Source organism: Dasypus novemcinctus, chromosome 1 (assembly GCF_030445035.2).
Source record: "Dasypus novemcinctus isolate mDasNov1 chromosome 1, mDasNov1.1.hap2, whole genome shotgun sequence".
NCBI lineage: Eukaryota > Metazoa > Chordata > Mammalia > Cingulata > Dasypodidae > Dasypus > Dasypus novemcinctus.
Window position 1 is genome coordinate 204,711,761 of NC_080673.1, and position 60,948 is coordinate 204,772,708.

At 60.9% G+C, this 60,948-nt stretch overlaps 1 protein-coding gene across 1 annotated transcript; it reads left to right on the plus strand.

Annotated features, from left to right (window-relative positions):
- Positions 1–23,376: 23,376 nt before the first annotated feature.
- HTRA3 (HtrA serine peptidase 3) lies at positions 23,377–60,186 on the plus strand. The gene is made up of 9 exons (XM_058301305.2): positions 23,377–23,832; positions 34,002–34,101; positions 36,593–36,815; positions 39,338–39,532; positions 40,135–40,167; positions 42,357–42,471; positions 56,069–56,117; positions 57,164–57,259; positions 59,181–60,186. The coding sequence occupies exons 1-9, from the start codon at positions 23,448–23,450 to the stop codon at positions 59,344–59,346; spliced, it is 1,362 nt and encodes a 453-aa protein (XP_058157288.1). The 5' UTR covers positions 23,377–23,447; the 3' UTR covers positions 59,347–60,186.
- Positions 60,187–60,948: the final 762 nt, after the last annotated feature.

Sequence of the window (60,948 nt, forward strand, 5' to 3'; positions counted from 1 at the left end):
TGGCGGGCTGCGGGCTGCGGGCTGCGGGAGGGGCGATCGAGCAGCTGTGAGGGAGGGTGCTGACCACCGGCAGGGGCGGGCCGTGGTCTCCCAGGGGGCGGCAAGCTGCCAGGCCCTCCCGGCCCTCCGTCCTGGACCCCTCCCTAAGGTCTCTCTTGGTCCCAGGCACGGGAGAGGTGAGAAACGGATCACAGGGAAGCAGAGGCAACTCGCCAATATTTTTTTAAAGCTAATATTCAATGACGGCAAAAATGCATCGAGAAGTGTCCTGGTGGCAGAATAAGCCAGTAAGAACTTCCTAGAAGCACGGTGCTCTCTAGGTCAGGAGCCTTGTGGACCCTCCAACTCCTCCAACAGGGCTACACCTAAAGAGGTCATCGCAGGCGCCCGCAAGCGCTCGTGCGGTAAAATGTCCATCACGGCCTTGTTTATAGCAACATGGGGTCCAGGGATCTGGGGTTGGTTGGCTGGACGATAATAGCCAAACCAGCTGGGTTATGTGCGACTAAGTAAAGCATCTTTTCAAAAAATGTTCCAGCCAAGGGGAGGAGCTCACTCTAAAATGACAGTCACATAAGCAGAACGTGAGTACAGATGACAAAATAAACGCACCTGCCACACACCTGCTGCTTACTTGCCTCAGAGCCCCTCTTTTCTCCTGTCCTAGGGTCCTGGGAAATGTTCTCAGCGTTGTCCTCTCCCAGTACTGGAGGCCACGCGTCCAGAGTTGAAGCGCTGGCAGGACCGCACCCCCGCAGAGGCTCAGGGCAGCCCCTTCCTGCCCCTGCTGCCACTGGCACGTGGCCTCTCCTCTGTGCCCTTCCCCTTCTCTCCTGTCCCTGGACCTGGAGCCCACCCAAAGCCAGGCAGTTCTTGTCTGGAAATCCTCCCCTAATTCCATCTGCAGAGACCTGTTGTGGGAAACTGGCTTACCTATTTGTTGCTTCCTGTTATTGTAAATTACCTTACTATAGATGTTGCAAGTTGCTTCCTGCTATTGTAGAAGATGTTCTAAGTTGCTTTCTGTTATTGTAAATTACTTTACTGTAGATGTTGCAAGTTGCTTCCTGCTATTGTAGAAGCTGTTACAAGTTGCTTCCTGTAGCCCACAGCTTGCTCGTTAGCTTTCAAATAAATATGATGCGGAAACGAGAGTTGAGGCTCTCAGTTTCCAAAGCTGAGAAGTCCCCCGGTCCCATCTTTGTTTCCTCTCGTGTCTTTCTTTCTGTCCTTTCATTTCTTCAGTTCTGCGTCGCCTTCCCTTCGTGCAGACCTAGTGCTGAGCTGGTCTCAGCAGAGACCTTTTTCCCAAATACACTCACCTTCACGGGGACCCCCACACAGCCTCCCCACTCTGCTCTGTTGTGAGGAACGAGTCTTCCCAGGCTCCCTTGCCAATGGGTTCCCACTGGTGAGACGAGCCGGGAGACTGGGGCGCCTGCAGTTTGCCTGGTCTCTGCGGCCCCAGCCATGCAGGGCCACCGAGGGCCCCAGCAGCCCAGCCCCCTCTGCGCCTCCAGCCCCGGGGGTGGCGGCAGCTCCCTGTCGTTGTCGGGCTTCCAGTCCTCCCCCCACCAGTGCCGGAAAGAGCTAGGGTGGTCTCTGCTTTCCCTGCAGGACCCTTTTACACTTTCTATTCTGAAATAACTCCAGATTTAAAAGAAGTTGCCGTCGGTAAAGCGAGGTCCCCCGGACCGCCCCCGACTCTCCCCCAGGGCTTGTGCCTTGCAAGACTCCAGCACCGTCTCAAGGAAGAGCTTGATGCTGGCACTGCGCGTGCGTCGTCCTCGGTGCATGTGCCACTAGTGCGGGGTCTGGTGGCCACACCGCCTTCAGGACGCAGCGTCCCCGCAGCAACAATGCAGCACTCTCCCCGCGCTGGCCCTCTGCGTCACGGCCGCCGTCCTCTCCCCCACCGGCCCCCGCCCTGTCCCCGCTCTGTGACTTTGTTGCTCCAAGAAGACCCTGCAAACGGAAACGCAGCCCGGACCTGGGTGCGCAGGTAGCGCCTGGAGAATCTTCCGCGTTGTTCTTGATGGCTGAGTCGTGGCCGGCGCGGGCCGTCCCCTGTGACTCTGCCAGCGTCCGTTTGACCACACGCCAGGCAAGGCGGGTCATTTCCAGCTGGGGGCGGTGACACTGGCCGCCCTGAGCACGCGGGCACAGCGGCCTCTGGCGTGGACGCGGGGTCCTCGCTGCCCTGGGCCCCACACCCGGGGCTGGACGCTGGCGGGGACAAGAGCGCGCGGCTGCTCGTTTTTAAGGAACCGCAGAACCGCTTTCCGGGGTGGCTGTGCCATTTCACACGCACGGAGGAGAAAGTCCCCCCGAGGGTCATTGTCTCCGGTCGGCAGAATTAAAGGTCATCTTTAACCTTAATGTGTGTAGTTAGGCTTTTCCAAATTTTGTGACGTAAACGTACATTTTGTAATGAGAAAGAAACAATGAATTCTGCAAAAATATTGACGAGAATGAGAAAATTCTCACGGAAAATGCTGTTAAAAATGAAGCCACTGCCCTGTCCGTCACTTTGTAACACGCGTGCACACACGCTTGTGCGCTCACTCACCTGCACCCTGACCCTTGAGCCCGGGGCCGGGGGGGCCTCCGCGGGCCGGAGCTGCTGGACGCGCCATGGTGGCCTGGGAGGCGGGGGCGGCGTCCAGCTCCTGCAGGCCGTGCTTTCCCCGCACCTGCTGGCCCGTCCCAGCCCGGGCGCCTTGGCTCGCGCCGCCCCCGCCCCCCGGCTTCCCCTCCCCACCATCACCTTACTGCGAGACCCCCGTCATGGGGCTCAGACACCCCGCTGCGATTCGGCCTCATCTCAGGGGCCTTCGGGGCCGTTCACCCCTGAGCCCCTTCCAAGTCCTCTCTGCCAAGGGACCCGGCCGCAGGCGCCACCGGCCTTCTTTTGGGGGCCGCACTGCGCTCCCCACGGGGGCCGACTTCCTTTCATCTCCACGTGTCCTTGCTGCTGTCACGTCATCCTCCATGAGCACGTGTAGCTTTGATTATTAGAAGCGCCCGGTGACGATGATGGTAGACAAGTTGCGTAAAAGCGAGTTTTCCCAACTTGGGAGCCAGAGGGACACAGAAAGGGAGGGGTGGGCGCCAGGGGAGGGGGAGGGGCGGCTCCCTGTGGGGTCCACGGGCCTGCGCCCCCTCCCCAGAAGCCGCCCCCGCCGCCACCCCCGCCTGCCCCAGGCTGGCCGCCGCCCAGGAGAGCCACTGCATCTGTAGGTCGGGGTGACATCATCCCGCTGGCATTTCCTGAGCACGTGGGGACAGGCCGGGGCCGTCCGTGGCCCCGAGACGATGGGGTGGGGGGCAGCAGACAGGAAGAGGCGACCGCTGTTTATCGGGCCTCCGCCGCCCAGGGTCACGCCGGGTCACCAGGCCGCCTTGCTGAGGTCGGCGTGGACGGGCCTGGCGTCCTGGTTGCCTAGCAACGTCCCGCCAGCGGGGTGGCTTTGCCTTCTCTCTTCAGAGGACTCTCTCCCAGGCCTGCGGGCCAGAGGCCCCGGGGGGAGGGCCGCGTCCCCACGCCTGGGGCAGGGTCCTCCGGCTTCGGGGCTCCTGGTCGGGCCACCTCGTCGTCACGCGCCGCCTCCGCTGCCATCGTGTCTCTGAGCCCACATTGGCCTCTTCTTGGGAGCAGCAGGCGCCGGGGTCGGCACCCCCTGTGGTGAGAGGGGGGGCGAGGGCACGGAGCGCTTTCCGCAAACCATCGGTGGGGACACCCTGAAGCCGGGGCCATCTCTCGGGTTTCAGCGAGGCGGGGGGCAGCAGCCTGGGGCCGAGCATCTGGGGGGCCCTCACCAGCTTCCCGAGGCCGCGTTCCGGACACGGAGAGCCGGGTCAGCGGGCACAGCACCTGGTGCTTCTCAGCGGCTCCCGGATGCCTGCGGCGCGCTGCGCACCTCGGGAAGATGCCAGCGTGGGGCCGGGGCACGGGGGTGCTGGGGGGTGCCAGGACATGGGGGTCCTCGGAGGGCAGGCCGGGACAGGGGGGCAGGACCCGGGGGTGCTCAGGGGGCAGGCCGGGACAGGGGGGTGCTGGGGGGGCAGGACCCAGGCCTCTGACCTGCCCTTTCATTCTCCATAGCACAAATCACCATCAGATGCTTTATATTTATTTGCTCACACTCTGCCCCCCACGCGATGACCCCAGGGCCTTGGTCTCTTGATTGCTGTCCCCTCAGCTCCCTCCTGCAGGTGTGTACAAAGTTATTGAATGAATGAATGAATGAATGAATGAGTGAGTGAATGAATGAATGAATGAAGTACCTTTTCCTTTAAGAACAATTTTTAGAATACACTTTTTAATTTTTTTAAAAGACACTTAGATTACATAAATGTTACATAAAAAAATAGAGGGGATTGGGAAGCAGCTGTGGCTCAATCGATTGTGCTCCCGTCTACCATATGGGGGGCTCGGGGTTCACATTGCAGGGCCTCCTTGTGAAGGCAGCCTCGCCCACACGCCATGGAGAGCTGGTGCAGCAAGATGACGCAACAAAGGGAGACAAGCAGACACAGGAAAACTTGCAGCAAATGGACACAGAGAGTAGACAGCGAGCAAGCCGCAAGGGGAGAGAATAAATAAATACATAATAAATCTTTAAAAATACATGTATAGGGGATTCCCACATGTCCCGCTCCCTATCCCTCCCACCTTTTCCCACATTCACCCCCACCCTTCATTAGTGTGCTACATTCGCTGCAATTGATGAACACATTTTGGAGCATTGCCACTAAGCATGGATTATAGTCTACATTGTAGTTTACACTCTCTCCCACACAATTTTGTAAATTATGGCAACATTTATAATGGCCTGTATCTGTCATTGCAATGTCATTCAGAACAAATCCCAAGTCCTGAAAATGCCCCCATGCTACACTTATTTATCCCTCTCCCTGCCTCAGAACCTCCAGTGGCCACTGCCTCCACATCAATGATAAAAGTTCTTCCACTGCTAGAACCACAGTAAGTCTCCAGTAGAATACCAGTCAGTCCACTCTAGTCCTTCATTCATTCCCCAATCCTGAGGATTCTGCGATGGTGATGCCCACTCCACCTCTAGTTGAGAGGGGGCTTAGATCCCATGGGACAGATGGATGGGACTATCTTACTTGCAGTTGTAGACTTTCTCTGTACCTTGGGATGGTCATTGTCCATCATCATCTCCTTGTTAGTTGTCCTGGGTGAGTCCAATGAACTGGAGAGCAGGTGTTTCACCTCCGCTGAGACTCAGGACCCAGCTGGCACATGGACAGTCCAAAGATTTAAATCTCAAGGCCATAAACCTCTCAACTCTATTAGTAACTGTAGGTCCAAATAGAAGAGGCAGAAGAGCCATGTGTAGGGAACCACAACCGAGTCCAACTGCCACTCTGGGGAGCGTAAATTCCAAAGCAGGGCCCACTGGCAGGCGCCAAACTCCTGAGCTGTCTGCCCTGCCTATTGTGTCTGGATGTCTCTAGAGCCCTCAGGGGCCCAGCTGTATGAGGCAATATTTACTTTGGCAGTCAATGAGATCCTGCTGAGAAATGCATAAGTGTAACCTCTGGAATGACCTCCCAACTCACTTTAGCCATATAAACTCACTTGTCTTTACCTTTCCCCTCTTTTGGTCAAGGTCTTTTTCCAGTTGCACTGCTAGTTGATACTTGGTAGTGATCCCTCAGTGCCAGGGAGGCTCATCCCCAGGAGTCATGTCCCACGCTGGGGGGAAGGTAATGCATTTACGTGCTGAGTTCAGCTTAGAGAGAGTCCACATTTGAGCAACAGGGAAGCTCTCAAGTGGCAAAGGATAATTTCTGATACTTGTATTATAAACAAACTTCTAATTATTTAGACATAACTCTGGTTAACTGCCTTCCAGCTTCCATCTGTCCTTTACACCACAACTCCCTGTTAATAAACAAATAATTTCAATCATCTCTTGGGCAAGGAGTCTATGTCTAAGCCATCTTGTTTGTTTGTTTGTTTGTTTGTTTTTCTTTTGAGTTACTGGGGGCCAGGATTGAACCCAGGATATGTGGGAAGCTAGTGTTAATCACTAAGCCACATTGGCTCCCTGAGTTGGCTTTCTTATCTCTTTTCTTGTTTGTTGGTTTTGTTTTCAGGAGGCATCAGGAACTGAACCCTGGACCTCCCAGTGAAAGCAGGTGCTCAACTGCTTGAGCCACACCCACTCTCTAAGTCATCTTTTAAAGGGAGAGAAATGGGTACAAGTGCTGAGGCTTCAAAGCCCTAGTCATGACTTTGTGCTTTTTTCCCAAACTAAGAGAAAGATGGAAATGAAATTTTTGGGGGTGGGTGATGCATTGTCCACTGTTTTCTAATCCTCTAAGTTTCAGAGATGGCTGGGCTTGGCAGAGTCCCAGCCTCAGGCCACCAAGCAGCTCCAGAAGCATGGGTAGGGGCACAGGGACAACTACTCTAACGACCCTTCCACTACCCCACGTCCAGATGCCTTTGAACTTCCACACAACAATAAAACCCAACGCTCCCACCTAGTAAGAGGCAAACCAAGAAGATGGGACCCGCAGTTTCCTCACCGCGGCGGCTGGTCGTGAGACTGTGGCTTTTGTTCCTGCTTCCGTCGCCCGCCGCTCAGCCCAGCTGGCTTTGCCTTCAGCATGAACCTCAGCTGCTTGGGGTTCTTGAGCTGGTGGGGGGGACCCAGCCCAGTCTTGATTCCCGATGGTCTGAGCTTTGGCAGCCCTGCCTTCTCTGAGCCGTTACATGTTTTCATTAGCGTTTATTATTGGACATGTACGAAGAGCACCTTGGAAACTGCCCGGGTCCCAAGCCACTCCCCTGCCCTCACTGCATAGCGGCAACCCAAGTCCTCCTTTCAATCTTCAACAATCACCCTAGACTAACCCCCTGTTGCCCAATTCTCAGAAGAATGAGAAACCACACTGCCAATTTAATTTTTGTGTCCCCTGGTGGAAGCTTTGGGAACCACCACCCAGCAGAGCTCTGAGCTGCCGGGACAAGAAGCAAGTGAGCCAGGACCTGACGCCGAGGGGCACGTGGCTCCCAGATCCACGGCTATGGACTTGGGAGACCGGCACTGCGCACTGGCCGTGGACTTATGGCACCTGCTGCTTCCTGCGGGACGCCGCCCATCCCTTCCGGGTTTATCCCAGCTGGTGCCACCGCTGCCTCGACAGGCTGCCACTCACCTTGCAGTTAAGCCAGCCACTTCCGGACGTGGGGCTTTTGTGGGACGAGACAGCGTCCCCGTGTTTCGATGACTAATAATTACCGTGCCCCGTGTTCTGTGTTCGCCCCGCAGAGAGCAGCATCAGCCCTCCCCCCCAAAATCTGGTTTGGATGTGCAACTGGTGACGCTGCACAGGCCCCGTGAGGGCTGGAAAGGTTTGTCCTTCCCTGGACGGACTCTTCGGGGAGAGCAGGGCAGGCACCCGGGCTGTCTGGATGGGCTCGAGCAAGCGGCTGTGGTGTTGGTGGCTGGCCGGGGCTCTCGGCCGGGGAGGGGGCGCCTGGACTTTCTAACTGGCTTGTCCAGGTGCGGGCAAGAGGGGAAGGGGGCGGGACCTGAGCATCCTCAGTGGCCAAACGCCACGACGGGCCAGACCCCCGATGACTGGCACAGGCTCGTCCCCTGGACAGCGCTGCCCCCTCCAGTCCCACCTTGGACCCCGGCAGCCCGGGCTCGTGGTGGCAGCCGTGGCCGGGCCTCCTGGGTGAGGCGCTTCTGCTCAGGACCGTGCACGGCCCCCACAGGGCAGGGGGCGAGGTGGGCCAGGACGCCTGGCGCCGCCCTTCTGCCAGCCCGTTGCCGAGAGTGCCCCGGCGGTGGGCGCCCGCAGGTGGGCTCTCCCGGGGCACGGGAAGGCGCCCCAGGCCACCCATTTGGACTGGTTCCTCCGTGGGTGTCGTCCCCCAGCTCCAGGCATCTCGGCTCCAAGCCCCTCCCCCCCAGCCAAGCCCCTGGACCTGCCCACGGTTCAGTGTAGCCTCTGGACGGCTCACAGCCCAGACGAAGTGGACACCCCTGCATGGCTTGGTGCTCTCCCCAGGGAAGGGCTCCCGCCCACATCATCCTCGGGTGCGCCCTCAAGTGGCCTCTGACACTGCTCAGTGGGGCCAGCAGAGCCTCAGAAGCATCCGCAACCAAGCTCAAATCGTCTCCCTCCTCATCAACCGGTTCTAGGGAACTCCCTTGGAGAACACCCCAGCCTTCCTTTCTGCTGGGGAAATCCCTGTGTGCTGCTGGGGCATGTTTCTGGAAATGTTCCTTTCCTTATAAAGGGGAACAGACATTTCTGACATGGCCCTATCCCTTTTTTCCCTTCTTCATGCCTTGAACTTGGATGTGATGGCTGGAACTTCACCAGCCATTCTGTAGTCACGAAGAAGAGACCCAAAGATGGGAGGCAGATTTGGCTCAGTGGATAGAGCGTCTGCCTACCACATGGGAGGTCCAGGGTTCAAACCCAGGGCCTCCTGGCCCGTGTGGTGAGCTGGCCCACACACAGCGCTGATGCATGCAAGGAGTGCCGTGCCACACAGGGGTGTCCCCTGCGTAGGGGAGCCCCACACGCAAGGAGTGCGCCCCGTGTGAAAAAAGTGCAGCCTGCCCAGGAGTGGCGCCGCATACCTGGAGAGGTGATGCAGCAAGACGACGCATCAAAAAGAGACACAGATTCCCGGTACCACTGATGAAAACACAAGCAGACACAGAGGAACACGGCGAATGGACACAGAGAGCAGACAACTGGGGGTAGGAAGGGGAGAGAAAAATAAATAAGTAAATAATCTTAAAAAAAAAGAATCTGGGGAGGCTGGCCCTGCGTCACTGAGACACTGAAGCAGGCCAGCAAGCAGGCACTTGACCCCAGCTTCTTGTCCTTGTCCTGTGGGGAAAACAAACGCCTGTTGGTGTCATGCCTCACTAGCTGCTCTTCTGTTACTTACAGGCAAACGCACTCAGCTGCGTAGCGGCTGGTCGACGGGGCCTCACCAGTGAACCTTTCCGCACCGACTCCCTCTGATACGTGACATTCTGCCAAGGCTTCTGTGGGTCCCACTCCCACTCCTCGGGCCGGGAAAGGCGGCCTGTGGGATGGAGAGGGTCCGCTCTCCAGTGGAAAGGAGCGCTGCTTCCAGAAAGGGACCTGCAGAGGCCAAGTGGTCAGAACAGAGCCCAGGGTGCCGGGCTCAGTCTCGGCTCTGCCCAGCGCGCTCCAGCGGGGAGCTCCCCGGAGACTGCCGGAAACCCCGCGACCCAGGGGAGACCTGTCGGCCAGCTGCGTGGCCAGCGGGGGTGCGGCATCTGCACAGCGAGGCGTCAGCGGGCGCTGACGGTGGGGCCAGGTCTTGTCCAGGCTGTGGCAGGCCAGGTCCGTGCAGGGGGCTGGTGCCCCACAGGGGACCTGGGGACAGGGGGCAGGGCGAGCGCTGAGAGATGAGGCAGACGTTTCCCTGTGAAGAGCTCCCGGGGCATCCGGGGGGGGCACAGCGAGGGCCAAGGCCTGGAGACGGCAGTGCCTGTCGCTGGGGTTGGTGACACGGAGTAGGGGCGGCGGTGGGAGGTGGGGGGCTCCCCGGCCCAGTCCACAGCACCGCGAGGGACCTGCTGGGGGCCTCGGCATGGGCCTGCCAGGAAGGGGAGCGGGCAGGGGTGTGCTGGGGGGACGTCGTGGCCGGGCTGCGGGGGCGGGGCCGGGAGCGCTGCATCTGCAATAGAGACAGAGCCGGGCAGGCGGGCGGGGGGAGGCCCGGGGCAGGGAGCCCCCAGGGGTGCGCTGCCAAAGCTTCCTGCCCGCGAGCTAGAAAATTACAGGGTTCATTCGCAGGCGGATGGGAGTGCGGCCGCCCGCCGCTGTGGGGTCTGCCGGGAAGGAGCCCCCACGACCCTCCCACATCCTCGCGTTCATTCCTCGGTGGCCTCTGGTGGTCGTGGCCTGGCCGGGTTTTCTCAAAGTGCCACAAAAATGCCAAGACTGGTGCTGGCATGGCTGGGCACACAGCCGTGAAGGTCCCCACTTCCGCCCCGTCGGCCCTGCCCACACCAATGTGACCCTCTAAGGACAGATGTCAGTCACGCTCCTGTGCAGAGTCCAGGGCGCATCATGTTTGCACTCACAGCCCACCTCCCCAGACCCGCACCTCTGCCCAGCCCACATGTCCTGCCACTTCACCTGTCCAGTCCTCCACGTGTCCAGCCCATCACCTGTCCAGGCCCACCATCTGTCCAGCCCCATCACCTGTCCAGCCCTACCTACCACCTGTCCAGCCCCACCACCTGTCCAGCCCCACCACCTGTCCAGGCCCATCACCTGTCTAGCCCCATCACCTGTCCAGGCCCGCCTCCTGTCCATCCCACCACCTGTCCAGGCCCACCACCTGTCCAGTCCCATCACCTGTCCAGCCCCACCACCTGTCTGGCCCCATCACCTGTCTGGCCCCATCACCCGTCCAGCGCTACCACCTGTCCAGCCCCACCACCTGTCCAGCCCCACCACCTGTCCAGCCCCATCACCTGTCCAGCCCCACCACCTGTCCAGCCCCATCACCTGTCCAGCCCCATCACCTGTCTAGCCCCATCACCTGTCCAGGCCCGCCTCCTGTCCATCCCACCACCTGTCCAGGCCCACCACCTGTCCAGTCCCATCACCTGTCCAGCCCCACCACCTGTCTGGCCCCATCACCTGTCTGGCCCCATCACCCGTCCAGGCCGGACACCTGTCCAGGTCCATCACCTGTCCAGCCCCACCACCTGTCCAGCGCTACCACCTGTCCAGGCCCACCATCTGTCCAGCCCCATCACCTGTCCAGCCCCACCACCTGTCCAGGCCCATTACCTGTCTGGCCCCATCACCTGTCCAGGCCCTCCTCCTGTCCAGCCCATCACCCGTCCAGCCCCACCACCTGTCCAGGGCCACCACCTGTGCATCCCCACCCCTGCCCACATTCCAAACACAAGAGCCACCCTCAGGAAATCCAGCCCCCTCCCTCACATTATGCACCTCACTCCCCTTCCTGGGAGGGGGACTCTCAGACAGTGCCAGCGGGTGGGGCGGCTCTGGGGCTGGCTCTGGGGAGCGAATCCCTGTCCCTGACTGCGTCCAGCAGGGGCGGCAAGGCCCAGGGCCACGGACGCTGGCGCACACGCGGGGGGCCTGAGCGTCAGCCCCACCCCCCACCCCGCCACTGATCGGCCGTGACCTGGAGCAGGTGCCACCATCCTCTGAACCTCAGCTCCTCGCCCAGAATGTGCTGACAGGGGCCCCTGCAGGGCACTCAGTCAGGTGTCCTGCCGCCTGCAGGACAGAGCGCCCACCGGGCGGAGTGGGGTGCAGGGGAGGGGGCAGCGGAACGCACCTGTTCCAGCCCACCGCCTGGCCGCGGAGACTGTCCAGAACGACGACAAGAGGAAGCAAATTCCTTTTCAGCCAACCCTTTTTGCGTTAGTTGTGACTGCAGGTGGGAAACTGAGGCAGAAGTCTAGCAAGTTCTTGGTGGGAATGTGAAATGGTGCAGCCGCTGAGGAAGGCAACGCAGCAGCTCCTCAGAAAGTTAAATACAGAATCGCCATGTGACCTGGCAGTTTCACCTCTAGGTATCACCCAAGCAAGTGAGAACAGGAGCCCAAACAGAGGTGTGCACGCTGACGTGCCTAGCCGCGTTATTTACGATAGGCAGGGGATCAACACGAGTAACCACCGACAGCCAGGTGGATAAACGAACGGCGCATTCGCCGAGGGGCTACGATGCAGCCACAAGGACGAGTGACGGCCCGGGGCGTGCCGCAGCGTGGGCCAGTCCTGAAAACGTCGTGCTCAGGAGAGCAGCAAGGCCCTGCGGTCAAATATTGTACACTGTCACTTACGGGAGAGCCTGGAGGTGGCAAATTCACAGACAGAAAACAGACGTGAGTTTCCCAGGGGGTTGGGGAGGGGGCTTGCTTGGCCGGTACAGAGTGGTTTGGGTTTTTTTGTTTTTTTCAGGTACTGGGGCCGGGGATTGAACCTGGGACCTCGTATGTGGGAAGCAGGTGCTCAGCCACTGAGCAGTTAGCCCAAGTTTGGTTGTTAAATTTGTTTGTTGTCTGCATTTGATTTTTAGGAGGCCCCGGGGATGGAACCTGGGACCTCAAACGTGGGAAGCAGGTGCTCTACCACTTGAGCCACATCCGCTTCCCGGTATAGAATGTTTTTAAATAAAAAATAATTTTAAAAAGAGGTTTAAAAACGCAAAAGCAGCAGCAGCTGCCAGTCCCGAAGGGGCTGCGGGAGGGAGGGGCCAGGCCTGACCCGCAGGGTGAGACCAGGAGCGGCTGGGACGGCGGCCGCCCTCCTCTCCCTCCTGTCCTTCCGTGGGGGCCCGGGGTGGACGGCGGGAAACCGGGAGCCGGAGCAGAGGGCTGGCTGGCGAGGGGCTGAGCCCAGGGGCCGCGGCCGACGGGCCGCCCGATTCGCCCGGAACGGGGTGGTCCCGAGGCCAGGGCACCTTCAGGGCCAAGCCCGGGCCAGGCCAGCCCACCAGGACGGGGCGAGCGGTCACCTGCGCCCGGGAAGCTCGCCTCTGGCTTTGGGTCCCCGCCGAGGAGGCTCTGCCCTGGGAGGGCTGTGGGGCGGGGACAGTGACTGCCCTTGACCGGAGCACTAACAGGACCGGCCACCGCCTGGGGAGGTGCTGCGGCCCCCGCCGCGGGGAGGCGCGCGTCCCGGCGCTCGAGAAGGAGGCGGCCGCGTGCGCGGGCAGCGCCCGGGGTCCCCACCAGCGGCATTTCCTGCAGCCTCGTGACGACCGGGGCAGCGGGGGCCCCTCCCGCCCAGCGAGCCCGGCACAGAGCGGCAGGGCCCGGCCCCCGGTGCCGCTCTGGACCCGGGGTGCGGCCCCACTGCGGGCAGGAAGGAGGAAGGACACGGGCGCGGGCTGTGAGCCTGCAGTGCGCAGGGGCAGCGGCTGGGGTGTGGGAGCCGGGCTGAGCGGGGGCCGCAGGGGGCGTCCCGGGCGAGGTGTCCTGGGAACAGGGCACAGGATGCCCGATGTGCTGCCCCCAGGGCCGGAGGGCGGGGCCGGGCCGGGGCCTGGGTGCGGGTGGTGAGGGCGAGGGTGGGGGCTGACAGATGGGGAGAGGGTCTCAAGTTTAAGACCGAGACCGCCATCCACGGCATGCAGAGCTGGGGTACATTTGGTCCTTGGGGGGCAGAGAAACCTCGATTGGGACATGTCGGGCCTCAGACGCTTTTAGGTTAACGGAGCTGGATTCTGGGTAGAGCTGAGAGAGACACAGTGGAAAGAGCCATGTGTGCCTGTTTTAGGGAGGAGGAGACTGAGGGTCAGAGTAGAGAACACTGACATGGTCCCACACTGTGCCTGGAGCCCACGGAGCTTGGAGCTGGCTGCACCCCGGGGCTGGCAGAGCCATCCCACGCCGGCTGGGGGCCGGGTGCCCTGCAGGGTCCCACCACACACCTCCTCCAGGAGCGTCAGGCATCCGCCACAGCAGGAAGGCCAGGTGCCACCCAGGTGCTCCCAACACGTGCTGCCCAGAGCCGCCATCCCTCCTGACGGTTTCCCCATTCCAGACACCCTGGGCAGCGGGGCAGCGGTTTCAGGGAACCTCCTGTCCGGAGCGCGGAGGAGGGTTGTGAATGGGCACAGTCGGCTGGCATGGGGCTGGCGCCCCGGAGGGCCGCGCTGCTGGATAGGACACAGCCGCTCGCACCCAGGAGTGGGACATGGTAGAGCAGGGGTTATTAGGAAGGGCAGGGGCTGCAGGCGACTGAAGCAATCGATTGTTGTTTTCATACAAAAGAAGTGGGTGCAGCGCCGTGGCTGAGCGCCTGCTTCCCGGGTGCAATCTCCGGCACCTCCTAAAAAAATAGGCTCTTAAACATGAAACTCTGGGTTAAAGAAAAAGGAATTCTAAACAAAAGGAAAGCCACCGGGTGGCCCCATCTCACCCGGCGTTCAGGCAGGGCCGGTCCCGAGGACGCCAGCCTCCCCCCACTCCTCTCCTTCCTGCCTGCCCTCGCCTCGGCTGTGCTGGCCAGATCCCGGCTCCTGTGCAAGAGGCCGGAGCCCCGCCGCCTGGGTTAAGGAGCCCCGCCGCCTGGGTTCGGAGCCCCGCCGCCTGGGTTCAGGAGCCCCGCTGCCTGGGTTCGGAGCCCCGCCGCCTCGGTTCAGGAGCCCCGCCGCCTGGGTTAAGGAGTCCCGCAGCCTGGGTTCGGAGCCCCGCCGCCTGGGTTCAGGAGCCCCGCCACCTGGGTTCAGGAGCCCCGCCGCCTGGGTTCAGGAACCCCGCCACCTGGGTTCAGGAGCCCCGCCGCCTGGGTTTGGAGCCCCGCCGCCTGGGTTCAGGAACCCCGCCACCTGGGTTCAGGAGCCCCGCCGCCTGGGTTTGGAGCCCCGCCGCCTGGGTTCAGGAGTTCTGCCACCTGTGCCTCAGTTTATCACCTGTGTGGACACTTACAGGACTGCCCTAAGCACTAACACCTGTAGTGTGCGCCTGATGGCTAGAAGGCTCTCAACAATGTCACTGTTGTGATCCATTAGCCTGGTTGCCTCAGCAACCACTTCTCCTGCTGGGCCTCAGCTCTCCCTTCTGTAAATGGGGGTCGGCCAGGGGTCTGAGGGGCCTGGTGTAGGGTCCTACAGAGAGGCTGCCATAGGGTCCTGGCCTCGGGGCCCCCTCACTGGCTCCCTGACGCTTGCACTCTCTCGCCCTCTGAGTCCCTTTTAGGGGGTCACCTGATTAGGTCAGGCCCACCCACACTCAAGGCACTCAAGGGGCGGGATTACACAGGTGTGCACACCCAGAAGCCGGGAAGCTTGGGGGCCTAGCACCCTCTTTGGCTCTCAGACACCTGGGAGGCACGCCAGTCTCAGTTTCCAGCTGGAAAACTGAAGCTCAGGCTCAGGCCGGGAGCTAACAGAGAGAAAACAAAGTGGGGGCCCACCTGAGATATTTGCAGCCTTCTTCTGAAGACGAGGGAACTGATGTTTTCTCTATGGCCCCCAGGATCCAAAAATATTCAAAGGCAGGAGTTACAGGGGTAGAATTTAGCTCAAAGGAAGGAAGAACGTTCTAAAAACTGAAGGTGGGAAACGGACTTTGGCCCAGTGGTTAGGGCGTCCGCCTACCACATGGGAGGTCCGCGGTTCAAACCCCGGGCCTCCTTGACCCGTGTGGAGCTGGCCCATGCTCAGTGCTGATGCGCGCAAGGAGTGCCCTGCCACACAGGGGTGTCCCCCGCGTAGGGGAGCCCCACGCACAAGGAGTGCACCCCGTAAGGAGAGCCGCCCAGCGCGAAAGAAAGCGCAGCCTGCCCAGGAATGGCGCCGCCCACACTTCCCGTGCCGCTGACGACAACAGAAGCGGACAAAGAAACAAGACGCAGCAAAAAGACACAGAGAACAGAAAACCGGGGGAGGGGAGGGGCATTAAATAAATAAAAAATAAATCTTAAAAAAAATAAATAAATAAAAATAAAAACTGAAGGGACTGCCTAGACAGCGGGTGAGCGTCCTGTCCCTGGAGGTATGCGAGCCAAGGCTGCCTGGACCCGGCAGGAATGCTGGGGAAGGTTGCTCAGCTCCGCTGGTCCTGTTTGCCACGCGGCTCCTTTACTTCAGTCCCTGAGACATTCTTTGCTGCTGGCAGGATGGCCAGCTGGCCAGGGAACACTGACCCCCGTGGAGGGTCATCCTAGTCAGGCTGGAGCATGCCACCGTGTGGCCCCTGGAGCTGTGACGAGGGACAGGGCCCAGATGGGCTGAAAGACGCTGTGTGAGCCCCTGGATCAGACTGCACCTGAGGCTGGTACACTTTGGACTGTGACATGGTAAATCCCTTTTTGCGGAAGCCATTTAGAGTAGGCTTTTGTCACTTCCCATGGCCTAACTTGGGCTGAGGCCCTGGCTCTCCTGGCCCTGGTCCCCTGGTCATGCCTCGCCCCTGCCTGACCTCCTCCTGGCCTCCCACCGCCCTCGGGAGAGGGTCTGTGCTCCTTGGCGCAGCCCCTCCTGACCCCGCCGTCCCCCCACCCCCACCCCCCGCCCTCCAGGCTCCAGGCTCAGCGAACCCCTGAAAGGCAGCCCGGCTCTGGCCTCGGGCCTCGGCCCACCCGAGCCCTCTCCCTGGGCTCCCCGTCTCCCTGCTCTGCCTGGCAGCCCCCTCCTCGGCACTCAGGGCCCCTCTCCAGCACGCTGGAGGAAGACCCCCCCCCCTTAGTCCCCGAGGGGCCCTTCCTGAGCCCTGATCCCCCTCTGTGCCTGCATCCACTGCCTGGAGCAGACAACCTGGTCTAGATCCCGGCCGGCCCCATGCAGGCTGTGTGACTCTGGGCGTGTCACTCTGCCTCTCTGTGCCTCAGCTTCCTCACCTGCAAAACGGAGGTGGCTGTACCAGTTTTCGCAGGCCCTGAGTGCTGTGATGAGCTAGCTGCTGCTCCTGTCCCCTCTCTTGTCCCTCTCCCCGGGAGGGCAGCGGCCTGGCCTGGGGCAAAGCAGGGGAAGCAAGGAGGGGAGGGCTTAGGGGCTCCCTCGCTCCAATCCTGAGCCCAGCGCCTACCCGAAAGGCCGAGCCCCAAGCCGATGTGGGCTGACGAGCCTCATCGCTGGCCGGGGATGGCCCAGATGCCTGCAGGATCCCCAGAGTGACGTCAGCTTCTGACCTCCTCCTGGGCAAGGGTCGGGCTGGCCCGGACGGGGAGGGCTTGCCCCGAGGACCAGGGCCCGGCTGCCGTCTCCACGCACGGGCGGCAGGGGCGGGGGGCGACTGCTTTAGTTTCCCGGCTGCTGAAACAAGCACACCACACAACAGGCTGACGCACCAAGGGGGATCGATTGGCTCATGGTTTGGGGGCAAGAGAAGTCCAAAACCCAGGCGGCACCCAGGGGATGCTCGTCCCCCAAAGACGAGGCGCTCTGAGCTGCGGCCGCCTCGTCCGTGGCTTCCCCGCCACGTGGCCGTGCCCACGGCAGCGCCTTCTCCTTCCTCCTCGGGGTTCCGCGGCCATCCAGCGTTTGGCTGCCCCTCGCGGCGTCTCTTTCGGGTCCCATTTCCTCTGCTTCTAAGGACGTCGCCCTCCTGCCTCAAGGCCCACCTCCATTAATAGCATCTCCAAAGTCCCTGCTGACAGATGGCCTCACAGCCAGGCCCTGGGTTGGAACCAACCTGCCTTTATGGGGCTCGTGACTCCATCCCTTATGGGTGCGGTGCCCCAGGTACGGGGGGAGGCGCCCTGGGGGAGGCAGTCCCCGCCCCGGCCAGCGCAGCCTAGCTGGACTCACCTCCAGCCCAGTCCGTGCGAGCTGCCGTGGCCGCCGCCACGTGTGGCCGGGCTAGGGGACTGGGGCCCGGTCCCATGCTCGACGGGCTGCCACGTGGAGGGGAGCCTGGCATGACCCCCTAGCACATGAGTTGTGGCGATCCCCAAGCCCCATGTAGGGTCCCTTCTGACCCCCAAATCTGGGGTTCCTGGGGAGAGCTTCTCACGAACACGGCAGCATCTGCAGGGGGCCATGATGCCCCACTGGGCCCCGCTGCTGCTCCACTGACTGGGGGGACACCCAGTCCTCGCCGCGGCCGGCGTGCACGTGTGGAGCGGCCACAGAGTCCCGATGGTCTGGGAGGACGCCTCGCTTGGTAGAGGGTCCCCAGGCAGAGTGTGGGGTGCTCATCAACACGGTCTGGCTGTCTTCAGTCTTCACAGCCCTCTCCCCCAGTTCTAGAACCTTCTTCCCCTTCCCCGTTGCGTCTCCTATCCCATGTGCCGGCCCAATCCGTTCATTTAGCAAAGACGTGGGGAGCCCTTACCTGGCGTCGTATCTGCAGCCTCCCCAGGCTCGGGTGGGCGTCTGGCAGTGGGGAGCCGTCCCCCCACGAGTGAGAGAGGAGGGAGAGGACAGGCTCGTCAGCGTGAACGTCTTCCGGTCACTGCTCCTGAGTCAGCGCCAGGACCTTCCACCAAGTGTGGCCACCACTCAGAGCAGCTGCCCCCCAGCTCGGGGCGACCCCCGTCAGGCCTGGTGACTCACGGAGCCTCTTGCAGGGCTGCTAGGCTGCCTTGCCCCTGGCTCCCCCGAGGAAGTGGCCCAGACTCATGGTGGAGGGTGTCACCAGAACGTTCTGTAGCATCTTGTTTTGGACAATCCCTAGGAAACTTTTTTCTGACATGGACAGTGAGAGCAGTTAGGCTGCTGTAGAGCAACAAGTGTGGTTTTACCACATGGGCATCATGTTTTCCTCTTTGCCCTGGCTACCAGGAAGCTCAGAGCCAAATTTATGATCATACTCTAAAAAAATGATATCTCACGACGATAACTGGTGCATTAATCTCAGCTTTGACTTCCTGTTATTGTCCTACCACTCTTTGCTTTATTCGAATTCTTCTTCCATTTTCATCTTGTTCTTGTTTGTAAAGAGCCTTACAGAGTCGGGGGACCGAGGGAAAGGCAATATAAGTGAATGCGTGTGTGCATAAGAAGGCCACCCTCCGGCGTCTGCTGACAAATGACTGAGCTGACGGGCAAGGGGCTGGCGGGGTGCCAGGTGAGCAGAGGGCCGGGGCAGCTCCTGGAGGCCGGGCCCCTACCTTACCCTCAGACCCTGCCGTGCACCTCACTACCCCGGCAGGTCTGGAGAACAGGCTCCACCGTCCTTAAAGCGCCATTTGGGGGAGACCAGTCCTCAAGGCAGGGGTCTGGGAGGCTCAGAAGCCCGGGGAAGGGCTGGGCGGCAGCCCTGGAGGCCGGGGGTCCTGGCTGGGCCGAGCCCGAGGCTCTACCGAGCGGGGCCAGCAGGGGGCGCTGCTCCTCACTCCCGACACCCGGGGGCAGCTTCCCTCTTAAGAGGCCAGCGCTGGCCTCGGGCAGCAGGAGAAGAGACCGCAACCACAGCTGTCCTCTCACTCTGGGCCTCAGTTTCCCCACCTGAATGAGGGAATAGCCATCTCCTTGGGCAGGGGATCGTGAAGGTCAGCCAGGCGCCCTGGGGCGGCACGGTTTGGAGGGACGCGCATGGACTGGACGGTGAGCTCCACTGGCTCTGCGCCCCAGAGGCCGGTGCCCTGACCTGCCTCCCTCGGCCTGCGTCCCCTCTAGGGCCGTCAGGAACACGCGAAGCCTCTGAGCTGCCTCGGCGCCCGAGAAGCAGCAGGTGTCATCGCTGACAAAGTGTCGAGGGCTGTGCCAGTTCTGGTGGGTGGCACCTGCCAGCCCCGGGACCTCCCTGTGAATGAAAGCTTTAGAAGATACAGGCTGTGGGGCCCTCCCAGGTCTCCGATTCTCCGTCCCCTGGACAAGCCAGGGATGGACAAACTTGCCCTCCAGGAGTGGGCATCCCCAAGGGCCGCTGTGCCACAGTGCCTCCCACAGGCCACTGCCCTCCGCTGCTCAGGCTGGCGCCCACCCCCCCAGGAGAAGCCAATCAGGAGGCCTGCCCGGGGCTGGGGGCCTCCACCTCTGCCTGCCCCAGGGGCCAGCCCTGGGGCCCCCACCCCACCCCAGGAACATTCTGGGTTATTCCAAGGAATGGCCTGAAATCCCTCCGCATCTTCAAAGCAGAGGGAAAGCCGCACGTCCTGTTGCCCTTTGCCCCGGGGCCTGCGGTAAGAGAGCGCCACCCCCCCCCCCCGCCATCCGAACCCCCGCCTCCTGTGTGCTCAGCTCAGCTCTCAGCGCCTCTGCTGCCCCCCCGGCTCACACCCGGGTCCCCCCCACCCTCCCATCGTCCTGCGCCTGAGCCACGTCTGCGGTCCCACCTGCCCAGCGGTCCGCTCCCCGCGTGACCCCAGGCACCCCAGGCCTTCCAGGGTGTCGGCGCTGGGACCCTCACTCTCCCCACCTCCCCATACCCCTCTGTCCTGGAAACTGGGGTGAACGCAAACCACATCCGTGTTTTCGCCAGCGTCTCCTCCGAAAGCCTCTCGCTCCAGCACCGGGCGGCAGCTTGGCTCCGTCACGGAGAGAGGGCGCAGGGGCCCCTCGCCGCGTGGAATGCCGCCAAGCAGCCCCCGCGCGGGAGGACTGGAGACCGCGGCAGCCACCAGCCCCCCCGCCGGTCCTGCTGCTTAGAGGGCTACCGAGAAGTCCGGCTCTTTCCATCACAGACTCGCTGCTTGAGATCTATTTTTAATAAAATTTTATTGAAGTACACCATTCATGCACGAAGACACATAGACAAGTGCGTATTTTTTAATGTAACATTGTTTTGGTGATGCATATATCTTTAAAAAAATACAATTTACAAAAATGATGGGGGGTGGGGAGTGGGTTATACGGGAACCTCTTATGTTTTTTATGTTTTTTAATGTAATGTTCTTTGTGATCTATTAACTTTAACTGAAAAAGTGTAAAAGAAACATGAAAAAGTTGTGAACTTACAAAACAAACGTGCATGTCATGGCCCAGGACGCCCACGCAGCACCCCACCTTGCCTTGTTGTGAAACATGGGTTACAGGCTAGGAGAGAGTGGCGTCAAAATATTTCTAACTATAGCTCATATCTTAAGAGTTGGTGATTTTCCCTCTAACCCACCCGATTATTCACACCCTGCATCTGTATTACACAATCGTTAGAGGTGACGAGAGGACAGTCTCACGTCTGTCCTTGTAGCCACAGCCCATCTTCCACCGCTGCATCTCCCCCGGGACGCAGCCGCATGCTTTGTACCATCCAGTCAAAGCGCACGCGCTGCGGCCCTCATTTACATCGCAGAGTTATGCTGTCACCGCCTCAGTCAATTTTATAACACTTCGAGCACTTCAAAAGGAAAAATGCTCTCTTATACCCCTCCATTGTTCTCCTTTAGAATTGATCTATCTTTTTTGCCACTGTTGCATGAGTATTACGATATTACTGCTAACTATCCCCCATCTGTTACATTAGTTGTAATTTTCCGGTGTATCACCCTATTCCTAACACATTGTAAAGAACCTTCTGATATTTATACTATGAACCACACTCTTCATCCACCACCGAAATCATTGTTATACATCCCCTAAACTATTCTCTAGCTGTCCTTCAATGACATTTCCTTCCCTAGACTCCCCCTTTCAGCCCCAATCACGGTTCTAAATCAGCAGGGCTGTACTCACTGTAACGTGTTACCATCAGCTCTATCCATTCCCACACTTTTACAGTAAACCCCATTACAAATACACCCTGTTAAAATAAACCCTATTAAAAATAAACCTATTAAAAACCTTACCCACGTTCAGCCTTAGCTGCATTCTCAACCACAGTCCACCTCCTAGCAAGCTGTACTCTAGAGCTGACCTCCGCGAGGTTCCTCACCCTAGCTAGTTCATGCTGGGGAGACCATGCCTTCTGTGGGTGCCTTATTTCCCACGACATAATGTCCCAAGTTGCACCCATGCCACCCTCACCTGGCAAGCCTGAACCCTCGGGTGACTCCTGTGTGTCCCGATTTCACGTCTTCTCACAGCCGACAGCACTCCCCTGTAAGTGCGTGCCACACTTTCTTCCTCCAGGGTTGCATGTGTTTTCACGCGTGTTCGTGCAGTCGTTCCCCGCCGCGACTTTGCAGTCCTGGGCAGGTGACCTGAGGCTTTAGCAGCGTCGTTCTGGGCTGGGGCGCAGCCTTCCCCTGGCGGGCACGAGGGGCTCATGGCACAAAAGGGGTGAAGGCCCACTCCGGGCTCTCGCCCTGCTCGGGCTCGCTGAGCTCTCGACTTGCCTCTGCGCCCCGCGGTGTACGCCCCCACCCCCACTGCGTATCCAAGTCCAGAGCCCCTCGAAGAGCTCCTCGGGCTCCCAGGCCCCCTCACCATCGCCCGACAGGGAGCCCCTCAGGGCCCGGCAGGGACGGGTGGCCCTTCAGGGCCACTTCCTTACTCGTGTTGCGTTGTGTCACTCTGTGCTGCACTTACTACACTAGGCGGTTCTTAATTATTAATGGTACGTTGTGCTGTGTTGCTACACTGTGTTGTGTTGCGTTATTACACTGTACTCCACTAGATTGTACCAGGTTCTATTATTAATCATTAATGTTGTTATGTTGTTACATTTTACAGTACTACACTTTACTAGGTGATATTATTAATGTTGTTACATTGTGTTGTGTTGTTACACTGTGCGGTACTATAGTACACTAGGTGATATTACCAATCATTAATGTTATGTTGTGCTGCGTTGTGTTGTTACACTATACCGCATATACTACACTAGATTACATTATTAACTATTAATGTTGTGTTGTATTATGTTATGTAATACTGCACTATGCTTACTAGGTGATATTATTATTAATGTTGTTGTGTTTTGTTGACATTACATTATTACAGTACAGCACTACACTATACTAAGTTATATTATTATTAATGTTGTTATAGCGTGTTGTGTTGTTACACTGCACCACACTATACTATACTAGGTTATATTATTATTAATGTTGTGTCGTGTTATGTTATACTGTACCGCACTGTACTAGCTATACTGTTGTTAACGTTATGTTGTGTTGTTACACTGTACTGCGCTATACTACTTATATTATTATTAATGTTGTGTTATGTTATATTGTACTGCATTGTACTAGGGTATATTTGCAGAATAAAATGAGAATCCAAACAGCTTCCAGGCCCTGCGGGCTGACTATGTGCCAGGCACGAAGTGCCTACAGGATTTCTCCATCAGGGTCTCCCCAGGCCTGGAGGCCCCACGGCAGCTGCAGGGCCCCCCAGAGCACGTCCAGCAAGCCTGAAGGAAGGGGGCTGGTGGAGCCGGGGCCCAGAGGAGCACTTCCTCAAGGTCTGTCCTCACTGGAGGTGGGGGCCGGGGGCAGGTGGGGGGTCCCCTCGAGGCAGGGGCCGAGGGTGTGCTCAAAACCAGGGACACCTACTCTTCTAGCCGAGGGCCAGAGCCAGTCTTTTGGGCTCTGCAGGTGCTGGGGACACGGATTGGGCGGGGGCCTGAGCTGGGCTCAGGGATTGGGGGGAGGTGGGGGCGAGGAGGCGGGTGAGGGTCTGGGCCGCTCAGTGCCGCGGGGGTGGGGACGGGGGTTGAGGACCCAGGAGGCGGCGCAGAGTCCCGGGGGCCAAAGCGGCCCCCTGACCCCTCGCCTTCCCTGCGTCTCCATCGCCAGGGCTTCCCAGACCAGACGGCCACCGGGTGGGCCCAGGCCCGGAAGGCGGCGGGCGGGGGCGATCGGGCCGGGGCGGGGCCGGCGGAGCGCCCGGGCCACCCCTTCCAGGAGGGCGGGCCCACCGGGCGCCTTAAAGCCGGCCCGGCCGCCGCCCGCAGCCCGTCGCCCGGAGGGAGCGCGCGCCCCTGCCCGTCTCCGCGCCGGGGATGCCCCCGCGCCCGGCCCGCGCCGCGCCCGCCTGAGCCCCCGCGCGCCCGGCCCAGGCGGCCCCCTCCCCGGCCCGTGCGCAGGCGCCCGGCGGCCCGGGCCGGTCCCCCGCACTGCCGCCCGCAGCCCCGCCGGGCGCCATGCAGGCGCGGGCGCTGCTCCTGGCCGCGCTGGCCGCGCTGGCGCTGGCCCGCGAGCCCCCGGCGCCGTCGTGCCCGGCGCGCTGCGACGTGTCCCGGTGCCCGAGCCCCCGCTGCCCCGGCGGCTACGTGCCCGACCCCTGCAACTGCTGCCTGCTGTGCGCCGCCAGCGAGGGCGAGCCCTGCGGCCGCCCGCTCGACTCGCCGTGCGGGGACAGCCTGGAGTGCGTGCGCGGAGCGTGCCGCTGCCGAGGGGCGCACGCCGTGTGCGGCACCGACGGGCACACCTACGCCAACGTGTGCGCGCTGCAGGCCGCCAGCCGCCGCGCGCTGCAGCTCTTCGGGACGCCCGTGCGCCAGCTGCAGAAGGGCGCCTGCCCGTCGGGTAAGCGCTGGGGCTGCGCCGGGGGCCCGCGCCGGCCACCGGGGTGCGGGGGTGGCTGCACCCGGGAAGCTGTGGCCAGAGAGGGTAAGGAGCCTGCAGGTCCTGGGCACAACTGAAAGGTACTTTCGAAGTCCTCCAGCCAGCCCTCTGATCTTCCAGGTGGGGAAACTGACGCTTAGAAGCACACACTGCTGCCCCAAGGTCATAGGATCTGTCAGGGTCAAAGGTGAAACCAGGGCTCTCCTGACCCCCCTGGGGTCGTGTCTAGCTCTGCATCTCCAGCTTCTGGCCTCGCCTGTCTTTTGTGCCATTTCCCGGGTCCCCATGTCCCTGCTCCAGCTCGACGGGTCCCAAGCAGCCGCTCCTGGCGGTGAACCTCCAGCGGTCCTTCCCTGGGGGGACACCCTGGCTTTCCTACCTTCCTTTCTTAATGCACCTGGAAGGCACATCTCCAGCGGGCTGTTCGGGAACAGTGAGCAAGTGGGGTCCCCGAGGGCTTGGCGCTCCGTGGAGCGGGGCTCTTGGGGCATGGGGATTTCTCAGTCCCTCAGAACCCTGGACCAGCCTCCCTGCCCCGGCGTTGGCTCTGGGCTACTCCTGGGGATGGAGGGGAATGCTGGAAAAGCCTGCTGCCCCTCTCCCTGTTTGGGGACCCTGTGGAAGGTAGTTCTGCTGGCTGTTCCACAGGGCCCCCCCAAAGCCCCATGCTGGCCGGGCCCCGGGCTCACGGAGCTGAGGCAAATCCCGAGGGACCGTCTCTGTGGGGCTCTGAGGACACAATGGGGGAGCCCCGGGGCCTTGGAAGCCTTGGGGGGGGGCGGCGCGTTTACGCTGAAGCGTGGAGCATGCGGGTTGGGGAAAGGCTCTCCAGGAAGAGGGAGGTGTGAGCGGACGCGAGGTGGCCCGGCCGTGCGTGGCGAGAGCTCTGCAGGGTCAGCTCAGAGCGGGGGGCGTGTGGGGGGCTGCGGGAGGGCGGGCACCCAGCCTGGGCGGGTCAGCAGGGACGGATGGCAAGTGGCTGGGCTCGTCACGCCAAAGAGCTTGGACTTGACCCCGTAAGTCAGGACTTCCCCAGTTGTGCCGCATCTGGGGAATGAGGTGGGGAGCCGGGCGCCCCGTCCCCCTAGTGAGGAGTCACGTGGCGCTGGCGTAGCTCCGAGGTCCTGAGAAAAACAAACAAAAAACCATCAAACCCAGGCCTTCCCAGGAGAATTTCAGTAGAGGGTTGTTTTCTGGCAGAACATGCATGGGGGTTCCAGGGAGCCCAGTCTGGGGAGCACCGCGGATTGGCTGGCGGGCCCTCGAGGGGCACCAAGGGGGCGTGGTCAGACGCACTCAGGCTAGAGGAGAGGGCGGGGCCTCGGCGGCTGGAGCAGGGCGGGGCGACTGATGCCCCAATGCGAGTCATCCCTTCCCCTGCCTGGTTGAGTTGGGGGGCGCCCCTCCGGCAGCCCCGCCTCCCCACGTGGTGGGCTGGGCATGGACAGGGAAGGTGGAGGTGGGCGAGGGGACCTGTGCACCCCTCGCTAATGAGGCGTCCTCTCTGTGCTCTGGGGACCCACCCGGGAGGCTGGAGACGCTCACAGGCTGTGGGGCGCAGGCGGAGACCCGGGCCCGTGGCAAGAGGGGCCAGACCGGAGGCCCCGCCAGGGGCAGGGTGGCTCAGGGAAGCCAGGAAGTGGCTGGCAGCCTCCGGGCCCCAGGCTGGCAGGGACCCCAGGTCTGGCGGTGCTGCCTTAGGTCACGGCGTCGGCCGCAGTGTCCGCGCCTGTAAGTTGGGGACTCGACAGCCCCCAGCGACCAGTGCCACTGCGGACAAACCAGCCGAGGCTCGACCAGCCGGTTCCCAGCACTCATGGGCCACCCTAAGGTGCTTCCTTATGTCAGGCCCCAGGGTCAGTGATCACCAAGGCAGGGCCAGGGGGGCTTCCCAGGAGGGGCGCTTGCCCGTGAAGACGTGCTGGAGCCCCCAGCGGAGCACGGCACGGCCTGCTGGGTGCAGGGAGGGACGCAGAGGCGGTGGCCAGCCTGGCTGGACAGGACCCTCGCGCCTGCCAGAACGCAAGGTGCAGGGGGAGGCTGGGAGCTGGGCCGGAGGTGGAGGGGGGCGGGGAGGGGCCCGGGGGCCAGAGGAGGGGGACGGGTCCAGGCTCCTGGGCTCCTGTGACCTTGAGCCTTGTCCCCAGCCCCCTGGCCTGCCTTGGCCCCGCCTCCTCGGGGCCGAGTTCAGGGGCTGCTGGGCACGTGGTGGCTGGGGCGCAGCTCTGCCAGGGCCCTCGCCCCCCGAGCCTACGATCTCGACCTGCCCGCGCAGAGGTGCCAGTCGAGGCGCGGAAAGGGGCTGCAGGGTCCCAGGCGCTGGGCAGGAGCTGCCTGTGCACTCTCAGCCCCAGCCCGCCTCCCGCAGGGGCGGCGCCCCAGGCTAGAGGCCGGCCAGGCTTGCCGAAGGACCCTGGGCGGCGCCCACCCCTCTTCTCTCCCGAGGGCCTGGCCAGAGCCGCTGGGGGAGGTCCCCAAATAGCAGCTCGTGAGGGGCCGCCGCTCCAGATGCTGCGTGTGGAAGTCCCTGTGTCTCCCCAGGGGGGGTCCTGTACCTCCTCTGCCCCTCCCCCCCAGACTTCCACCCCAGGTGAGCCCGCCCAGGCCCCGCCTTCAGGGCCCCCAGGTGTGGAGGTCTGCTCCTGTCTCCCAGCCCCGCCCGCTCCTGAGCTGGACTCGGCCTCTCACCTGCTCACCTGCCACTGGCTCGCCCTGGCCCCTCCTCCAGCCTCCCCAGCTCAGCCACGAGGCTGCCCTCCCCATGTGTTGGTCACCTTTGTCCCCCGCTTCCCCCAGCTGCTGCCCTCTCCACCCCGCTGGCCCTTCGCTGACTCGTTCCTCTGCTCGCCAGGAGGATCTGGAGAAGCCTGCCTGCCGGCCCCTGCAGGAACCCTCCGAAAGCCTCCCCGATGTTCCCTGACCCACGAGGCCCCCCGGCCCGCCCACCCTCTGGTACCGTCATGTGCCGTCCACTCATCCAGTGGGCTCCAGCCTCACTCCAACCTCAGGGCCTTTGCACGTGCTCGGTCCATGGCTGAAATCCTCTTCCCCTCAACGGCCATGTCCCCATCCCACTGGCCAAGATGTCCCCCCCGCCATAGCCTCCTCCACTGACCACTGAGCCTGGGCACTTCCCTTCGTTAGCTGTGACCTCACCCACGGTCTCTCCAGGCCCCTGGGCACCGCGTGGCTTCATCGGAGTCACCCAGGCCTGCCCTGAGTACTCACTGCTGGGCCGATCCAGCGCCAGGCAACGGCAGGTGATGGGAAAGAAACGGAGCGTCTGGTGACGTGTGTGCCCCACGTAGCCCCCTGCCCCGCCTTGCATGCCTCCGGTGACAGAGGCTCACACCCTCGGAGCAGATTCCCATCTCCTTCTCCAGGCAGAGCTCTGACCTGGCGAGGATAAATGCCCAACACAGAGGTCACTAAAAAGGGACGTGTCCAGAGGGTCTGTGCGGGGGGGACCCCTGAGCCCCCCAGCCCCGCCGCCTGTACTGCGGACAAAGGGGTCTCCGAGTGCGCAATTAGCTCAGAATTTAGGGCCCCAGGGCAGTTGACAGCGTGGCGTCTAATAACCAGCGTTTTCCGTGCAGCCGCAGAGCCCCTTTTGACAGCGGCGCTGGTTCTATTTGTTTAAGCAGCCGGTGGGCGTTTGATTGCTAATCCTCTTAGCAGCTTCCCGGGCTGTGCCTGCCCTGGAATTCAGCATTTGGGACTAATCAGGCGCGATGACGCCTCCCCAGCCCCCCCCCCCGCCCCTCCGCCCGTGACAGTGGAGCTGAGCCGCGGCAGCTGGCCCTGCGAGGGTGGCCGGCCGCCAGGCGCCCCCGCCAAGGCCGCTGCGAGCCGGGAGCCCCGCCAGAGGGGACGCCGTGCAGCTGGCCCGTCTCCACCAGGGCCCGGCCCCGGAAGCCCCTCACCCTCCGCTGCTTGGCCTGACGGCCCGGAGGCACAGCTGGGACTCCCGCGGCCGCACCTCGGGGTCTCCCTGCCCAGGCCCCTGTCCTTCCGTTCACCTCCACGCCCCACCAGGGCCAGCACAGACACCTCGAGCTCGCCGACCCTGCGTCGTCCGCCCCCTGCCTGTCACCCACCATCCGGCAGACTCCCCGTCCAATCCCCCATCTGTTTGGCGAGATCAGGTGTAGATCAGGGAGGGCTTGCTGGAGGAGGTGGCATCTAAACAGAGCCGTGCAGAGGAGGGAGGCAGAAACGCAGAGCCGAGGCTGGCACCAGCTTGGGAAGCCGTGGGGGACTCTGGCCTCCAGGCAGCAGGTGCCCTTGAAGGCTGGTGCATAGAGGGGTGCAGAGTGGGCCCAGGGGCCCAGCTTGCAGGGATTGTGGTGCCCCGGGCTGGGGGAGCCAACCAGGTGGCGGGAGGGCAGGGTAGATGGGCGAGGGCAGCCCGGATGGATGATGGGACCTTTTGGACACAGAGGAGACCCCGGGTCGTGGGGGGGACACGTAGCAGGGGCGGCTGCCGGGCGTGTTCGGAGGGCGACACCCTGCTGCGTGAGCTGGAGCCCGCGCATGGGTGTGGCCCGCTGGTCCGTCTGTCTGTCGTGAAGCATGCTGGAGGCCGGCCAGGCTGCCTGAGCTCTGGGGAAACGAGGCAGAGCAGATCCGCTCGGCGCCCGGGGGCCCTGGGGCCCTGAAGACTAGACGGGGTGTGGGCGTGAAGCGCGGGGCCAGGCGCGGGCTGCGTGGCCCGGGCTCCGCCTCTCGTGGCGCTGGGGGGCAGGCGGCGGCGTGGGCTGCGGGCGCGCAGCCTCCCCTTCCCCCTCCGCGGGCCGTGTCGTCGCTGCCTCTCACCGGAGAGGGCTCCAGGCTCGGCGCGTGCCCGCGGCGTGGCGGGCGCGGCTCTGCCCGCGCAGCTGGAGGGCGCGGCCGCCACGCCTGGGCTGAGAGCACGGAAGGGGCAGTGGGGAGCAGCGCAGAGCCACGGCGACGAGGACGTGGCCGGGACACGCGTGGGCCCTGGCCACGCTCCAGCTCGGCCACGGCCCGCGGCGACACCACGAGCGTCCTCAGCGCGCCCTGTGCCCAGAACCCCCCTCAGCGGGCCGCCGGAGCCTCGCGGGAGCTGGGGCGGCGGCACTTCTCAGGGTGGGCGCGCGATGGCCGCGGGCGGCGGCTCTGAGCCCTGCCGGGCCAGGTCTGGGTGAGGGACCAGCACCCCTCTTTTTTATTGCGGGAAAATGCACATAACGTGAAATGAACCCTTTTAGAGTGAACACACCTGTGGCGTTGAATCTGTTCACGATGTCGTGCAACCACCGCCGTAAGTTTTAGACTATTTTCATCACCCCAAAAGAAACCCCGTACCTGTGAGCACTCACCCCCCATTTCCCCCGAGACCCCAGCCCGGGGATCCGCGAGTCGGCTTCCTGCTGGGTTTGCCTCCCGGCGCCTCCCGCTCCCGGCGTCCCACGACGTGGCCCCGTGCGTGGGGTGCTTTGCTCAGCGCGACGTCTCCTAGGCCCCCCGGGGCTGCAGCTCGGGTCAGAAGCTGAGCTCCATCCCGGCTGGAGGCGGCCCACGTGCGGAGACCCTCGCTTTGTTTCCGCGTCTCCGTCACCTGTCGTCGGACTCGGGCTTGCCCCGCCTTCCGCCCGCAGCACCCCGCTCTTGATGAAACGCACACAAGCTGGTGGCAGATCCTCGCCCTCCTCCTGGCCCCCCGCCCGGCCGGGTGTGAGACGGGACAGGCTGGCCCCGCGCCGAGGACAGGCCGAGGCAGTGCCCTCCCGGGGGCCGGGCGGCCGACGCTCTGGCCGGGGACCAGCGTGGAGGGCCAAGCGTGCGGGCCACGGGGACGACGGGCTGGCCGTGCCACCGCAGGCGGTCCCTGACCCCACTGGGGCTTGTCTCCCGGCCTGGGAAACCGGTGAGCCGCTCCTGCTCTGCAGAACTGCTGCGGGAGTGACAGCGAGTCCTCGATGCCGGAGCCCCCCTGACGCCCCGCTTTGGTGCGTGGCCCCCTGAGGGGAGGCAGCCTTGCCCCCATCTCAGGCTCCGTGGACCACCCCTGGGGCCATGGACCACCCCTGGGGCCGTGGACCACCCCTGGGGGCTGTGGACCACCCCTGGGCTCCGTGGACCACCCCCCTGGAGCCTGTGGACCACCCCCTGGGGCCATGGACCACCCCCTGGGGCCATGGACCATCCCTGGGGGCCGTGGACCACCTTGGGCTCTGTGGACCATCCCCAGGCCCCGTGGACCACCCTCTGGGGCCGTGGACCACCCCCTGGGGCCGTGGCCCCCCCCCGGGAGCCGTGGCGGGCTCTGCGTCCACTGCCCTTGGCAAGGGAGCCGGTTCATTCAGGGACACGCCAGCTTTCAAGAGAAAAGAAAACCCCGGGAGCCCTCCTGGGAACAAACTCAACCCAGCAGGCGGCTCCCGGGCCTCAGAGCCCGCCCCTGGCAGGTGCGTGGGCCTGAGTGGGGGCCGGGGGGCCTCGAGGCGGCCCTTGGGCCCGCGCCTCTGTGGGACGTTCACTCCCTCGCTCGTCCGCTCCTTCTCTCTCTGCCGAGCACCGAGGGCCGCGCAGACGTGAGCCAGGCCATGCTCCGCCTCGGGCTTCCGGGCCACGGGACAGTCCGGTGGGACCGGCCTTGGGAAGGGGGTACAAGGAGCCGCAGGCCTGGAAGGGAGTGAGGTCATCCAGCCTGCAGTCAGGGCAGACTGCCCAGAGGAGGTGCTGCCTGCCTTGAAGGAGGAGGGGAAGGGCGCCAGGGAATGGCATGTGCAAAGGCACAGAGGAGCCAGTCTGCATCAGGACCCCGAGTCAGGTGCAGAGGGCAGCGAAGCCAGCGATGAGGCTGCAGAGGCCGTGCGGACCCGGCATCCGGGTCTTTGACAGCCTGTCACAAACTGCTGCCTGGCCTGCACCGAGCTCGGTGGCTTAGATGGGACCTCATGGTCGGGGCCTTTTCTCAGCTGTCCACCGGGGGACAGAGGGGTCTGTTGACTTCAGGGCGCAATAGAAGGTGCACGGACCTCGGAGTTTGGGGAGCAGCCTGGGCCCTGGCTCTGCCCGTCTCGTGCCGCAAGGGCTCACATGGACAGTTGAGCTGGTCGTATACTGCACCACTCCAGGAGGAGCCGGCCGCCCTGGGATCTCTGTGAACACCGTGTCCTGGAGGCCTCAGTTTCCCCATCTGTTCCACAGCCCACCTCCATGCCCCCGGAAGCCCAGTCCTGCCGAAGGCCGCGAGTGGAGCCGCGGCCCCGGCCTCCTCCCTGCCGGCTCGCCCCACCGCTGCTCTGTTCCCGACACCTCCCCTGCTCCACTCCCAGGAGGTGCTGCCTGACCCCCGGCCTCGATGGCCTCGATGGCCTCGATGGCTTGGCTCCCGGCGAACGCTTCCCGGGCTTCGGAGCACCGTTTATTTTTGTGTTGAAAAGGAAAGAAAAGGCCGGCAGCTGCGTCTGCTGCAGACTGTTGACTTCAGAGCTTGGGCGGGAGCACGGGCGGGGGCAGGGGCGCCTGAGGCCCAGTAAACAGAGTCTGCGTCCCAGCAGTCCCTCGGGGAGACGGTGGGAGCCGCGGCCGCCCTTCCCACTGATTCACCGGTGATTCATCCGCAGCCCCCACCCCCGGCCCCACCACCCACCGCGACCGGCTTAAAGCGACAGGGCCTGGCGGGGTTGGGGCTGGGGCTGCCCGACCCAGGGCCCTGAGGCCCGGGGAGGCCCAGGGAGGCTTGGAAAGGCCCGAGGAGGCTCTGGAAGGCTTGGGGAGGCCCAAGGAGGGCCGGGGGACCCAGGGGGAGGTCTGGGGAGGCCCGGGGGCCCCAGGGGAGGCCCGGGGAGGCTTGGGGAGGCTCGGGGAGGCCCAGGAAGGACCGGGGGACCCGGGGGGAAGTCTGGGGAGGCCCAGGGGGCCCAGGGGAGGCCCGGGGAGGCTTGGGGAGGCTCGGGGAGGCCCAGGAAGGGCCGGGGGACCCGGGGGGAAGTCTGGGGAGGCCCAGGGGGCCCAGGGGAGGCCCGGGGAGGCTTGGGGAGGCCCAGGGAGGCCCAGGGAGGCCCAGGGAGGGCCGGGGGACCCAAAGGGAGGTCTGGGGAGGCCCGCGGGCCCCAGGGGAGGCCCGGGGAGGCTTGGGGAGGCTCGGGGAGGCCCAGGAAGGACCGGGGGACCCGGGGGGAAGTCTGGGGAGGCCCGCGGGCCCCAGGGGAGGCCCGGGGAGGCTTGGGGAGGCTCGGGGAGGCCCAGGAAGGACCGGGGGACCCGGGGGGAAGTCTGGGGAGGCCCAGGGGGCCCAGGGGAGGCCCGGGGAGGCTTGGGGAGGCCCAGGGAGGCCCAGGGAGGCCCAGGGAGGGCCGGGGGACCCAAAGGGAGGTCTGGGGAGGCCCGGGGGGCCCAGGGGAGGCTTGGGGAGGCTTGGGGAGGCCCGGGGGGCCCAGGGGAGGCTCGGGGAGGCTCTGGAAGGCTTGGGGAGGCTTGGGGAGGGCTCGGGCCCCCAAGTCCGCTGGCCAGCCCTGGGGGCCAGGACTGCCTGCCGCCCCCAGCCGAGTGACCCAGGAGCAACTTTCCCTCCCGACTTTGGTTTCCTGGGCCAAAAAGAGGTCTCTTTGGTTCCTGGGCTGCTTGTAGGCATACTGGGTGCTGGGTCAGAGAAGGCCAGCCCAGCATCCTTGTCATTCATTCATTCATTCATTCGTCAAACGTGCACAGAGCCTGCCGTGGCGTGGCCCTGTGCTGGCTACTGCTGGGAGAAGAGCGGTGGCCAGGCAGGCCGTGTCCTGCAGAGCCCACGGCCGGGGCCCGAGGCGCGCGCGGGCGGAACCTGCGCCCACGGGCCCTGCCCTTCCGTGTCCCCACCTCCCAGCCGTCCCCAGGGACCTCGGGCTCGGGCCTTGCCCTCTGCCCCTGGTTGGTGACCTCAGAGCCATCCACATGTCACCTGGCTGTGGTAGAAAAGTCAGCAGTTTCCGGAAGGAGTCAAAACTCCCCCTAAAGCTGCACCCCCACTCGACCCAGTCCCCACCACGGAGTATTTGGATGCTCTTCCTGCCAAGCCTTTACTTCAGAATATTTTGCAGAGGTTTTTTTGGGTGGGTCGTAAAAAAGTCACCACATAAAACATTTCCATATTTTAAGTACTGTGTGGACAGCCTACATTTGAAAGAAAAGAGTTCAGCAGGGGCCGTGCGTCCACAGCTCCAGGCTGCGGGGTCTAACCTCAGCCAGGCCTGAGCAGCGCTGGGGGGCCCTGCCACCTGCCTGCTGGGGTCCCAGGCCAGGGCAGGGGGAGCTGCGGCCAGGCAGGACAGGGCCCAAAGGGTCTCTGGCTCTCGTGGTAGCATGAGCATGTCAAGACACGGTGTCACAGCTCAGAGAGGGCAAGCGATTTGCCTGAAGCCACACAGCTGCAGAGTGGCCGGGCCTGGATGCACCCGGGCCTGTGTCCCTCCTAGCCTGGGGCCCATTCCTGGGCTGGGAGCCGTCGGCAAGGAAGGCCGAGCGGACAGGGTCCAGACCACGGGGTGCTGGTCTCCGGCGGGGACCCCTCGCGCCCTCAGCCCAGTCCTGGCACGCAGCGGCCCTGCGGCTGACGGCAGCAGAAATCCGAGCCGGCGAAGGTTTCAGGGAAGTTCGCGAACTCCCTGGCAGAGCTGACGGGCGCGGCCGAGTTAGACAAAGAGGCAGGCAGCTTCCCGGGGGCGTCGCGGGGGCCTGTGCCACGGCCGGGTGGGGGCAGCTCGGAAGGGTGACCCCAGCTCCCATGGACCCTCGTCCAGGCCCGCATCAGCCCTGTGGGACCCTGCAGGCCCAGCTAGAGCCGGGAGAGGGACGGTTCTCTGGTGTGAGGACACTGCACACGGCTTCCATGCTGTGTGGCCCGGGGCACGTGCCGGCACCTCTCTGAGCCCCTGGCCGGCCTGGCAGGTCCAGTACAGTGGTGTGAGGACACTCGGGACACTCGTTTGCCCTTCCCGGGGAAAGCGAGGCACCCCTCGCCAACGCGAGTGTCACCCCTAAGTGTGGGGCTCTTCCAAGCTCGGCGGGGATCCTGGGACTCGGGGGTCTGATTCTGGGCTCTTCCCCTGCCCCACCCCGGCGGGGCCCTGGGAGCGGGGTCCGCGTCTCGCTAACGTGCCTGGTTCTTCCGGCCAGTGCAGGTCTCCACCAGCTGACCAGCCCGAGGATGAAGTTCAACTTCATCGCCGACGTGGTGGAGAAGATCGCGCCGTCCGTGGTCCACATAGAGCTCTTCCTGAGGTGCGCAGCCCGCGCCGGCCCCACGCGGCTCCCCCGAGGCTCCCGGCCCCCTCTGCGCCCGCAGCCTGGGACACAGGGCCGGTGGCCTTCCAGGCTCCCGGTGGCTGGGCCGCGCCCTGGATGGCTGCCTCGCTGGCGGGAGAACCGCAGCTTTGGGCACCGAGTCGGTGTGCGCCCGGCGGCCTGGCCTGGGCACCTGCTGGGTGGGTGGCTGCGCCATGGACCGCCAGTCTAGAAGCGGCTTGAGACCTGTGCTGGAGGGCGGAAAGGCTGGGGCAGGGGCAAGCCGGCGGCGAGGAGGGCGCTGGAGGCCGTGCGCGGGGGGCTCCGCGGAGTGGGCAGGGAGGGGGCACTCCTGCCCGAGCTCAGACCCGAGGGTGCGTGTCCCGGGGAGGGCAACGAGGCCGGGCAGGGCGGCCAGGGGCTGGCGGTGGCTCCCGACAGCCGGCCGTTCCTCCAGCCGGGGCCTCCTCCCTGGAACTTTCTGGGCAGTGTGGCTCCCGGAGGCAGGCCAGCAGCCTGGGGAGGGCCTGCCACGCAGCCTCCTGCTGTGCCCCCCGCCTCCGCCCCCCGCGATCGGTACCTGGCGCCTCCTTCCCACCCCGTGCCCCATCTGGGCCTCCGTGGTCTAGGCGTGCCGAAGCCCCTCTGCTGGAAGACGAGGAGGCTGCCTTGAGAGAAGGGGGCTTGGCTCACGTGCTCCCGGGGCCCCACCTGCCCTCCTGGGCCCGCTGGGGCGGGGGGCCCCAAACACAGGACTTGCCCACGGCTGTGTCCTTGTCCCACCCGGCAGTGACCTCCTCTGGGCAGGGGCCGAGCCCAAGCCATCCTCGAACTCCCAGAGCCCAGCGCCTGCCCCAGCGCGGCTGCCCAAGGAGCGAGTGAATGAGTGAAGGGGGGAGTAAGTGAGTGAGGGAATGAGTGAGTGAATGAGTGAGCAAATGAGGGAGTGAATAATGGAGTGAGTGAATGATGGAGTAATGGAGTGAGTGAATGAATGTGTAAGTGAATGAATGAGGGAATGAGTGAGTGAGCGAATGAGGGAGTGAATGAGTAAATGAGGGCGTGAGAAGGTGAATGAGGGAGTGAGTGAATGACAGTGACGGAGTAAGTGAATGAGTGAATGAGTGAGTGAATGAGGGAATGAGTGAGCAAATGAATTAGTGAATGAGTGAATGGATGAGTGAATGAATGAGTGAGTGAATGAGGGAGTGAGGGAGTGAGTGAATGATGGAGTAAGGGAGTGAGTGAATAAGTGAATGAGTTAGTGAGTGAATAAGGGAGTGAGGGACTGAGTGAATGAATGATGGAGTGACAGTGAGCAAATGAATGAGTGAATGAACGAGGGAGTGAAGGAGTGAATGAAGGAGTGAATGAGTGAATGGATGAGTGAATGATTGAATTACTGAATGAGTGAATGGATGAGTGAATGAATGAGAGTGAATGAGCGAGTGAATGAATGAGTAAATGAATGGATGTGTGGACAAGTGCGTGAGTGAATGCATGAGAGCTCGGGAGAGCAGGGCGAGTGCGGTCTGGCGCCCCGGCAGGCTCCCCTTGCAGCCCCCTGGCGGGCATCCTCCTGTCCTTGGCAGGGCCCTCCCTGGCTCCCGCCCCCCATTCCCCGCCCCCTCCCCCTCCCCCGGGCAGGCCTGAGCGGGTCCGGCAGCCCGGCCCGGGAGTGCAGCCCCCAGTGGCAGTCCTGGCTTCTCGGAGTGGGCAGTGCTGGTTCTGGGCCCCCTCCCCGATGGAGGTCGGCTGGTGTCCTGCTGCCCTGAGGCAGGGGTGGGGCTCCCGGGCCTCACCAGGAGTGGGGAGCAGAGGCGGCTCGCGCCCCGATTCCTGGCTGCAGCCCGGGCTCGCTGCTGCCCCAGCCCCAGCTTGCCTCGCCACCCGCCTCCCCGTTCTGGAGGACAGAGACCGCATCCTGCGTGCCTCGGAAGGTACCGGGTGTGAGGTGCGTTGAGCAGTGAGAGGATCCACCTCCAGGGACCTACTGTGCGCCCGGGGGGTGACCTGCTCAGGATGGTCCAGCACACCTGGTGGGCGCCCGCCTCCGCGAGGAGCACGCCCGGCGTCCGTGGGCTGCTGCACTTGTCCACGGCCGCCGACCCGCTGGCAAGCGTGGGCTCAGGCAGGCCCCTCGGCCTCGATGGCCGCCCCCGCGCCCCCTCCGTCCTTGGCCCCCGAGAGGCAGGCGCTGCCCTTCTCAGGTTCTACACGGGGAAATGGAGGCCTGGGGACGCCCCCAGCCCATGCTGTGTCCCCTGCAGCACGCTGACCTCCCGTGGCCCTTTCCACGGGCCCCAGCCCCTGAGACGGGTCACCAGGCAGATGGCAGGCGGCGCACGCCGAGCCGTGGCTGGGAGTGGCCAGAGGCCCGGGCTCCGGGGTCCCCACCCCTGCTCTGCCCGGACCGGGGGCTCCCTGCCCTGCCGGCCCCCTGGCCCGAGCCGCCCTGAGCACCCGCCCGTGCCTCTGCCCCCTGCAGGCACCCCCTGTTCGGCCGCAACGTGCCCCTGTCCAGCGGCTCGGGCTTCATCGTGTCGGAGGCCGGCTTGATCGTCACCAACGCCCACGTGGTGTCCAACTCCAACGGCGTGTCAGGCCGGCAGCAGCTCAAGGTGCAGCTGCAGAACGGGGACAGCTACGAGGCGGCCATCCAGGACATCGACAAGAAGTCCGACATCGCCACGATCAAGATCCACCCCCAGGTGAGCCGCCGGGCGCGAGCCCTGGGGCGCCCACGCCGCCTGGTTCCCGCGCTCCGGGCCTCGGGGTGGGCCGGCGCAGCCTTCCCAGGGGACGCTGGAGCAGCCGAGGCCCAGGGGGCGACGGTCACGGCCCGAGCGAGACAGAACCCAGCTGTCCGGGCTCCTGCCCGCTGGTTCCGGAGCTGCGGGATGCAGGGCAGAGCGCGGCCGCCGCCAGCTGCCGTCCAGGAACTGCGCAGCCCACCGCAGCCCCAGGACCTTGGCCCTCGCCACCCCCCGGGGGAAGAGCTCCCAGGCACGCCCTCCCCGGCCCACTCCTGGGAGGCAGCCGTCCCCGGGGAGGTGCCAGGGGCCGGTGGGAGCGTTTGGGACGTGTGCCCCTGCCCCACCGCTCCGCCCGCACCGGCATTTCTAGAAGGGCTCCTCTGGGACAGGCATTGCACCCCGCTTACTCTTCTGAGGGTCCCCACAGCCCTGGCAGGAAGGGACCGTTGTTATCTTGGTATTTCACATGGGGAAACTGAGGCTCACCCAGGACCTCACCTGACCAGGGGCAGGGCCAGGCTGACGGCCCCTTGGCGGCGTTCCGGCCCTCCCCGAGCTCCTTCCTTGCTGCGTGCAGGGTTTTATCGTCACTTCTCCGTGAGGGCCGCAGAGGGGGTCCGTGGCTTTCCTGTCGGGTCGGAATTTCCGCCGGATCCCGGCAAGCCCCGCTGGGCCGCGCTCGGCGCCGGCTGCGGCTCCCCCGAGGGAGGGACTGCGGCACTTGCGCTGATGAATCTTTGCCAGGAGCTTCCAGGAGAGATTTAAGCATTGAAAGGAATTGCCGACCGTGGGTGTCCCCCGCTCTGGAGCCCCCTCACAGGCGCTTTTGAGTCTGGGGGTGTCCCCTCCGCTTTAAAGAGGGGAAGCCCGAGGCGGGGGGCCGGAGGGCGCGCTCAGGAGCCAGGGTGGGCCGCCTTCCCAGCGAAGGCCAGGGAGTCGGGCGTTTTGCCTTGCAGCCCGTACGTCTGTCGCCAGCCCCCCCGCCGTAGTGCGCACCAGAGCAGCCCAAGGGCACACAAGTGGCGGGCCGCGTCCCAATAAAACTTTATTTACAAAAATGTCAGGGGCGGAGCAGGACCTGAGCCGCGGTGTGCTGCCCCTTCTCAAGGACCCCCCTGGGGGGCTGAGCCCAACCAGGCCCCAGCCTGCCTGCCTCGAGCCTCTCCCCTTCCCACCGCTGTGGTGGGATCCAGGGGGGGATGGGGGGCCACGCCCCAGGTGTGACGTCCAGGTCGCCAGCGCCTGCTGCGCCCTCTAAAGCCCGCTCGAGGGCCCCGACCTGGGCCGCGGCCCCACAGCCCACACAGCGTGTCGCCCAGCCCCCCACAGCCCGCCGCACCCCAGAAGTGTCGGGAGGGGCTCCCAGGCTTTGCTTCCTCCCACTCGGCCCGATGGGCAGAGAAGCCCCGTGTCAGCAGAGGATCCCAAACGCCCACCCCCCGGTCCTCGGGTGCTGGCAGATGCGCAGGGCCGCCCGGCGCCCTTTCTCAGCACCGCGCGCCCGCGCCCCGGCCTCTGTTCTGACGCGGTGGGCCCCCGCTGCTCCCCTCCGCCCGCTTCTCGTCTCTTCCTGTATGGAGAGCTGTTAGGACGCAGGCGCGCTTGATGGCACAGAGGCACCAAGGAGCAGGAGGAGTGCCGAGGCGGCTGCGCAGCGGGGCCGCGGGGCCGGGCCCGGCGGTGAGCACGAGGTCTGCTCTCCCTGAGGCCTTTACAAAAAACTTTTTATGGACGTTTTGGAAGTTTATGAAATAATTACAGCCTCACGGGGAGTTGCAAGGATAGTTCAGATAGCGTAGAAACAAAGCAGATCGGAGCTTGCTGGGAAGGGCCTTGCCCGGTGGCTGCAGAGCGTCGATATATTCTAGAAGTCTTGAAAAGAAAAAGTCGCCCAGGGGGTCCCCGTACCCTTCCTGTGACTACGAGACGGCGTCGAAACCGGGAAGCCGCCGTTGGCGTGATGCGCCGCGCTTTCTCGGGCTGCGCTGTTTTTGCGTGCGCGCACGGGCGTTTCAGCGCCTGCTGGCGGGTGCTCGTGATTCCTCCTCCTCGTGCTCTGGGAAGCTTCTGGAACGCGGCCCTGCCCTGGCAGCTCCCGGTCTGGTTGCAGAGTGGCGGGGCCCGCGGGGTGCGTCCGTGAGCAGGGGCGCAGGCCTGTCGTGGGCCCATCCTGGGAGCTCGGGCTGAGCTGGCTCCCCGGAGGACCTTGGTGGGGCCCCAGGCCCCTGTGCGCCCCCAGCCGCGTGCATCCGTTTGGGCGCAGGTGCATTTTAGGGGGAGGGACCGGGAGCTCGTATGTGGTTTTTGGAGGAGCCCGTGGCCAAAGCTGTTAGAACCAGGGGGCTGGGAGGCCAGAGGCGGTGCCCGGGGGACCCTGTGGGCCTCGTCCCTGCCCCCCGTGGCTCTGCCTCAGCGGCTGGCTGCGCCGCCTTCCCCGGGACCCCCCGGGGGCCGCCCTGACCCGCCGCCCCCCGCAGCGGAAGCTCCCGGTGCTGCTGCTGGGCCGCTCGGCCGACCTGCGGCCCGGGGAGTTCGTGGTGGCCATCGGCAGCCCCTTCGCGCTGCAGAATACCGTGACCACCGGCATCGTCAGCACGGCCCAGCGCGACGGCCGCGAGCTGGGCCTCCGCGACTCGGACATGGACTACGTGCAGACGGACGCCATCATCAACGTGAGTTCCTGGCACGGCCGCGCCTGGCGCGCTGGTTCCGAAGGCCCTTCTTCATGTCGCGTGGCGCTCGCTCCCCGGGACGCCCGCCCCAGGGTCCCGGCTCTGCCCCGGGGATTACAGGCTACCACCCGGTGCTGGGCAGCCTTTCTGGGCCCTAGAGGCAGGGTGGGGCCGGCAGTGTCTTCTTCCGAGTTGCCTGCCCTGGTCACCGTTTCTTTGTACCGTCCTCCTCCTCACCATCAAGGCAGCCAGGACGTTCCCACAGCAGCTGCCCCGGGCTGGACGTGGTTTCGGCGCCCTGCTGGAAATGCCGGCCGGGATAGAGGCTCTGCGGGGCAGGCAGGGCAGGAAATAGGGGTCCTGCCTGCCTTGGCCGGGGTCCCCCAGCTGCAGCCAGAGACGGCGACAGGGTCAGCACAGGACCCCCACCTGACCACAGGCCCGTGGCCTTGGCTCTCCGACCTGCAAAGCAGGGGTAGCCGAGGCCTTCCCGTGCTGCTGGGAGTGGACTTGCCGCTGCTTCTCTGGGCCAGTTAGGGTTGTTGGGGGTCGGACAGGCGCCAGGGCCTGGCTCACGCCGCTTCCCTCCCTCCCCCTTGCAGTACGGGAACTCCGGGGGACCGCTGGTCAACCTGGTGAGTACCGCGGGAGCCGGGCTCGGCTGTTCTGGGGCTCTGGGGTGGCACAGCCTCGGGGTGGGGGGGCAAAGCAGACCTGGGGGGTCCAGAAAGTGGCCCTCGTGTTGCAGGCCAGGTAGGGCAGGGCCCCAGGGTGCAGGCTGCCCGGGCCCCTTAGGGGACGCTGGCATCAGTGGAGGAGTTGAGGGGTCCCCGAGGAGCAGCCGGTCAGGGCAGGGGAGATGCAGGGGGCGGCCCTCGCTGGGGGTCTGGGGCAGGGCCTCTCCCTGGGCTGCCGCATCCCCCCGCTTCAGTGCCCTCCACGTCACCCCTCCTGCTCTGGCACCCAGGGTGGGTGCCTTCTCATCCCCGGGGAGCTGGTCCCAGGATAAATCAGGAAGCTCTTTTTAGAGCTCGAGGCACGGCGGAGAGGCACGTGGGGTCCCCCTCAGCTAGTCCCCTCCGTCGGGGAGTCAGACGGGGACAGACCCAAGGACTGACAGCCAGCATGCATCGAGGAGGCCTTCCTGGAGGAAGGAGCATTTCCCAGGCTGTGTGGTCAGGAGGGAATGGAGGGGCTACGGTGGGATGCAGGGTGGAGGCCCTCGGGTGGGTGGAGAAGCTGGGCAGCTGCCGGTGCTGGAGAAGCCCGGGAGGGGGAGCAGACGGCGCGAGGAGGCCGGGGGGCCGCGTCCAGAGGGCCTCAGAGCCGCCTGCGCAGGGGGCGCTCCTCCCCGCCCCCTAGGAGTCCCCAGGTGAGCCAGCAGGCCCTGGGGTTGGCCCGGAGGCCAGGAGGCTGCCCTGAGGCGGGCAGCAGGGGGACAGGCCAGAGAGGCCGAGGTGGACTTCCTGGCCACGCTGCAGGGGGGGAGCCCAGGAGGCAGGAGGGCAGGGGAACGGGTCAGCGAGGCTAAGGTGGACCTCCCCGGCCACGCTGCAGGGGGGGAGCCCAGGAGGCGGGCAGGCGGGGGGACAGGCTAGCGAGGCTGAGGTGGACCTCCCAGCCATGCTGCAGGGTGGAGCCCAGGAGGCAGGCAGCAGGGGGACGGGCTACCAAGGCCCAAGGTGGACCTCTCGGCCACGCTGCAGGGGTGGAGCCCACACTGCAGGGGTGGAGCCCAGGAGGCAGGCAGGCAGGGGGATGGGTCAGCGAGGCTGAGGTGGACCTCCCTGGCCACGCTGCAGGGGTGGAGCCCAGGAGGCAGGCGGGCAGGGGGACGGGTCAGCGAGGCTGAGGTGGACCTCCCCGCCACGCTGCAGGGGTGGAGCCCAGGAGGCGGGCGGGCAGGGGGACGGGTCAGCGAGGCTGAGGTGGACCTCCCCGCCACGCTGCAGGGGTGGAGCCCAGGAGGCGGGCGGGCAGGGGGACGGGTCAGCGAGGCTGAGGTGGACCTCCCCGCCACGCTGCAGGGACCTCCCCGCCACGCTGCAGGGGGGGAGCCCAGGAGGCGGGCGGGCAGGGGGACGGGTCAGCGAGGCTGAGGTGGACCTCCCCGCCATGCTGCAGGGGTGGAGCCCAGGAGGCGGGCGGGCAGGGGGACGGGTCAGCGAGGCTGAGGTGGACCTCCCCGCCACGCTGCAGGGGGGGAGCCCAGGAGGCGGGCGGGCAGGGGGACGGGTCAGCGAGGCTGAGGTGGACCTCCCCGCCACGCTGCAGGGACCTCCCCGCCACGCTGCAGGGGGGGAGCCCAGGAGGCGGGCGGGCAGGGGGACGGGTCAGCGAGGCTGAGGTGGACCTCCCCGCCACGCTGCAGGGGGGGAGCCCAGGAGGCAGGCGGGCAGGGGGACGGGTCAGCGAGGCTGAGGTGGACCTCCCCGCCACGCTGCAGGGACCTCCCCGCCACGCTGCAGGGGGGGAGCCCAGGAGGCGGGCGGGCAGGGGGACGGGTCAGCGAGGCTGAGGTGGACCTCCCCGCCACGCTGCAGGGGGGGAGCCCAGGAGGCAGGCGGGCAGGGGGACGGGTCAGCGAGGCTGAGGTGGACCTCCCCGCCACGCTGCAGGGGTGGAGCCCAGGAGGCGGGCATGAGGCTGGAGACCCGGCCGAACGTGAACCCCGAGCCTCCCCCGGGGCAGCTCCCGCGCCGTCCGCGAGCCCCCGGTGGGGCGTTGACGGCGAGCGCGGGGGATGGGGCCACGGGGCGGCGCTCTGCGGCCCAGGGCGGCCCGCTGTCGCTGAGTGGCCGCCCCCTCTGGCCTCCCTGCCCAGGACGGCGAGGTCATCGGCATCAACACGCTCAAGGTGGCGGCCGGCATCTCCTTCGCCATCCCCTCAGACCGCATCACGCGCTTCCTCGCCGAGTTCCAGAACAAGCACGTCAAAGGTAGGGGCGCGCAGGGCAGCGCAAGCGGGCTCTCCTGGGCCGCGGGCCCTCAGTGTCCCGCTCAGGGACCGGCCGTGGGAGCGGACGCGGGAGGCCCTGCCAGCCTGGCCGCCTGCCCCACTTCAGGTGCCCCGTGAACCGTGCTCACTCCCAGACTGGCCCTTCTCCCTCCCGAAGCCCCAAGACCCCTGTGACTCTTCATCCGGGCCTTGCCCAGGACCCCTCCCTCCCTCAGCTGCCTCTTGGTGGCCAGAACCTAGTGCTTCCTTCCTTCCTCATCCACCCATCCATCACCTGCCCACCGCCCTCCACCCAGCCACCTAGCTGTCCATCCTTCTACTCACCCATTTACCCATCCTTCCATCCATACATCCATCCACCCATCCATCCATCCATCCACCCACCCACCCATCTACACATCTATCCATCCATCCTTCTGTTCACCCATCCTTCCACCCATCCTTCCATCCATCCTTCCATCCATCCATCCATCCACCCATCTACACATCTGTCCATCCATCCATTTACCTATTTACCCATCTTTCCATCCATCCACCCACCCACTCATCTCTCCATCCTTCTACTCACCCTTTTGCCCATCCTTTCTTCCGTCCATCCACCCACCCACCCATCTGTCCATCCATCCTTCTATTCACCCATCCACCCATCCTTCCATGCATCCTTACATCTATCTATCCACCCACACATCTATCCACCCACCCACCCATCCTTCCATCCATCTGCACATCCACCCATCCTTTCATCCATCCACCCGTCCATCCTTCTTCCCATCTATCCATGCATCTACCCACCCGTCCATCCACCCACCCACCCATCCTTCCATCCTTCCATCCATCCATCCATCCTTCCATCCTTCCACCCATCCTTCCATCCATCCACCCACCCATGTTTCCATCCATCCATCCATCCTTCCTTCTATCCTTCCATCTATCCATCCTTCCATCCATCCGTACATCCACCCATCTGCACACCTATCCTCCCATTCCTCCTTCCATCCATCCATCCGTCTACCATCCACCCACCCGTTGCCACTCCTCAATGCTCCCTCTGTGGGTAGAGTGCCCGGTGTGGGAGGAGAGCCTGAACCCCTGGTTCTTGAGCCACCCTGCTCTTAGCCTCCTTCTCACCCCATCTGAACTGCAATTCCTGGCCTGGCCTGTCCACTCCTGGAGGCGTGAGCTCCCAGGGGCAGCTCTGGCAGGGGCCATGCCTGGGCACAGGAGCCTCCCGAGGGAGGGCTTGGCAGTCGCCCTCCCAAAGCCAGTGGTTGCAGCCGCTTTCCAGAGAAGGGTCAAGCGGCTGGTGATGGCAGGGCGTTTCCTGGCAGCGCTGCCCTCGCCGCGTTCTTTTCAGCCCCGTCTTTCTCCCACGTGAACATCCCACTCCACCATTGCCTGTCCCTCCGGCCAACGCCCAGGCTAGACCCTGCCCTGAGATCCACTCCTTCAACTGCCTCCCTTCTCCCTGCAGCCCCTCCCCAGCAGTTCACTGAGAGCGGGGGCTTCCCCAGACCTGCCCCTCCTCCATGACCCTGCCAGCCCACGCACCCCGGCGCAGCCAGGACCAGCGCTCAGAGCCGGTCCTGTGGTGTGGCCGACGACTCCTCCGTTTAGTCCCCTAAGGGAAGATAACCTGGAGCCTGGGCAAGCCTAGCTTTCCTGAAGGAGCTGCAGGCTTCCTGTCTGGGATGGTGGGGACTGTCTAGCCCCTCAAGCTCCTTTCCCCTTGGCCACTGGGAAGCTCAGACCTCGACCTGGGGCTGCACCTTTGTTCCTGCTGTGGCCTTGGTGCTGCTGTGCTCTCCTTCCCCTTCCTCTCTACCCATGGACCCTCTGCCCTGTGGTCACCACCTCCATGGCCCTCCCCACGCCCCCACGTCCTCACCTGGGGGCTGCAGCCTCCCTCGCCCCACCCCTGCCCTCCCCCACCCACCATCCCCCTGCGATTTTAAGGCAGTCCCGACATTTCTGTTTGAGACGCTCTCTTGGGCTGAAAACCAGAGCCGGCAGCGCCCTCCAGACCCCCTGGCCCAGACCCCCTGGCCCAGACCTCCTGCCTCTCTCTGGCCTCACTTCACACATGCCCCCTTGGCCCTGGGGCCCACGCTGGCCTGGGCAGTCCCGAGAGCCACCAAGCCATTTCCTGGCGGAGTGTCCAGACGGCGTCCCTCCCGGTCCCGAGCCCCAGCTGGGGGAGTGCGCGGAAGCCGGCGGCCCACGCGGCGTGGAGGGCACAGGGCGCATGTGTGGCAGTCGTGCAGGCCCATGGTTCTACCCTAAGAGACGAGAAACGTATGACCCAGGTCGCCCGGGACAGTAGCTGCCGTCTTGGTGGCTGCCGTCCACACCCGGGGAGGCAGGCCTGATTGGTTTCCCCTTTACAGAAGAGGAAGCCAAGGCACAGGGAGGTTCAGCCACTCACCCAGAGTCACACAGCAGAGAAGCGTCAAACACGGCCGCCACCCAGGGCTTCTGTCCATCTGTCCGGGTGTTGCTTCCACCCCTCTGGGCCACCTTCCATGGCCACTTGGGGCATTTGGGGCAAAGGTTAAATTCATTCACAGGAACTTACGTTGACGCTAAGAGTGCACAACGCTCCTTGTAGCGTGGTTTCCAAATTTTACGCCCACTGGTGGAGTAGCTCATGGGCGGAGGTGGGATCATTACCCAGAAATCTGCCATTGGGACGTTTCCCCCTCGGAAAGGGGTATCTGTTAGTCTAAGTCTCCGTCTGCCTATCTGTTCATCTAGAGCTGTGTGTGCACAGCCCCATTAGTTCAGTGTCTGTGTCAGTTTAGGTCTGTGTCTATAGCTCCATGTTCTCACATCCCTCTCTACACCTAGATGTATACCTGTTTGGGAGCTCTGTTGAGGTACACTGACATGAAATAACCTGTTCGTCTCTAAAGCATGCAGTTCGCTGGTTGATGTATGTACACACCTGGAATCCACCCACAAGTCGGGGAGTGAACACATCCTGGACACCCCAAAGTGTCCTCACGCCCCCTGGAAATCCCTCCCGCCTGCTGGCCCCTGCCCACCCCTTCCCCAGGCAGCCACCCATCTGCTTTCTGTGGCTGTAAATCAGTTTGCATTTTCTCTACCTGGAATCCGCGCTGTGCTCGCTGTCCCTTGACCGGCCTCTGTCCCTCCTCAGCGCCAGTGCTCGCAGATTTGTCCAGGGTGTATGTGTCTCCACAGTTCTCACTTTCTCTGGGGACGCACGGGCAGGGCGCGCCTTCTTTATGCCTGCGAAGACGGGCATTGGACTTGTTTCCCCTTGTTGCCTGTTACAGTGAAGTTGTTCTGAGCCTGCAGGAACAAGCCTTGTACGGACAAAACACTTCATTTCCTCAGCATAAACACCAGGGGGTGAGGCTGAAACGTAGAGTAGGTGTTTGCCTAACTTTTTGTTCTGTTTTTTTTAAGGGTTTATTTTATTTATTTCTCCCCCCACCCCTGCTCCCTCCATTTTCTGCTCTCTGTGCCCACGCGCTGTGTGTTCTTCCGTGTCTGCTTATATTCTCATTAGGAGGCTCTGGGAACGCATCCTGGGAGCTTCTGGAGTGGGAGAGAGGCGATTACTCTCTTGCGCCCGCTCAACTCCCTGTTCTGCTACATCTTATTTTCTCTTCTCTGTCTCTTGTTGCGTCATCTTGCTGCAGCAGCTCTCAGCATTGGCTGGCACTCCTGCACAGGGCGGCTTTCCAGCGTGGGCCAGCTCTCCACGTGGGCCTGCCTGCCCTCGTGAGGAAGCCCTGGGTATCGAACCCTGGACTTCCTGTATGGTAGATGGAAGCCCAGTTGGTTCAGCCACATCCATTTCCCTTGCCTAACTTTTTGAGATGCCTTCAAGCTGCCTTCCAAAGTGGTTGGACCAGTTGCATCTCCAGCAGGCGTGTGTGGGAGCTCCGGGCCAGCTCTTGGCAGGGCTGGTCTTTCTACTCCTAGCTCTTCTGTCAGCTGCGGAGAGGTGTCTCATGGAGCTTTTGACTTACGTTTCCCAAATGACCAATGATTCTGAGCATCTTTCACATGCTTACTTGCCATCCATGCATCTTCTTTGGTGAATGTCTGTTTGAAGACATTGCCCACTTTTTAAAAAATTCGGTTTGTGTTTTTATTATTGAGTTTTGATTTTTAAGAGTTCTGGATACAATCTTTTTATCAGATATGTGACTTGCAAATATTTTCCCCCCTCATCTGTGGCTTGCCTTTTCGTTTTCTTAACAGTGCCTTTTAAGGAAGAAAAGTTCTCAATTTTGATGATTTTTATCAATGTTTTCTTTTATGGAATGTGATTTTGGTATCATGTCAAATCTTTACTAACATAAGGTCACAAAATATTTCTTCCATGTTTTCTTCCAGAAATTTTACATTTTTAGTTTTTTTCTACTTAGGACTATGTTGCATTTTCCCCCCTTCTTTCAACCTTTTTATTAGGTATTACCTTCATACCAAGTAATGCAATTTAAAAATAAGATATTAAAACGTTAAACTGGTAGATTATAAACATGTTAGAGTTTAGGCATTTATTTTCATCTGAATAACTTCTAACTGGCATATCCATCTGATTCTCATTTTTACAGTAACGACAATTGCAGGATATTGGTTTTTTTAAGCAGTTTTATTCACATACCATCCAATCCATCCAAAGTGTACATACAATAATGGCTCTCAGTATAATCACAGAGGTGTGCATTCATCACCACAGTTTTAGAACATTTTCATTACCCCAAAAAGAACATTTTCATTACCCCCAAAATGATGCATTTTAGTGCATTTTTTAATGCGGTGCAAGGTATCGATCAAAGTCTGTTGTATCTGTTTTTTGGGTGTTGTTTTTTTTTGCATCTGAATATTCAACTTTTCCAGCACCATTTGTTGGAAAGACTATCTTTTTTCCACCAAAGTGCCTTTATAGTTTTATATATTAAAAAAAAAAAAAAAAGGGAAACGGACTTGGCCCAGTGGTTAGGGCGTCCGTCTACCACATGGGAGGTCCGTGGTTCAAACCCCGGGCCTCCTTGACCCGTGTGCAGCTGGCCCATGCACAGTGCTGATGAGCGCAAGGAGTGCCCTGCCACGCAAGGGTGTCCCCCGCATAGGGGAGCCCCACGCGCAAGGAGTGCGCCCCGTAAGGAGAGCCGCCCAGCACGAAGGAAAGTGCAGCCTGCCCAGGAATGGTGCCACCCACACTTCCCATGCCGCTGACGACAACAGAAGCGGACAAAGAAACAAGACGCAGCAAATAGACACAGAGAACAGACAACTGGGGGAGGGGAGGAATTAAATAAATAAATAAATCTTAAAAAAAAAAAAAAGGGAATGCCCATATGTAGTTCCACTTGTCTGTCTTAATTCCTCTAGCTTCGTAAAGCTTTACGCTAAGCCTTAAAGTTGGGTAGTACAAGTTCTTAACTTGATTTCTCCTCAAGTCCTTGGGCTCTTGTAAGTCCTTTGCATTTCCATATGAATTCTAGAGTCAGTTTGTCAGTTTTTACAGAAAGCCTTCTGATAATTTGATTGGGATCGCCCTGGATTTATAAGTGGATTTGGTGAGAAGCGGCATTTTAGCAATGTTGGATCTTCTCACCCATCAACGTGTAATAGCCCTGCATTTATTTAGATCTTCTTTGGTTTCTCAGTGTTTTATAGTTTTCAGTGTACAAGTCTTATCCATCTTTGTTAGATTTATTCCTAGGTCATATTTTATGCTACAGTACAGTGTTTTCTTTTAATTTCCAGTTATTCATTAGTAGAATATACAAATGAAAAATTTTATTGTGTATTGATCTGACATTGTACAACCATGCTAAACTCACTTATTCGTTCTCATAGTTTTTTGGTAGAGTCCATCAGATTTTCTACATAAACTATTACGTAGTCTGCAAATAAAGATAGTGTTACTGCCTCCTTTTCAATCAGGTCTTGCCTGGCTAGAACCTTTAGTTCAATAGTGGATAGAAGTGGAGAGAGCAGACATCCTTGCCTTGTTCCTCATCTTAGAGACAATGCTCAGTTCAGTCTGTCACCATTAAGTATAGGGTTTTACAGATGCCTGTATCAGGTTAAAGAAGCTCCCTTGTTTTTCTAGTTTTTATTGGGCATGGATTTTGGATTTTATCAAATGCTCTTTCCACTTCTTTTGATATGATCATATGTGTTTCCTTTCCAGTCTGTTAATATGGGGAACTGCATTTATTTATTATTTTTTTTGAGGCGGGGTTGGGGATTGACCCTGAGACCTCAAAAGTGGGAAGCTGGTGCTCAACCACTGAGCCACATCAGCTTCCTGAGTTGTTTTTTTTTAGTTTGTTTGCTTGTCGTTAGTCTTTGTTTGTAGGAGGCACCCAGGACCCAAGCCAGGGCCTCCCATGTGGAAAGCAGGTGCTCAACCGCTTGAGCCTCATCCACTCCCCAGTTGATTTTTGAATGTTAAACCAACCTTGCATTCTTGGGATAAATCCTACCAAGATGTGCTGCGTTATCCTTTTCTAAGTACTGTTGGATATGTGCTAAAACTTTTTAATGATGTTTTGCATCTATCATCACGAGGGAGCATGTCTGTGGTTTTCTTATAATGTCTTTGTCTGGCTTTGGGTATCAGGATAATAACTTGAGAATATTCACTCGTTTTCACTTTTCTGGAGGAGTTTGTAAATTTGGTATTATCTCTTGCTTTTATTCTTGGTAGAATTCTCCAGTGAGGCCATCTGAACCTTGGGTTTTCTTTGTGGGACGACTTTAAACCACAAATTCAATTTCTTTAGTCTATTGAGGCTTTAGTCTATTGAGGCGATTCAGATCATCTGTTTCTTCTTGAACAAGCTTTGGTGGTTTGCATGTTTCAAGAGATTTGTCCATTTATCTAAGTTGTCAAATTCAGCAGCATAAAGTTGTTCTTGATATTCTCTTGCTACCTTTTTATTACCTGTGAAATCTGAGGCCTCTCTCCTTCCTGAGATGGATATTTGCATCATTTCTGGTTTTTTTTCCTGGTAAGTCTGGCGAATGGTCTCTCAATTTTATTGATTTCAGAGATTTAGCTTTTGGCTTGATTATTTTCTCTGTTGTGTTTCTGTTTCCAGCGTCACTGATTTCCACTCTTACCTTTATTGTTACATTTATCCTGCTTGCTTTGGATTTTGTGTGATTTTCTAACGTTGAAGATGGAAGTGAATGTTGTTGGTCTGAGACTGCTTTTCTAACAGGCATTTCCTTCTAAGTACTGCTTTACTGTATCCTGTGCATATTTTTTAAAAATTAATTTATTGGAATATATCACTCATACATAAACATACATAAACAATAAGTGTATAATAGTAGTTGTGAATTTACAAAACAAACATATATAACATCATACAGGACTCTCATAACTCACCCTACCACCAATAACTTGCATTGTTGTTAAACCTTTTTAATTAATGATTAAAGAGCATTGTCAAAACATTACTGCTAACCGAAGTATTTTTCCCCCAACCAACCCTATTATTATAATCTTTATATCATTTATCCATGAACATATACAAACAATTAAGTGTATAGTAAAAGTTGTGAACTTACAGAGTAAACATGCACAACATCGTACAGGGGTCCCATATATCAACCCTCCACCAACACCTTGCATTGTCTTGAGACATTTGGTACAAATTATGAAAGAATATTGTCAAAATCTTACTACTAATCATAGTCCTTATCTTACATTTGGTGTGTTTTCCCCCGAACCCACCCTATTATATATTTTTTTAATATATTTTTTATGACAGAAGTTGTAAACTTATAAATCAATCATGCACATGTGCAGAATTCCCAATCAACACCCCTCCATCAACACACCACGCTGTGGTGGAACAGTTGCTAACAGATAAGATAATATCATCTGATTGTTACCGTGTCCATAGTAAACAATTTGGCTCACATTTTCCTTACTGCCTCAGTATCAACACAGTACATCTTTCGCATAGATGGAAGAAGATTATATTATTACTACTAACCATAGTCCATAGGTCACTCCAGCTGTATTTTTCTCGTGCTTCTCCATATTCCCACCGCCCTGCAGTACTGATGTACATTTGCTCTAGCACACACAGGACACTCTTGCATCTGTGCCATGAACCACAGTTCTCATCCACCTCTTGGTTTACTCTGCTGTTCAGTTCCTAGATTATTCTCTAGCATTCTGTCACTTGGCCTTTACATATCTAGACTACCATTTTCAGTCACATCCCAATTTATAAACTAGCTGTTACTTTCTATGTTACCATCCACTCTATATGTTTCCACACTTTCACAGTAAGGCTAATTAAAACTTCTACATACATCAGTAGTCCATCAGTAATCCATACCAGTCTTCCTCTTATCTCCTTTAGGATGTAAACCACTCTCCATGTGGTGCAGCAGTGCTCCAAAATGTATTCACCAAATGCAACGAATGTGCCACGATGATGAAAGTGGTTGCTGATGTGGGAGGAGTGGTGAGGGGGGTGGGGGATATATGGGGGATAAATGTAACATTTAAAAAATAAAGAGGGGGAAAAAAAAGAATCCACCACCTACCACCAGGTCTTGAAGGTATTTTCCTACAATTTCTTCTAGATGTTTTATTTTTAGGTTTTTGATCCATTTTGATTTAATTTTTGGATAAGGTGTGAGATGGGGTCCTCTTTCCTTCTTTCAGCTATGAATATTCAATTCTTTCAGCACCATTTTTTGAATGGATTGTTTTACCCAAGCTGTGTGGGTTTGACAGGCTAGTCAAAAATCATTTGACCATACATGTGAGGGTCTGTTTCTAAAACAGAAATTTGGTTCCATTGTTCTATGTGTCTGTCTTTAGGCCAGTACCATGCTGCTTTTACCACTATAGCTAGGTAATATGATTTAAAGTCTGGAGATGAGGGTTCACTTTTCCTTTTTATGATGTTTCTGGCTATTCAGGACCCCTTACCCTTCCAAATAAATTTGATGATTGTGTTTTCAATTTGTTTTTTTAATGCTGGTGGAATTTTTACCAGGATTGCATTGAATCTGTATATCAATTTGAGTAGAACTGACATCTTAATGATATTTAGTCTTCCAATCCGTGAGCATGGAATATTCTTCCAATTATTTAGGGCTTTTTTGATTTGTTTTAACATTGAATTGCAATCTTCTGAATACAAGTGCTTTACATCATTGGTTAAGTTTATTCCTGACTATTTGAGTTTTATCTGTGATATTTTATTTTCACCACTCTTTTGTCACTTTTAGTTCCTTTTATTGATATAATCTTCATTTCTAGACTCTCTTCCAGGCCTCTCTCTTCAGTCTTTTCTTTCCAGACTCTAGCACACCCTTTAGTATTTCCTGAAAATCTTGTCTCCTACTTAGAAATTCTCTCAGTTTCTGTTTATCTGTGAATATTCTAATCTCACCCTCATTTTTGAAAGACAGTCTTGCTGGATATAAGATTCTTGGCTGGAAGTTTTTCTCTTGTAGTATCTTAAATATATCAGACCACTGTCTTCTTGCCTCCATGGTTTCTTGTGAGAAATCAGCACTTAATCTTATTGGCTATCCCTTATATGTTATGCATTGCTTTTCTCTTGCTGTTCTCAGAATTCTCTCTTTGTCTTTGGCCTTTGACATTCTGATGAGTATGTGTCTTGGAGTTGGTCTATTTGGATTTTTTCAGATGGGAGTATGTTGTGCTTCTTGGACAGGGATATCTATGTCCTTCGATAGGGTTGGAAAATTTTCTACCATTATTTCTTCAAATATTCCTTCTGCCCCTTTTCCCTTCTCTTCTCCTTCTGGGACACCCATGACACATATGTTTGTATGCTTTTTGTTGTCATTTAGTTCCCTGAGACCTTGTCCAATTTTTTCCATTCTTTTCTTCATCTGTTCTTTTGTATGCTCACTCTCAGAGGCCATTTCTTCAAGCTCACCAATTTGCCTCCTCAAATCTGCTATTATAAGATTCCAATGTTTTTTTAAAATTTCATTTATTGCACCTTTCATTCCCATAAGATCTGCTATTTTTCTATGTATGCTTTCAAATTCTTCTTTGTGCTCATCCAGTATCTTAATATCCTTAATCTCTTTAGCCATCTCACTGAATTTATTAAGGAGATTTGTTTGAACATCTATGATTAGTTGTCTCAACTCCTTTATGTCATCTGGAGGCTTATCTTGTTCCTTGAACGAGGCCATAGCTCCTGTTTCTTGGTGTGGATTTTAATTTTTTGTTGGTGTTGGCATCTGGCTTACTAGAGTATTTATTCTGGGTACAGTTTTTCTCTTTAGTTTAGGGCTTCCTGCCCTTTTCCCTTGCTGGTTGTGCAGTAGGAGCCAAGGTTATAATTGATGCTGTAAGCTCTGGAGGCTCAAGCTGCCCTCATTGCACCAGGTACTAATGAAGCTTCTTCCAGCTTTCTCCTTTCCCAGGGGTAGGGACAAAGTCACAGCTGTGTGGAATAATCCAAGTCGTGCAGGCCTAGACTAGTTCCCCAGAGAGACTAAAGTGGCTTCATGCCTCTTTCTCTGCTGCCTGGGGCGGGGATGGAGCTGTAGGTGTGGGCAGCAGTCTTTGCATTGTAGGTCCAGGATGACCGCAGTTGCCCCGGTAGGCTTCTGTGCCAGCCAAAGGTACCTGCAGCCCCCTGGATAGGCTGGTGTGGGGGTGGGGTGGGGTGTCCCCCAGCCTCCCTGCCAGAGGCGGGGCTGAAGCCTAAGCTAGGGCTGCAGGCCCATGAGGGTGAAAGAAACCGGTTCCTCCAGTCACTGTGATTCGGTCAGCTGGGCTTCCCTCAGCCTGGGGGCGGAGTCAAAATGGCAGCCACTGGCCTCTTTCCGACTTGGGCAGATTCACACCCCAGCTGTTCCCAGGGTTATATCTTTGCCAGCTGAGTCTACCAATCACTAGCCAAATTCGGCAGCCAACTGTCTCCTCCTTCCCTGTTTTTGGGAAACGGAGCTTCCAATTCCAACCACAGAATAGCTCCCGGGGCAGCTTGTGCTGCCAGAGTAGAATAGTCACTGGTGCCCACGGCTTGGCCGGTAATTTTCCAGAGATCCTGGCGCAGGTCCCTGCAGCTTCCTCCCTGCTGGAGGTGGCACTGGGGCCTAGGCTAGAGCTGCCATCTGACCTGCATGGAAAGAAGCCGTTCCCCACCAGCACTGCGATTCTCAGTCTGTCCCGCTTCCCCCAGTGCCAGGCACAGAGTTCAGGTGGTGGCTACCAGCCTCTTTCTGACTTGGACAGACTCAGACTTTAGCTGTTCTCAGGATTATACTTTGCTCAATTTACTCATCAGTAGTTGCAATTGGTGCCCAACTGTCTTCTTCCCCCGTTTTTGGGAAGTGGAGCTTTCAATTCCAGCTGCAGAACAGCTCCCAAGGCGGCCTGAACCTCCGGTGGAGGATGGCACTGGCCTCCGGGGCCTGGAGCCTCTACTTATGGATCTTCTCTGCAGATGGGCATCTCCTCTTTCCATTCCTTCAAGGGTGTTGCAAGATGCTCTTCTGGTCTCCTGGAGCCCCCTAACAGGTGCTTCAGCAACTCCAGAGAGCTCTGGGTGTTTGCTAACTGCCTGTAGCAGGAGCTGACTCTACGAGCGCCTTACTCCACCAGCATCTTGCCGGTTCTTATCCTGTGCATTTTGATTTGCTGCCTTCTCATTTTTATTCAATTCAAAAGACTTTCTAATTTCCCTTTTGATCTCTTCTTTGAAGATGGATTATTTAGAAGTGTCATTTTGTTTCCATGTATTTTGGAATTTTCTAGGTAACTTTCTATTAATTTCTAGTTTAATTCCACTGTGGTCAGAGAATATACCTTGTATGATATGAAAATTTTAAAATTTATTGAGTTTGTTTTATGGTCCAGAATATGTGAATGTCATTTCTGGGGCCATTTCAGTTGACTGAGTTTTCTCTTTAATAAGGATCAAGTTTTCTTGCTTTTCTACATGCCTGGAGGTTTTCACGTGGATTCCAGACCTGATCAATTGTCCCTTGTGAGTGCTTGATACTTTGTGTCTCTGTGAACATCCTTGCGCTTTGTTCTGGAATATGGTTCGGCTGCTTGGAAACAATTCGAGCCTTGTGGCTCGTGCTTGAGCCTTGCTAGGTAGACCAGAGTAGCATTTCATCAAGGGTCAATTTTTACCCACTGCTGAGGCTGTGCGCAGACCAGGGAGAAACATCCAGGCTGGCTGTGGGGCCAAACTGCCTGACCCCAAGCCAGGGGTCATTTTACTAGGGAGTGGCCTTGAGCAGGTAGTTAGAGGAGATCATTGCCCCTGAGCTGTTACATCTATTTCTCATTGAATACCCTGATTTAAGTGGGTCTTTATAATGCTCAGGAGAGGGACTCAGATAACACCTCCCAGGGTCTGAGCTGGGTTTTGAAGAATGAGTAGGAGTTTTCTGAGGCATGGGGCCATGACTTGGGGAAGGGCACTCCCAAGGCTCAGCTTCTCATCTCTAAAATGGACAGACTAAGAACTTGCCTCACAGTGCCATGGAGAGGAAGTGGGAGAATCTAATTAGAGGTGGTTGTAAGCCTGGGCCCCCTCCCTGCCCCGTCCAGCTCTAACCGGGTCCCAGTCCTCCTGTTCAGCCTCCCTGGACTTGCCAGACTCTCCCGCACTTTCCTGCCTTCACATCTCACTGTTCCCTCTGCTGGGAGTGCTGTTTCTCAAGCCCTGTTCCTGGGAAAACTCCTATCCATCCTTCAATGCCCTGCTCAGAGCCTGTGAGATGCTGCCTGGCTCCTCTTCCCTCTGAGCCTCCTCACCACCACCCTTGTGCCTGACCCCGGCCTCATGCCGATGCCCAGGACCTGGCACGTCGTGGGGGGCTGGGGCTCGGGGGGAGGGAGGTGATTGGCTTGGCCTTCTGCAGGTGCCTCTGGCTGTGCTTTGCAGAATGCGCCGAGGCAGGGCAGGAGGAGAAGCGGGGCGGCGGGAGCCCAGAGCCGACGCCTCATCGGGACAGGAGGGTGGAGGGGGCTGGGGCAGGAGGTTTGAGAGCAGCGGAGGACGCGCCTCCCCGCCCATGCTGGGCTGGCGGAAGGGGACGGGTGAGGCCCACGGCTCCGGCGAGTCTCCGACAAGGGCAGCTGGCGACGGAGGAGACGCCTCTGCGAGGTGCCCGTGTGAGGCTCCCGCCAGCCCGGCACGTGGTTATAGCTCAGGGGACCTGCGCAGCCACCCAGTATTTACGGGGCAAGCGGGGGGAGGGGGCCAGTTGCCTCTGAGCAGGGCGAGCCTGGGAGCCTGGGGCAGGGGCTCGGGAGGGGAGGCCGGCCGCGGGGGTGGGCCTGGTGCCGGGCGGGCAGAGCTGGGGTCGCCTTCACGAGCTTGAGGGTGCCCCCATCACGGGGGTGGTGTGGCGTCACCTCCGGGGAGAGCCACACCAGCGCCGCTGGGAGAGGGGCGCTCCAGGGCCGGCCCCTCGGGGTGGGCTGGGCCACGCGGGAGGGTGCCCGCTGCTTCCTGGCTCTGCTGGGGGCCTGGCCCCCTGCCCCCACCCCGGGGAGGGCGCTGGCTGCTCCCGGCTCTAACCAGCCCCACGTGTTTTGTTCACAGAGTGGAAAAAGCGCTTCATCGGGATACGGATGCGGACCGTCACACCGAGGTGGGTGGCTGCAGGGTGCTGCCTGGGCCCTCCCGCCTCACCCTCACCCCCGCCCTCCTCCCAGGCCCTGGATTAAGTCTGAAAGCAACTTGTATGTGAGACCAATGTACCAATTTAGCTTTTTAACATAGCGCTCTTCTTCCTTCTTTCCTCTATATATTCATCCATCCATCCATCTGTCCATCCATCCAACTGTCTGCCCATCTGTCCATCTATTCATCCATCCATCTAATGGTCCACCCATCCATCCATCTAGTCATTCATCTGTCCATCTGTCCATCTATTCATCCATATGTCCATCCATCCATCCTTCCATTTATCCGTCCATCCATCTGTCCATCCATCTGTCTGCCCATCCATCCATCTAGTCATTCATCCATCCATCTGTCCATTTATTCATCCATCCATCATCTGTCCATCTGTCCATAACACTGCCTGCCCACCCTTCTGTATATCCGTTCCACCATTCACCCAATGTCTGTTGTCCTTGCATCTGTCCATTTATCCCTCCTTCCTTCTACCCATCTATCCACCTTTTCTTCCTTTTTCTATTCATCTGTCCTTGCCACCTCCTCACTCCCTTCTTCCCAACCACCCAGCCAGCCTTGGGCTGGAGGAAGCTATGGCAACTGGCCCTCCTGGGCTCACAGTCTAGTGGGGAACAAATGACCAGTGACAGGAGGGAAACGCACTGGGAGGAGCTGGGAGAACCCGGGAAGTCCCGGACACCCTGCTCTGTTGGGACAGCAGTGGGGGTCAGCAAAGACCTTCCATCTCACTAGGATTTGGGGGGCCCTTGGCTAGTGGGGAACAGGGGTCAGTGGCAGAACAGGGCGGGGGCCCTGGCGGAGTGTCCGAGTAAGGCCTGGGAGGCGGAGGCAGGAGGGAAAGGCTTCAGGGGGCGGGGCGGTCTGGAGGGCAGGTGCAGGGCAGGTGCGGGCAGGTGCAGGGCAGGTGCAGGCAGGTGCAGGGCAGGTGCAGGGCCAGTGCAGGCAGGTGCGGGCGGGTGCAGGCAGGTGCAGGGCAGGTGTGCACTGTCTTTTCAGCTTGGTGGAGGAGCTGAAGGCCAGCAACCCTGACTTCCCGGCTGTCAGCAGTGGGATTTATGTGCAAGAGGTCGTTCCGAAGTCCCCTGCGGAGAGGTAGGCTGGCCTGGGAGCCCGGGTGGGGCGTCAGGCCTCCTGGGGGAGTAGGGGTGGGGGCGGGGGTGTTGGGGCCTGGCTGGTCAGGGCATCGGGCATCCTGGGGGGCGGGGTGGGGTCATCAGGTCTCCTGGGGTCAGAGGTGGCAGGGCCTGGCCTGGCAGCACATGAGGCATTCCGGGGGTGGGGGTGGGGCGTCAGGCCTCTTGGGGGGGAGTGGTGGGACCTGGCAGGGGGGTGCATTGGGCATCCTGGGGGAGGGGGCCGGGGCGTCAGGACTCCTAGGGGCAGAGGCGGGGCCGGGGGTGGCCGCGGCCTGTTGCCCCGGACTCCTGTGCTTGCTGAGGGCTGAGCTGGCCGTGCGCTTGCTGGACGATGCGCCCTGTGCGTGGTGGGGCCTTCCTCCTGTCTTCTGTTCTTTAGTTTTATTTATTTACTTTTAGGAGGTACTGGGAACCAAACCCGGGACTTTGTTCAGGGAAGCAGGTGCTCAACCCTGAGCTACCCTCACAGCCCCGGCCTGTCTCCTAAGCCGGGGGCAGAGGGGGAGGCAAAGCGCCCCTGAAAGCTTGGGCCGCGCCCGTTCTGGCTGAGAGCCCTGGCTGCAGACGCCCTCACCCCGCAGGCTGGTCTGTGCCTTTCCCCGCCTCGGTTTCCTCACCCGTGAACTAGAGATAATTCCACCTGCTTTTTCTACCCTGGGAGAGTTTGTCAAGACCCAGTGAGATAAAATTTAAAGAATAACAAAAAACAAAAAAGACCCAGGGTGGCGAAGCACTGTGCGCTTTAGACCTCCAGCCCTGGGAAGTGCCGAGCTTTGCGGCGACCTCGGCACCTCAGCGAGGGCAGCAGGGCAGGCGGTCACGGCTCGGGCAGAGGGCCCCTTCCCCGAGAAGGTCTCCGAGCACAGCCCTGCGCCGACCCTGCCCGCTAGCCCAGCTCGTGCAGCGGGTTCACGGACGTCCACACTGGGCTCGTCCTCCGGGGCCGGGGGGCGCCGTGGGGGCGAGGGCAGGGTGCCCGCAGCACCTGGGGCCCATGCAGGGCCCGTTCAGCCCGAGCCCCAGGGCCTTCGGGCTGAATTCACTGGGCGAGCTCAGCCGCGGGACCTTCCGGAGACGGCGTGACGCCCAAGGACGAACCCCACGTGGCGCGGACCGGGCCTTCCACATGACCACGAGGCCTTCCACATGACCGCGAGGCCTTCCACATGACCGCGAGGCCTTCCACATGACCACGAGGCCTTCCACATGACCACGAGGCCTTCCACATGACCGCGTGGCCCGCACGCACCCTGCGTCCTCTGGGCTAGCCCCCACCGCAGCCCCGGGCTATGCCGGCTGCGCCTGTCACCCCCTCTTACGCACGGGGAGGCCGAGGCTTGGAAAGGGGACCTGTGCAAGACCTCACCGCTGGCACGGGTGGGGCGCGACTCAGACCCTGTCAGCGGAGGCCAGAGCGCACACGTTCACCACCACGCTGTCGGGGGCGCGCAGAGGCCGAGGGGAGGGGAGGCGGGGGGGGGGGGGGGGGGCGCCCCGCGCAGAAACGAGGCACCCCAGCGGGCGCGGGCGCTGAGCCCAAAGCTCGCGGAGCATGCGGAAGCCTCCCAACCGGCACCCCGGGGCGCTTTTAATCGGCAGGGCGCCTTCCCATATATGACTGCAGATGGGGAAACTGAGGCCTGGGGTGGCGTCGCTGGCCTGGACGCCCCTGCAGCCGAGACTGGCGCACAGCCCTGCCAATGCGCGCGGGGCGTCGCCGGCGAGGCGCGTGCCCGTCGCCCCACGCGGGCGGCGCCCGGGTCCCGTCCCTGCGGGCGGAGCACCGCTCTTTCTGGGGGCGTCACTTGGGTGGAGCCGCGGGGACCCGCGCCCCGGCCCGCGCGTGCGCGGTGACCACGTGTTCCTCCCCTGGGCAGGGGCGGCATCCAAGATGGCGACCTCATCGTCAAGGTCAACGGGCGCGCCCTGGCGGACTCGAGCGAGCTGCAGGAGGCCATCCTGACCGAGTCGCCGCTCCTGCTGGAGGTGCGGCGGGGCAACGACGACCTGCTCTTCAGCATCGCGCCCGAGGTGGTCGTGTGACGCGGGGCCGCCCCCCCACCGCCCGGGCCCCGCGGAGCGCCCTTCTGCGGGGCGAGGACGCGGGACCGCGCTCGGTCCTCAGCGGAGCCGGCGGCGCCCCGGGCGCCCGGGGGCAGGACGGGGGCCTGGCCCGGGCTGGGGGCGGGTCCCGTCGGGAGCCAGTGCTGGAGCCCGCGGTGCCCTGGAACGGACGCTCCTGGCGGCTCCCAAGGTCCCGGGGTGCTGGTCGCTGCTTCCGGGTTCCCCGAAAGCACCCTCGCTCCCACCTGCCCGCCTTGGGCCCTGTTGACGTTTCTCTCTGAAATGCCCCCAGACTCTCGCCCAATGCCCCCCACCCACTCTCTCCATCTCGGCCTCGGGTCTCAGGTCCCAAGTCTCCCCTCTGTGAACAAGCCCCCTCCCCACATAGCCGCCCTGGCCTCCGTCACCCCGGCCCCCCTCCGCCACGCGTCCACCTTCTGGAGGCCCCGGATGGCAGGGCCACTTGGGACTCCCGTCTAGGTGCCCACGAGTGGCCGGGTGGGTGGCCATGAGGTCCGCCCACTCATGGGGGGGAGGCTGGCGGGAGGCAGGCTAGGGGCGTCGGTCCTCCTGGGCATGGGTGTGGCGGGGCCCGGGGAGCCCGGCTCCTGCGGGGGGGTGCGAGGACTGAGCCGGCTTCACCCCCTTGCACAGTCCGGGACGGGGCGCCTGGCGCTCCCTGGGACCCAGGAAGGCGTCTCCCCCCGGGGGGGGGGCGGGGCTCGAGATCTGTTTGTGAGCTTTGCGTCACGTCGGTTCACCGTGTTGCTTGTACTGTGTTTCTCTACTGTACGGAAATTAAAGTTTTCAAGCAAAGGACGTGGCGCCTTGCTCCACACCCAAAACGCTCCGCAGCTCAGTAAGCCAAGAACGGCCTCTTGGCGCCGCTGCCCCCAGATGGCTGAGGATGGGGTCACGGGCCCCAGGACACGGGGAGGGCAGGCTCTGCACAGGGCGCCACGGGCCGAGGGTCTCAGGCTGGGGGCATCATCTCCATGCCTCGGCTACTTTGTACGAAGGACCCATGGTGCCTGCCTTGGGAGGGGTAGTGTTTGTCCCAGGTCCTCTCTGGGTCCCCTCACGGGACGGGGGGCACTGCGGGCCTCAAGTCCCCCCGGCTCCGAGAGCCCACAGTGCCACTGTCCAGAGTCTAACGAGCCGCGGCTAACGGTAGGAGGTGGTCGCGGCTGGCGGGGCAGGAACGAGGCAGGCCCTCGGGCGTGGGTGGCGCCAGGCGGTGGCCGCTGTGGGTGCCACGGCCGGCTGGGCAGGTGCAAGTAGACGGAAACACATCCTGCGCGCCCCCAGAACAGGACGGAAGACGGCCGTCAGCAGCTGTTTTAACAGGGATGCGGGAGCTGGCTCCCCACTCTGAGTGTCGCAGTCGGGGACCCAGGCCACCACGTGCGCTGAGCAGCCGCCCCTAAGCCAGGCTGCACCGCCCCTGCTGGGGAGGGAGGGCCGGGTCCCAGCAGCTGCCCCCCAAGGTGGGTGCGGCCTCCGAGGGCCGGGAGGAGGCCCGGGGTGAGAGGCGAGTGCTGCGGGAGCTCGGGGGAGGGGGAGGGGTGCCCGGAGAGGCGG

Bases quoted from the DNA above. Each gene is read 5' to 3' on its own strand.
- HTRA3 (XM_058301305.2), top strand. From the start codon at position 23,448: ATGCAGGCGCGGGCGCTGCTCCTGGCCGCGCTGGCCGCGCTGGCGCTG. The intron at 36,816-39,337 runs GTGAGCCGCCGG...CGCCCCCCGCAG, and splicing joins CGATCAAGATCCACCCCCAG to CGGAAGCTCCCGGTGCTGCT. The intron at 56,118-57,163 runs GTGGGTGGCTGC...CTGTCTTTTCAG, and splicing joins ATGCGGACCGTCACACCGAG to CTTGGTGGAGGAGCTGAAGG.